The 72,089-nt window shown below is 43.3% G+C and overlaps 3 protein-coding genes and 1 pseudogene across 3 annotated transcripts; 1 reads left to right on the top strand and 3 right to left on the bottom strand.

The window, feature by feature from the left end:
* Positions 1–19: 19 nt before the first annotated feature.
* On the bottom strand, positions 20–2,993 carry LOC139041178 (palmitoyltransferase ZDHHC19-like). Its single transcript, XM_070491466.1, has 5 exons — positions 2,875–2,993; positions 2,418–2,539; positions 1,730–1,869; positions 736–906; positions 20–361 (listed from the first exon to the last, which is right to left on the bottom strand). Exons 1-5 carry the CDS (start codon positions 2,991–2,993, stop codon positions 20–22), a joined length of 894 nt encoding a protein of 297 aa, XP_070347567.1.
* A 35,959-nt stretch (positions 2,994–38,952) lies between these two features.
* LOC106831146 (olfactory receptor 7D4-like) lies at positions 38,953–39,891 on the bottom strand. Its single transcript, XM_070490054.1, has one exon. The coding sequence runs from the start codon at positions 39,889–39,891 to the stop codon at positions 38,953–38,955; it is 939 nt and encodes a 312-aa protein (XP_070346155.1).
* Positions 39,892–48,111: 8,220 nt separating this feature from the next.
* On the bottom strand, positions 48,112–49,226 carry LOC139041177 (olfactory receptor 2Z1-like; annotated as a pseudogene).
* A 17,943-nt stretch (positions 49,227–67,169) lies between these two features.
* LOC139039715 (actin-like protein 9) lies at positions 67,170–68,420 on the top strand. The gene has a single exon (XM_014841182.3). It carries the CDS (start codon positions 67,170–67,172, stop codon positions 68,418–68,420), a length of 1,251 nt encoding a protein of 416 aa, XP_014696668.3.
* Positions 68,421–72,089: the final 3,669 nt, after the last annotated feature.

Here is a 72,089-nt window from a genome sequence, read left to right as displayed (position 1 = left end):
GCGCAGGATGGAGCCTCACTCACCTCACCGCCCAGCGCCCAAAATCATGCACCTGCGGCTTGGCACACAGTAGACCTGCAACCTGAGCTGAATCTGGGTCTGAAGGGCAACGAAGCACCTTCGACAGAAGTGAAGCGTGACAACCAGTGTGCCGCAGAAACAGCGGAAAGTGCAGACAGAGGTCCGGGAGGGGCAAGGTGACCGCCCACAGCCCCGTGTCGTGGCGCCCCCCGGGCCCGCTTACCTTGCCCTCGTGGGAGCGCTGGGCCGCGCTCACCGACCTGACCTTGATTAGCAGCAGCACGAAGTGAAGCAGCAGGAAGCCGGCGGCGGGTATGGCCGCTAGGATGCCGCCCACGAGCTAAGAACAGCGCCGCCAACCGTCCTCCGGGGCCCCGCCCCTCACCCAGACTCCGCCCCAACGGCCGCGCCCACGAGCAGAGGGTCTACCCGCTCCCTGCGCTCCAGCCCCAGGTAAACCTCAGCACATCCTGCTGTCCAGGCCCCCGGGCTGCCTCCATCCAAGACCCTGCTAGATCCTAAACTCTCCCCCGAGCCTCCTAGCCCCTTCCATCCCCCCGACCCTACCACCATCAACTCCTCCCAGACTGGGTCTCCCGGAGGCTTCTCTCTTGAACCCCGCCCACCACTCGCCTCGCCCCCGTGACCCAGCCCATTGTTGTCCCCACCCTGCCCACCTCTCCCCAAGGGGGCTCCGCAGCCTGATTGATACACGATGATCTTGCCCGTGGTGAATGGCAGGTGAATCGTGCGCACCAGGAAGATCAGGCAGGTGACCAGCATGGCGTCCGAGTACAGGCATAGCGACTGGACCAGCAGCATGAAGACGCGGAAATTGCTGTGACCGATGCAATTATTGACCCACTTGCAGTGGTGGTCAAATTCCTGGGTGAGAGGGAGAGTGGGCGCCGTCGAGGACCCGACCTCTGGCTTAGCCTCCATCGCCCCTAAACCTGAGCCTTACCCTAGACCCCTAGGCCATCAGCCCCTGGTCTCCAGCACTGTCTCCCTTCCCCCAGAGAAACTAAGCTAAAAAGTCCCTATCGCTGGCATTTCTGTGGTTAGAGCACTTTAGGGCTCTGTAGCTCAAGGTCACCTGTCAAGAGGCCTCTAGAGACAAGACATGCCTGGCCTTCTGTGGCACCTCAGCAGGACTTCTGTTTTCTCTTCCACTGAATGAGAGTAATAATGACACCCCTAACCCCCCAGCCTCCAAGGGTTGTAAGAAGCAGATAAGACAGCACATTTGCAAACCTTGGCAGGCTCTGCACACAAGGGAAACAAACTCTCAGAACCCAGGAGATTGTCTGGCCTGAACCCAAGAGAGGACAGGCAAATCTCCCTAGGCCAGGCCTACAGTCAGCCAGAGGGCCCTTGAGCATCTAATGTCAGCGAGCCCTGGGGTGGGACAAGGGTTTCTTTCCCCTCCCTGGCCTGACTAGGCCAAGCATAGACATGGATGCACCTGTGCCTTTCAGCACCTGGGCAGGCAGGGGCCAGCCTCCCAGGACAGATGCAGGCACAGAGGCAGTGACCTGAATGAGTGACCAAGAGTGGCTGGGAGTTACTGCCACCCTTGGCCTTTAGCAGTGGTTTCAAGCCTGCCACTGCCCACCCCCCCACCCCCCCGTGGAAGTGGGCCTCCTGGTCCCAACCAGGTGCTGGGGGGGTGGGCGGGGACAGGTGGTCAGATGAGAGGGGCGCTCACCTCCACACAAATGTTGCACCAGGTGATGTGGTAGGTCCGGAGTGGGCGGAGGAAGCAGCACTTTGGGCACCACTGCAGGAGGAAGGCCCTGTGGTTCACCCACACCACAGGCGCCATCATGGGGCCCAGTTCGTTGGAGCCTGGCATGGGAAGAGGACTGGGCAGCAACAGCAGCCCTCCCATCACTCTGCTGCTGGTGGGGGTGGGGGGCAGCCCCGCCGCATCACAGGGCTCCAGGAAGAGTGGGGAGGAGGTGGGCAGGGGAATCCCTGGTCCCCACTCAGTGGACTGACCACACTCAGAGAGGCTGGCAGTCCACAGGAAGGTAGTTTCCAGCCAGAGGAGCTCTGTGAGGACACAGGCCTTTGAAACTGGGATTGATGCTTTAAGGAGTGCATGCAGTGGGAAGGTAGAAGAGAACTGAGTGGTTGCCAAGAGCTGGCTTCTCTCCCTGGTCTGCCCCGGGCTTCCCCCACCAAGGCAAATGGAAACCTCCAGAATGCTGTTTTTCCACATCCTGGTGGCTTGGGAAATGAAGCGCCAGAAGCAGGGCCCAAGCAAATGAGGTTGTGGGGGGAAAGGGTCATGAGGCCCAAGGATGGGAGATGGGGGAGCACGTTAGGAATCATCCTTGCAGCCAGGAGCCTGTAGGCTGCTACCTACTTCTCCCAGGGAGCTGAGAGCTCACCTTGATGCAAGATGCCAGGGTCTGACAAGTGGAGGGAAAGGAGACTGCAGAAGGTGAGGACGAAGAGGGGGCCTGTGAAAATGGGATAGACCCACTCCCCGTTCTGGGCCAGCCATCTGCAACTGAGACCAGAGCAGGACTCAGCCCTGATCTTGGGGTCCCAGAGCTCCCCCTAGGACTCAGTCCACCTGGTCAGGACTCACAGACCTTAAAGTCTGCTCTAAATATCCAGCCTAGTGACAGATCCTCAGAGGCTCCACCCAATACTACCCGCCACCACCAGCTGCCAAAGGCGCCAAGCACTCTGTGCCTCAGTGCCTTTGCACCTTCGAGTCCCTCTACCTAGAATATCCTCCATTCCCTGACCCCTCTTCTGCACTTCCCCTGCTCCATACCGTGATCTTTGTTCCCTTCCATCTGTCTGTCAGAAACCTGCCGGCTTGTGTGGGAGACTCACGGGAATGCAAAGCAGAGGCCACTGACAACGAGCAGCAGCACTACACGGAAGGCAGTGAACAGGCTTGGGAGCATCCAAGGAAGTGGGCCCTGAGGCCTGCCATCCTCTGAGAGTGGCATGGCTGGGCCCCCTCTGCCTACAGGCACCCTCCCCGATCCTGGCTCCAGGAGCCCTGTGTCCACAGCAACCGCTGAAGCCACAGGAAGTGCTGAAGCCACAGCCCAGGGTGGAAGGCAGAAGTCTCACTGTGATATCACAGAGGCTGAGGAGAATGTGGGCTCAGGGCTCTGAAGCCTGTGATCAGCCCTTCCACCAGCCACCCCTGCCAGCCCCTCTTGTGCTGGGGACTGAGAGGTCCTGTCCCGCCATGTTGGCTTCCAGACCTCATGAGAGTAGAGAAGCACGTGGGGAGAAGGATGTGATTCCAGTCGTCCTTTTAGGCAAAGTGCTAATCGAAGCACACAGTGCGCATTGCTCACTCTGTCTCCAGTTTTTCCTTTTTGCTATCACAGAATTCCACTTTGGGGGAGCGAGCAGCAAAATAATTTTCCAGCTTCCCTCGTTTCTGGGCTTTTCATGACACAATTCTGGTCAATGAGATGTAAGTGGATGTCTGTTGATTGTTTCTAGGAAAGCTTTTGTCTTCCTGATAAAAGGGGAAAAGGACACCATTGGCACAGCTCTGTTCCTTCTTCCTGTCTTGAACGTAGACGTGCTGGCCAGGGGTGTCCCCTGGACCCATTAGGCAACAAGTTAACATGCTACAGAGACAACGTTAGATGACATGTTGAGTCACTGCCCCAGTCTTGAACTGCCTCCCTCTGAGACGCTTATTATGTGAGAAAATAACTGGCTTCTCTGTTAGATGCAGCTGACAGTTGTCATTTGTTTTAGCCACTGAACGTCCGAGCCCCTCTGTGTTTAGAAGATTCCCCAGACTATGACTGACAGCGCTAACAGGCCTGTGACACAGGTGCCACCAATTAGTCTCAGAGCTACTACGAGAAACCAACCGGGGAGTCTTTGCTGAGAGGCAGCCACTGCATACATTTTCAGAGTGCCTGTGTGTTGAAGTGTAGTGGCCATTGTGAAGATCACTTTAATTTCAACAGTGATTGTATTATTCTTGAACGTGGGTAAAATATGTAATTCCAAGATTCCTACTTTACTTTAAAAACTTGGACTGATGTGGAATGGGAGTAACTGACCTGCAACGTTCTGAGGAAATTAATTTGATTAAAACTAGAGGGGGGCGGCCCTGTGGCCAAATGGTTAAGTTCATGCTCCACTTCAGTGGCCCAGGGTTCATCGGTTGGGATCCTTGGCGAAGACCTACGCATTACTCATCAAGCCATGCTGTGGCAGCATCCCACACAGAAGAACTAGAATGACCTGCAACTAGGATATACGGCTATGTATTGTGGCTTTGGGGATAAAAAAAAAAAACAGGAAGATTGGCAGCTTATGTTAGCTCAGGGCCAATCTTCCCCACCAAAAAGTATACTTAAGACAAAAGGGGGCCACCCCATGACCAATGATTAAGTTCACGTGCTCAGCTTCAGTGGCCCAGGGTTGGCAGGTTTGGATCCCTGGCGTGGACCTATGCAGAACTCATCAAGCCATGCTGTGGCAGCATTCCACCTGGAGTTTCTAAAATGACTTACAACTAGGATATAGAAATATGTCATGGGGCTTTGGGGAGAGAGAAGAAAAACAGGAAGATTGGCAACAGATGTTAGCTCAGGGCCAATCTTCCTTACCAAAAAGTATACCTTAAAAAAAAAAGGAAAAAAGAAACGGTACCCTTGGGCCAAAGGCAGCCTGCCTGACCCTGAAGTTAAAAAAAAAAAAAAAGAAACAGAGAGCAAAAGTCCTTTTTAACACAGAATTATTACTTTTATTTTCTTGTCTATAGAAACATATTTTTTCTTCATGACATTCAATTCTTAATTTAAACACATGTTGTAAGAATATTGTCTTATACTTGATGAGATTATATTTTAAATACTAAATTTGAAAGCTTTAGATATTTTCATTTGTTACAATGTCACATAATTGTTATATGTATGCACATTTAAAATATCTACATATTGAAATATTTAAAATCAATTTTTTAAAGTGTATGTATAGTAGAGAGGAAGAACTGACAGCTTAGAAGAGAAATGATCTTTGAATCACAGTCTGTTTTCAACCTGATGCACTAAAAAGTTATTACGTGCCCTTTGTCTATTCTACCCGATGGTAGAGAGTTATTATCTCACTTAACGTACATGAGTAATGTCAATTGTAAGCAAATTAATAGAATGACAAAACAGAATTAATAGAATGGTAGGAGATTCCTCACTTCTAGAAAATGCTGAGTGGTTGTTATGTTGCCTTCTGCTATGCTGTCTACAGGACTGTTAGTCTGATTAATAACATGGCCAACACTCTGACCCTTTCTTATCCTCAGACACCTATACTCACATAGAGCAACAGCTCTTTGATGTTGCTATTTTCTGATACTGGGCCCCAAATTCAGAAGAATAAAATTGGCCTTGTGTCTTTTTCTCAGTTAGGTAATACTAAAGGTTTGCCACCCATCCCCACCCCCAAAACCCTTGACATAGCACTCTCAAGCATCAAAGGATGTTAAAAACATAGAGATAGGGGCCAGCCCAGTGGCATAACACTTAAATATGTGCACTCTGTTTCAGCCTCCTGGGGTTCACAGGTTTGGATCCCAGATGCGGACCTACAGACTGCTGGTCGTGCCACACTGTGGCAGCATCCCACACACAAAATAGAGGAAGATTGGCACAGATGTTAGCTCAGGGACAATCTTCCTCAAGCAAGAAGAGGAAGATTGGCAACAGATGTTACCTAAGGTACAATTTCCTCAGCAAAAAAAGAAAAAAGAGAATGAACATGCTTCATATTTTCTACATGTGCTCAATGATATTGTAAGAGCTGCCCTATTTGTCGGGCCCATATTGTAAGGTAAACTGATAAATAAGATTTAATCTCATTTTTGCATGGGTAACAGTTATCAATATGAAACTAAGCATGAAGAAGTTAAAATATCTTTCCTAGAGCAAAAAACTTTGAGTGAAGCTTTGCTAACTGCAGGTGTGCACATTCAGCATAATCAATTGCTGCTTCAAACCAACCAGCTCTTTGTATCCCTCCTTAGTATGGGAGTGAGCTGTCTTTCCCAGAAAGTCAAGGTCCAGACATCAAGACTCAGCCTCACAAGGCCAAATGCAGTCTGAAGATGAAAACTAACCAGAAAAGTTCAGTCAAGGAAAAATAAATTCAGTCTTCAAGACCAAACACAGGCTAGTGGAAAGGTGCCACCCAGCACGGTCACATGCTACCCCTCCCCTGTTCAAACCCCAGCACACGCTCTCCCTCCCCTTTCTAAAACCGCCAGCTTTTTCCCCTCGAGGAGGTGGATCTGAGTTCTAACTCCCATCTCCTCCTCTGTCTGCCTTTCAATAGTAAACCTCTTTCCTTACCGCAAGCCTGGTGTTTCAGTTTTTTTTCTTTATTGGCCCTACTGAATGGCAGCTAAACAAACCTGTGTTTGGGTTTGGTAACAAATATGAATAAGTTTTCAGTAATTTGGATTCTCTAGCAGAGTGGGGAAAATCATCCTCGAATTCAAGTGAACTGCCAACACAAAGGCTGTCCATGCATGGCTTCTAAGAATATTTTATTCCTTGGTTTAAAACACATGCCAATTGGAAGCAATTGTGGCACACAGTTTACATACAGATTAATCTGTGTTTCCACTGTTCATTAATCCATTTTCCCCTCAGGTTAATTATCAGTGAAGTCTTCCTGGAATAATTATGTGGCCCCATGCACTTATGTACCTCACCCCAATAGAGATTCCACTCTCCTCCATTCTGACAATGTTAGCTACTCTAATAAGTTGACCTGCCTGGCCTCAACACATGGTTTCTCCGCTCCCTTCATTTTTGACTGAAGGTCACCACTAGAAGCTACAGACCAGAGATTGGGTCTTCCAGAAGAAACATCAGACAAGGAAAGCCTGAGAAAGGGATGTAGGGAACAGACCCATGTTTACAACCTTCCTCGAAGAAGCGGAGGTGACCCCCAGAGCAGACAGGGGGACCTGAAACTCGAGACTCCAGGACTACAGGGTCTGGAAACAGATGACTTTAGGAACATAGACTGTTGAGCCAGGGTTGACAGAATGAGAATTCACGACATATGACTGATTAACACCAATGAGAGAAATGTCATGATGGCTATTTGTTTCAGAATTTGTGGCTATTTGTTTCAGAATAGTGTTGATCAATTTTAATGGTTTTTTTCTGTTGAGCATACAGCAAGGTCCCTTTTTATACTTTCTGTTCCATCTCCAAAGTCTGACTTATGCAGGCTACAACCATGACTATGACAAAGGTCAAAATTATCTGATTATTGGTTTTTCATTTAAATCTTTCCTTGTTTGATATATTGATCAAAAATATATGGAAAGAGCAATCAAGTTTTAAAGAGCAAAACTACTTCTTCACCTGGGCTCACCCTATCAGAATCCAGGCATATATAAGAGGTCTTACATACTAGCACTCCGAGTGTTGAATTTGGAAAACTGTGAATATATTTTACAAGCTAATTAATTCTCAGGAAAGCTTTAAAATGATGCCCTAACAATTGGAACACAGAGGAGTGCTTTTACACAATGTTAAGCCTAGGAAAATTCCAGCTGTCCTATGAACATTCTATGAAACATTTAAACTACATTTTGTAGATAGCTCCACTTATTAATGTCTATGATAACTCGATGGGAACTATAGCATATGTTTAAAAATAGATACTCAGCCCCTGCATGAACACTTTCCCCACTGGTGGGTAAGCCCTCTGTGCCACGGTGGTCCCAAGGAGTTGAACAGGCTCAGACAACTCAAGAAAGCCCCTCCCACCAAGCACAGCAGTTGGCATGACCAAAAGGAGAAGTGGTGGCAGATCTATGCACCTGGGTAAAAGATTTCCTGGCCAGAACAAGCACCCATAGGATCCCTACAACTTCCAGCAAAAGGGGTGGGATCAGAAACACAGCTTCTGCTTCCTCCCAGCTGTAGCAGGTGGAATCTATGACCTGATATGACCAGAAATGCACTGGCAAAAGATTAGTTCATCAAACATCATGAGAAACTACAGCAACAATTCAGAGCAGGAGGAAAATGACAATTCTCCAGACACCAACCCTGAAGTCACAGAAAGTTACCACCTAAATGACAGAGAATTCTAAATAGCTATCAGAAAAAACTAAATGAGTTACAAGAAAACTCAGAAAGACAGTTCAACGAAATCAGGAATAAAATTAATGAACAGAGGGAATTCTTCACAAAAGAGATTGAAACTTTACAGAAAAACCAATCAGAAATGTGGGAGGTGAAAAACATGATGAGTAAGATAAAGAAAAATCTGGAGCCCTAAAATAACAGAGCTGATATTAGGGAGACAGAATTCACAATTTAAAGGATGGAAATATAGAAATGCTTCAGGTGGAGGAGGAGAGAGAACTAAGGCTACAAATAAATGAGGAAATTCTCAGAGAAATATCCTACTCAATTAGAAATGCAACATAAGGATTACAGGTATTCCAGAGGAAGACAAGGTGGAGAAATGAGCAGAGAGCTTGTTCAAAGAAATAACAGCTGACAACTTTCCAAATTTGGAGAAGGTGCTGGAATTACAAGTAAAAGAAGCTAAAGGAACTCCTATTTCCATCAATGTAAAAAGACCTTCCCTAAGGCATGTAGTAGTTAAATTGGCAGAGCTCAGTGACAAAAAATATTAAGGGCAGAAAGGCAGAAAAAATAACTTACAAAGGAACACCTATCAGGATTTCAGCAGAAACCTATGGGCTAGGAGAGAGTAGAATGATATATTCAAAATTCTTAAAGACAAGATCTTTCAACCAAGAATACTCTATCCAGTGAAAATATTCTTCAGATATGGTGGAGAAATAAAAACTTCCCCAGATAAACAAAAGGTGAGGGAGTTCATCATCACAAGACCACCCATATCCCCACAATTAATGATCAAGAAGGCCCTCATACGTGCCAGAAAAAAGGAGAGAACGTGTTTACAAAGCCTTGAGTGAGGAGATAAATAGGCAGACAAAATCAGGAAATTTCAGGTCTCTATCAGAACAGGTTAGCAAAGAGTTAATTACAACCTTAAAGATCACAGAAAGACAAACATCGAAAATACCTATGATCACTTCATTTTAACCACAAACTGACAACACAACTCATAATAAGTTGTGACAACCATAACTTAGGGAAGAGGAAAAGGATGGAACCTCCTCAGAGTAAGGAAATAAGGGACCATCAGAAAATAGACTATCTCATCTATAAGACTTTTTATACAAACATCAAGGTAAACACAAAATAAAAAATCAGAGCAGAGCCACGAATGATGAAGAGAAAAGAGAAAACCATCACAGAGAATCACCAAACTGCATTAGCAATCTGAAATACAACAAATGAGAAACAAGGGAAGTACAGGACAACTGGGACACAATTGATAAAATGGCTGCATTAAGCCCTCATATATCAATAGTCACTCTAAATGTGAATGGGTTGAATTCCCCAATCCAAAGACACAGAGTGGCAGGATGAATTAAAAAACAAAACCCGACAATATGCTGCCTCCAGGAAACACATCTCAGCTCTAAAGACAAACACTGGATCAGGGTGAAGGAATGGAAGACGATACTCCAAGCTAATGGCAAACAGAAGAATGCAGATGTTACCATCCTTATATGAGGCAAAATACGCTCAAGATAAAAAAGACAATGAGACATAAAGAGGGGCAGTGTATACAGATAAAAGGGACACTCCACCAAGAGGATAAACACTTATAAATATATATGCGCCCAAAACAGGAGCACCAAAGTACATAAAGCAACCATTAACAAACCTAAAAGGAGATATTAACAGCAACACAATAATAGTAGGGAACCTTGACACCCCGCTTACATCAATGGATGGATCATCCAGAGAGAAAGTCAACAAGGAATTAGTGGAATTAAATGAAAAACTAGACCAGGTGGACTTAATAGTCATAGAGAACAGTCCATCCAATGGACATACAATGGCACATGGAACATTCTCCAAGCTGTACCGTATGTTGGGAAACAAGGCAAACCTCAATAAACTTAAGAAGATTGAAATCATATCAAGCGTATTTTCTGACCATAATTCTGTGAAACTAGAAATCAAATACAAGAACAAAAGCTAGGAAAGTAATGAATATGAGGAGATTAAACAACACGCTACTGACCAACAATGGATCATTGAAGAAATTAAAGGGAAATCAAACAATATCTGAGACAATTGCAAATGAAAATACAATGTACCAACTTTTTTTTATTGAGTTATTGATAGGTTACAATCTTGTGAAATTTCAGTTGTACATTAATGTTTGTCAGTCATGCTGTAGGTGCACCACTTCACCCTTTGAGCCCACCCCCCACCCCACCTTTCCCCTGGTATCCACTAAACTGTTCTTAGTCAATAATTTTAAATTCCTCATATGAGTGGAGTCATACACAGATTGTCCTTCTATCGCTGGTTTATTTCACTTAACATAATTCTCTCAAGGTCCATCCATGTTATTGCAAATGGAATGATTTTGTTCTGTTTTGCAGCTGAGTAGTATTCCATTGTATATATGTACCACATCTTCTTTATCCATTCGTCTCTTGATGGGCACTTAGGTGCTTCCACGTCTTGGCTATTGTAAACAGTGCTGCAATAAACATTGGGGTGCACAGGACTTTTGGGATTGCTGACTTCAGGCTCTTTGGATAAATACCCAGTAGTGGGATGGCTGGATCGTATGGTAGTTCTATTTTTAATTTTTTGAGGAATCTCCATACTGTTTTCCATAGTGGCTGCACCAGTTGGCATTCCCACCAGCAGTGTATAAGGATTCCTTTTTCTCTGCAACCTCTCCAACATTTGTTGCTATTAGTTTTAGATATTTATGTCATTCTAACGGGTGTAAGGTGATATCTTAGTGTAGTTTTGATTTGCATTTCCCTGATTATCAGCGATGATGAGCATCTTTTCATGTGCCTGTTGGCCATCCATATATCTTCTTTGGAGAAATGTCTGTTCATGTCTCCAGCCCATTTTTTGATTGGGTTGTTTGATGTTTTGTGGTTGAGTTGTGAGAGTTCTTTATATATTATGGATATTAAGCCTTTGTCAGATATATGACTTGCAAATATTTTTTCCCAGTTAGTGGGTTGTTTTTTTGTTTCAATCCTGTTTTCATTTGCCTTGAAGAAGCTCTTTAATCTGATGAAGTCCCATTTGTTTATTCTTTCTATTGTTTCCCTTCTCTGAGAAGGCATGGTGGCCGAAAAGATCCTTTTAATACTGGTGTCAAAGAGTGTACTGCCTACGTTTTCTTCCAGAAGCCTTATGGTTTCAGGTCTCACCTTTAGGTCTTTGATCCATTTTGAGTTTATTTTGGTGAATGGTGAAAAAGAATGGTCAATTTTCACTCTTTTACATGTGGCTTTCCAGTTTTCCCAGCACCATTTGTTGAAAAGACTTTCTTTTCTCCATTGTATGCCCTCAGCTCCTTTGTCAAAGATAAGCTGTCCATAGATGTGTGGTTTTATTTCTGGGCTTTCAATTCTGTTCCATTGATCTGTGCACCTGTTTTTGTACCAGTACCATGCTGTTTTGATTACTGTAGCTTTGTAGTATGTTTTGAAGTCAGGGATTGTGATGCCTTCCGTTTTGTTCTTTTTTCTCAGGATTGCTTTAGAAATTCGGGGTCTTTTGTTGCCCCATATGAATTTTAGGATTCTTTGTTCTAATTCTGTAAAGAATGTCACTGGGATTCTGATTGGGATGGCGTTGAATCTGTAGATTGCTTTAGGTAGAACGGACATTTTAACTATGTTTATTCTTCCAATCCATGTACATGGAATGTCTTTCCATCTCCTTATGTCGTCATCCAATTCTCTCAGAAAGGCCTTGGAATTTTCATTATATAGGTCCTTCACTTCCTTAGTTAAATTTACCCCAAGGTATTTTATTCTTTTTGTTGCGATTGTGAATGGTATTGTATTCTTGAGTTCTTTGTCTGTTGGTTCATTACTGGAGTATAGAAATGCCACTGATTTATGCAAATTGATTTTATACCCTGCAACTTTGCTGTAGTTGTTGATTACTTCTAACAGTTTTCCAATGGATTCTTTGGGGTTTTCTATATATAAGATCATGTTGTCTGCAAACAGCGAGAGTTTCACTTCTTCCCTCCCTATTAGGATTCCTTTTATTCCTTTTTCTTGCCTGATTGCTCTGGCCAGGACCTCCAGTGCTATGTTAAATAAGAGTGGTGATAGAGGGCATCCTTATCTCGTTCCTGTTTCCAGGGGGATGGCGTTCAGTTTTTGCCCATTGAGTATGATGTTGGCTATGTGTTTGTCGTATATGGCCTTTATTATGTTGAGGTAGTTTCCTTCTATGCTCATTTTGTTCAGAGTTTTTATCATAAATGGCTGTTGGATCTTGTCAAATGCCTTCTCTGCATCTATTGAAATGATCATGTGGTTTTTATTCCTCAGTTTGTTGAGGTGGTGTATCACGTTGATTGATTTGCGGATGTTGAACCATCCCTGTGTCCCTGGTATGAATCCCACCTGATCCTGATGTATGATTCTTTTGATGAATTGCTGAATTCTGGTTGCCAAAATTTTGTTTAGAATTTTTGCATCTATGTTCATCAGTGATATTGGCCTGTAGTTCTCTTTTTTCGTGGTGTCCTTGTCAGGTTTTGGTATCAGCGTGATGTTGGCCTCATAGAATGTGTTAGGAAGTGTTCCATCTTCCCTAATTTTTTGGAATAGCTTGAAAAGGATAGGTATTAAATCCTCTCTGAAAGTTTGGTAGAATTCCCCAGGAAAGCCATCTGGTCCTGGGGTTTTATTCTTTGGGATGATTTTGATTGCTGTTTCAATCTCTTTGCTTGTGATTGGTCTGTTCAAATTGTCTGCCTCTTCTTGAGTGAGCTTTGGGAGATTGTAGGAGTCCAGGAATTTATCCATTTCCTCTAGGTTATCCATTCTGTTGGCATATAGTTTTTGGTAGTAGTCTCTTATAATCTGTTGCATTTCTGCAGAGTCTGTTGTTATTTCTCCTCGCTCATTTCTGATTTTGTTTATTTGAGCTTTCTCCCTTTTTTTTTTTTTGTAAGTCTGGCTAGTGGTTCGTCAATTTTATTTATCTTCTCAAAATACCAGCTCTTTGTCTCATTGATCCTTTCTACTGCCTTTTTTGTTTCAATAGTATTTATTTCTGCTCTGATTTTTATTATTTCTCTCCTTCTGCTGACTTTGGGCTTCATTTGTTCTTTTTTCTTTAGTTCAGTTAGGTGTGCTTTAAGGTGGCTTATTTGGGATTTTTCTTGTTTGTTAAGATGTGCCTGTATTGTGATGAATTTTCCTCTTAATACAGCTTTTGCTGTATCCCATATGAGTTGGTATGGCATGCTATCATTTTCATTTGTTTCCAGGTATTTTTTGATTTCTTCTTTAATTTCTTCAATGATCCATTGCTTGTTCAGTAGTGTGTTGTTTAGTCTCCACATCTTTGTGCCTTTCTCAGCTTTTTTCTTGTAATTAATTTCTAGCCTTATAGCACTATGATCTGAGAAGATGCTTGCTATTATTTCGATTTTTTTAAATTAGTAGAGGCTTACCTTGTTTCCCAACATATGGTCTATCCTAGAGAATGTTCCATGTGCACTTGAGAAGAATGTGTATTCAGCTCTTTCATGGTGGAGTGATCTACATATGTCTATTAAGTCCAATTGTTTTAGTTTTTCATTCAGCTCCACTATTTCCTTGTTGATTTTCTGCCTGGATGATCTGTCCATTGATGTGCGTGGGGTGTTGAGGTCCCCTACTATTATTGTGTTGTTTTTAACATCTTCCTTTAGGTCTGTTAATAGTTGCTTTATGAATCTTGGTGCTCCTGTGTTGGGTGCATAGATATTTATAAGCATTATTTCTTCTTGATGAAGTGTCCCTTTGATCGTTATATATTGTCCCTCTGTGTCTCATTTACCTGTCTTATTTTGAAATCCACTTGGTCTGATATGAGAATTGCAACGCCTGCCTTTTTTCCTTGCTATTTGCTTGAAGTATTATCCTCCACCCCTTCACCCTGAGTCTGTGTTTGTCCTTGGGACTGAGGTGTGTTTCCTGGAGGCAACAAATTGTTGGATTGTGTTCTTTAATCCATTTTGCCACTCTGTGTCTTTTTATTGGAGAGTTCAATCCGTTCACATTGAGAGTGATTATTGATGCATGTGGACTTAGTGCTGTTAATCTGTCGCTCATTATCTTGCTTTCCTGCGTTTCTTTTCCTGTTTGCTTTAGACTACCCATTTAATACTGCAATTTCTTATGCTGGGTTTCTTAGATTTTTCCTTATTTATGATTTGTGACTCTGTTCTGTACTTTATTTTAGTGTCTACCTTGAAGTTTGTATTTAGAATCTCGTGTATAATATAGTCTATTCTCTGGTGGTCTCTTACTTACTTGACCAATACTGATTTGGAACCTTTGCTCTTCCCCTCCTAAATTATTATTTTCATTTCTTATTCCAACTCGTCTTATTAATTGGTAGTTAGAGTGCTAAGATCATCCTTGTTTTGGTGTTTCCTTACCTTTACCCTAATGCTATAATTGAATATTTGCTGTCCTGTTCTGGTTCTATCCATCAGTCTCCCTAGTCTGTGGATTGTGTCCCCTTTCTCCCTTTTTTCTTTTTTCAGGTATGAAAGCCTTCTTGAGGATTTCTTGTAATGGAGGGATTTTAGTTACAAATTCCCTTAACTTTTGTTTGTCTGGAAAAGATTTAATTTCTCCCTCATAGCTGAAGGAAATTCTTGCTGGATAGAGTATTCTTGGCTGAAGATTTTTATCCTTTAAAGCTTTGAATATGCCACTCCATTCTCTCCTAGCTTGTAGGGTTCCTGTAGAGAAATCCGCTGACAGTCTGATAGGGGCTCCTTTATAGGTTATTCTCTGTTTTTTTCTTACTTCCCTGAGTATTCTTTCCTTAGCTTTCCTTTTTGCCAACTTTACTACTATGTGCCGTGGGGTAGCTCTTTTTACATTGACAAATCTAGGAGATCTAAAACCCTCCTCTACACACATTTCTCCGTCGATCCCTAGATTTGGGAAGTTCTCTTCAATAATTTCGTTAAGCACACTTTCTGCTCCATTTTCCTTTTCCGTATTCTCAGGAATTCCTATGATCCTTATGTTCTCACTCCTCATTGAATCCATTATCTCTCGGAGATTTTCCTCATTTTTTTAAATTCTTAGTTCTCTTTCTTCCTCTGTCTGGTGCCATTCAGCCTGTCTATCTTTGATTATGCTAATTTTCTCCTCTATGTTGTCTACACGGGCATTCAGGGAATCCGTATTCTGTTTTATCTGGTCCTACAATGTAGCAACTTTTGTGGGATGCAGCAAAAGTGGTCTTAAGAGGGAAATTATAGCAATACAGGCCCACCTTAACAAATAAGAAAAATCTCAAATAAGCAACCCTAAAACTGTACTTACAGAATTAGAAAAAGAAAAACAAACAAAGTCCAAGGTCAGCAGAAGGAGGGAAACAATAAAAATTAGAGCAGAAATAAATGATATTAAAAGCAAAAGAGCAGTAGAAAGACTCAATGAAGCTAAGATCTGGCTCTTTGGGAAGACGAACAAAATTGACAAACCCTTAGCCAAACTCACTAAGGAAAAAAGAGAGAAGGCTCAAATAAATAAAATCAGAAAGGAAAGAAGAGACATTACAATGGATACCACAGTAATACAAAAGATTATACGAAAATACTATATGCCCACAAATTGAATAACCTAGAAGAAGTGGATAAATTCTTAGACTCATACAATCTCCCAAAACTGAATCAAGAAGAAATAGAGAATCTCAGCAGACCAATCACAAGGAAAGAGATTGAAACAGTAATTAAAAGTCTCCCCAAAAATAAAATTCCAGGACCAGATGGCTTCTCTGGAGACTTCTACCAAACATTCAAAGAAGATTTAATGTCTATCCTTCTCAAACTGTTGCAAAAAGTTGAAGAAGATGGAACACTTCCTAGCACATTTCATGACGCCAACATCACCCTGATCCCAAAGCCCGACAAGGACAACACAAAGAAGGAAAATTACAGGCCAACAACACTGATGAACATACACCATGCAAAAATCCTCCACAAAATATTGGCAAACTAAATACAACAAAGCCTTAAAAGGATCAGTGCAGATGACGTCAAGATGGTGGTATAGGCAGACTCTGAATTCACCTCCTCTCACAGACAAAACTAATTTATATCTACTCTTGGAACAATTACCCCTGACAGAAAACTAAAAACTGCATTAAAAGAACCCACACAACAAGGGATGGTGCTTACTGAGTTGGAAGAGACAGAAATTCCTTTCTGGAGAGAAAAATGCCACCTTCAAGACTCAGCACTTCAATGCGAACTGGGAGCAATCTTAAAGTATGGAGCCTTCCCTGAAGGAGCGGGGGATGTGACTGGAGGAGCTATACCACAATAAGCAGGTTATGGATTCAGCACAATCTGGATAAGTGTCGTAAGATCCAGCTTTCCTGGCTATTAACTAGAATGGGGAATACCCCCAGAAAAGCTATGGGACATGAGGGGAAAAAAAGCCTGCTCTTAAAAGGCCCACACACAAATTCATCTGTTATGGAAAGCAACCTAAAATCTCCATAAAGTAAGGTGCACAGTCCTTTGGTGAAAACTGACTCACTTGATAGGCTCTGAGTGCATTGCGGTGAGAGGTGAGACCTCCCAAGGGACTGAGAAATTGGCAGCAGCCATCACTGTGACTTAGTACAAGCATGCTGACACAGACACAGGTAGATGCCTTTGGAGTTCTTCCCTGGCCTGTTAACCAAGGGTTTGCCCCACCCACTAGAGCACTGATTTAATCTACCTCAGTCAGGGCAGGCAGTCCACCCTAAAGACTGGCTGCCCCCAACAGCAAGCCTTCAGGAAACAGGGGGGCCCACATAGGGAGGGTGTCTGGAACCTCTGCAGCTGGAGAGTGGGTCCACTCTGCAGGGCAGAGCCTGAGCATGGAGCAGGCCTCACTTGGTGGAGTGTGTGGGGCCTCTGCAGTGGGGCAACTGGGTCTGCTTCAGTGGGTCAGGGCATGCCCATGGGGTAGGACTGTGTTGACAGTGTGTGGCCCTGTGGGTGTTGGGCTTGTCAGCTGCAGAAGACTTGTGCTTCTCAAACAGCCACATAGGGGATGGACCCCACCTTCTAAAACCTGAAACAATTGGGTGCTCCTGTGCCTGGGGCAGGTCCCACTCAGCTGCAACTCTGAGAGAGCTGACAACAGCCTTGCAGGCTGGAGGCCTACAGCAATTGTAAGCCCCTGAGCCTAGCAATCAGCCACGCTGGGGCCCTCTCACTTAACATAAAAACTGCAATAGGAATGTGCTATGAGGCCTTGCAGCCAACTATGCTGGGGTTCCCCACACCCAACAAAGTGACTGAAGTGTCCATAGCAGCCACACACAGCTGAATATTACAACCAGAAGGCCAGGGGGACAGCCCAGCCTCCATGTGCACCTGCCGTCATAGTAACCTTGCCACAACAGAAGGACGCATGTAGCCCTCACAGTGGACACTCCTGGAACATTTGGAACTGGTAACAACAGGGAAGCACACTGCTGGGCCTCATAAGGAATATCTTACATAGGGCCACCTCTCCATGATTAGGAGATGTGAGTGGCCAAATTAATACATAGATATAAGGACAGAGAAAGACGTCAAATGAGGAGGCAAAGGAATACATTCCAGGTCAGGGAATTGGACAAAATCCCAGAAAAAGAACTAGATGAAACGGAAATAAACAATCTATCTGACAAAGAGTTTGAGCAAAAAGTCATAAGGATGCTCACTGATCTTGGGAGCAGAATGAATGAACTCAATGAAAACTTCAACAAAGAACAGGAAAATATAAAAAAGAACCAATCAGAAATGATGAATACAGTACTGGAAATGAAAAATTCACTAGAGGGAATCAATAGCACAGTAGATGAGACAGAAGAATAGGTTAGTGAGCTGGATGAAAGACTAGAGGAGATCATACTCACTGAACAGATAAAAGAAAAAGAATTTAAAAGAATAAGGACAGTCTAAGGGACCTCTGGGACAACATCAAGCACACTAACATCCATATTACAGGTGTCCCAGAAGGAGAAGAGAAAGACAAAGGGACAGAGAATCTACTTGAAGAAGTAATAGCTGAAAACTTTCCTAACCTAAGGAAGGAAACAGACATCCAGGTACAGGAAGCACAGAGAGCACCAAACAAGATAAACCCAGAGAGGACCACACCAAGAAACACTATATATTAAAATGTCAAGAACTAAAGACAGAGAGAATCCGGAAAGCCACACGAGAAAGGCAACAAGTGACATACAAAAGAAACCCCATAAGGTTATCAGCTGACTTCTCAGCACAAACCCTACAGGCTAGAAGAGAGTGGCATGATCTACTCAAAGTGCTGAAAGGAAAAAACCTACAGCCAAGAATACTCTGCCTGGCAATGTTGTCATTCAGAATGGATGGAGAGATAAAGAGTTTCCCAGACAAGAAAAATTAGAGTTTATCACCAACAAACTAGTATTACAAGAAAAGCTAAAGGGACATATTTAAGTGGGAAAGAGAAGACGACAAATTGGAATAATAAAATTATCAAAAGGAAAAGCAATGCAATCACTGGTTAAGGCAAAAATACAGTAAACTTAGGAGATCAACCACCTATCAAGCTACTATGAAAGTCAAAAGAGAAAAGTACTAAAATTACCTATTTCCATGGTAAGAGGATAATGGATTAACACACACAAAAAAAGAGGTTAGCTAGGATATTAAAAACATAAAATATGGGAAGAGGGGAATAAAAGAGTAGAGCTTTTAGAAAGATATCAAACTAAAGAAACCATTAACTTAATATAGATTTCTATATACGTAGGTTATTATATATGAACCTCATGGTAATCAGAAACCAGAACCCTGTAATAAATACACCAAAAACTAAGAGAAAGTAATCCAAACATAATACTAAAGAAAGCCAACAAGAAGGGAAGAGAGCAAGAAAAGAAGAAAGGAACAGAAGGACTACTAAAACACTCAGATAAAAAGTAACAAATGGGTAATAAGTACATACTTATCAATAGCTACTTTCAATGTCATGGACTAAATGCTCCAATAAAAAGGCACACAGTGGCCAACTGGATAAAAAAAGAAGATCCATATATATGCTGCATACAAGAGATACACTTTAGATCTAAAGACACAAACTGAAAGTGAAGGGATGGAAAATGATACTCCATACAAATGCCAATGAAAAGAAGTCTGGGGTTGAAATACTTATATCAGAGAAAATAGACTTTAAAACAAAAACTGTAACAAGGGACAAAGAAGGTAACTACATAATGATAAAGGGTACAATCCAACAAGAGAATATAACACTTGTAAATATATATGCACCCAACATAGGAGCACCTAAATGTACAAAGCAATTATTAACAGACATAAAAGGAGAAATAGATAGTAACACAATAATAGTAGGGGACTTTGACATTCCACTTACACCAATGGATAGAACATCCAAACAGAGGATCAATAGGGAAACATCGGCCTCAAATGACACATTAGACCAGATGGACTTAGTATATACAGAACACTCCACCCAAAAACAACAGAATACACATTCTTTTCGAATGCACATGAAATATTCTCTAGCATTGATACATATTAGGCCACAAAACAAGCCTCAATAAATTTAAGAAGTTGAAATAATACTAAGCATCTTTTCTGATCACAAAGCTATGAAACCAGAAATCAACCACAGGAAGAAAATCGGAAAAGCCACAAATATGTGGAGATTAAACAAAATGCTACTGAACAATGAATGGGTCACTGAAGAAATTGAAGGGGAAATCAAAAAATACCTGGAGGCAAATGAAAGTGAAAATTCAACATGCCAAAATTTATGAGGTACAGCAAAAGCAGTTCTAAGAGGGAAGTTTATAGCAATGCAGGCCTACCTCCACAAAAAAGAAAAATCTGAAATAAACAATCTAACAGTGCACCGAAAGGAACTGGGAAAACTCAAACAAACAAAGCCCAAAATCAGCAAAAGCAAAGAAATAAGAAAAATCAGAGCAGAAATAAATGAAACAGAAACTTAAAAAACAATTGGAAAAAATCAATGAAACTAAAAGCTGGTTTTTTAAAAAGATAAACAGAGTTGACAAACCAAGAAAAACTTGTTTTCTTGGTTTCTCACCAAGAAAAAAGGGGAGAAAGCTCAAACAAATAGAATCAGAAATGAAAGAGGAGACATTACAGCAGACACCTCAGAAATAGAAAAGATTATTAGAGAATACTACGAAAAGCTACATGCCAGTAAATTCGATAACCTAGAAGAAATGGATAAACTCTTAGAATCATACAACCTTCCAAAACTGAATCAAGAAGAAATAGATAATTTGTATAGACCAATCCCCAATAAGGAGATTGAAGTAGCAATCAAAAAAGACCCAAAAAATAAAAGTCTGGGGCCAGAGGGCTTCCCTGGTGAATTCTACCAAATATTCAAAGAAGACTTACCACCTCTCCTTCTCAAACTCTTCCAAAAAATTGAAGAGGAGGAGAAGCTTCTTAACTCATTCTACGACACCATTATGTTGATACCAAAACCAGACAAGGACAACACAGGCTAATATCACTGATGAGCATTGATTCAAATATCCTCGACAAAATACTAGCAAATCAAATACAACAATACATTAAAAAGATCATACACCATGATTGAGTGGGATTTATTCCAGGGATGCAGAGATGGTTCAACAACCACAAATCAATCAATGTGATACACCCCCGTTAACAAAATGAAGAATAAAACTCACGTGATTATCTCGATAGATGCGGAGAAAGCATTTGACAAGATACAGCATCCGTTTATGATAAAAACTCTGAATAAAATGGGTATGGAAGTAAAGTACCTCCACATAATAAGGGCCATATATGCCAAACCCACAGCTAATATCATTCTCAATGGAGAAAATTGAAAGCTATCCCTCTAAGAACAGAAACCAGACAAAGATGCCCACTTTCACCACTCTTATTTAATATAGTATTGGAAATCTTAGCCAGTGCAATCAGGCAAGAAAAAGAAAAGGGATCCAAATTGGAAAGGAAAAAGACAAACTGTCACTATTTCCTGATGACATGATTTTATATATAGAAAACCCAAAGAACCTACCAAAAAACTTTTAGAAATAATAAATGAATATGGTAATGTCAACATACAAAAATCAGATGTGTTTCTATACACTAACAACGAAGTAGCAGAAAGAGAAATGAAGAATACAATCCCATTTACAGTTGAAACAAAAAAGAATAAAAAGCTAGGAATAAACTGAAAAGAAATTAACTCAAAATGGATTAAAGACTTGAACGTAAGACCAAAAACTGTAAAACTCTTAGAAGAAAATATAGGCAGTACACTTTGACATTGGTCTTCACAGCATCTTTTCAAATGTGTCTACTCAAGCAAGGAAAACAAAAGAAAAAATTAACAAATGGGGCTATGTCAGACTAAGAAGCTTGGGAAAGGCAAAGGAAACCATGAAGAAAACAAAAAGAAAAACCTACCAACTGGGAGTAAGTAATTGAAAAACATATATCTGATAAGGGGTTAATCTACAAAACATATAAAGAACTCATACAACTCAACAACAAAAAAAACAAACAATCCAATCAAAAAATGGGCAGAGGGTATGAACAGTTTTTAAAAGATGACGTACAGATGGCTAACAAACATGAAAAGATGTTCAACGTCACGAATTCTTAGGAAACTGCAATGATTTTGATAAACTACAATGAGATATCAACTTACCCCGGTCAGAACAGCTATAATTACCAACACAAAAAATAAGTTTTGTAGGGGATGTGGAGAAAAGGGAATACTCATACACTGCTGTGGGAGTGCCAACTGGCACAGCCACTATGGAAAATAGAATGGAGATTTCTCAAAAAATTAAAAATAGAAATACCATATGATGCAAGCTGTCCCACTACTGAGTATTTATCCAAATAACATGAAATCAACAATCCAAAGAGATTTATGCACCCCTGTGTTTATTACAGCATTATTCACAGTAGCCAAGACGGGGAAGCCAGTTTCCACTGTGCCCGTCTAAGGATGAATGGATAAAGACAAAGTGGTATATATACACAATGAAATACTACTCAGCCACATAAAAGAGAAAGTCATCTCACTGGCAACAACGTGGATGGAACTTGAGGGTATGTTGTTAAGCCAACTAAGCCACACAGAGAAAAACAAATATGGCATGATTTCACTGATACGTGTAAGATAACAAACACAAGGATAAAGAGAACAGATTAGTGGTGACCAGAGTGGAAGGGGGCCGGGAGTGGACGAAACGGGGAAAAGAGCACGTATGTATGGTGATGGAGAAAATTTAGACTACTGGTGGTGAACATGATGAAATCTATACAGAAATTGATAAATAATAGTGTACACTCCGAATTACACGATGTTGTAAACCATAATGAGCTCAATTAAATAACTGAAAGAAAAATAAGTAAATAAAAATAGATACTCAGGAGGCTGGTTAGATATACAGAGCGCCCTTATTGAGTCCCTTTACTTATCAAGGCAATGTGATTATTTTCAGTTTCCGTAAGAACAAGTCCTCTTTCCTAATTGCATAAATCGAATTTGTTATCATCACCATGACTGAAATGTCACCTTGAAAAATAAATTTAATTAGCTATGACCAGTCCACAACTATGGAACAAGAACTATCCTTCATAAGCAGAAAAATACTAAAATTTCATCCCAGAAAAACAGTAGGTGCCCCCTAGCTTAGCTGATAACACCACTCCCCCATGGGTGGGCCAGGACCTCGAGGGGGGTGTGTGAGAATCAAGGACACGTTCAGCATGAATGGGGAGGAGGCAGAAAGGGAAGGTGGGGGCAGCTCAGTTGAGGCCTCCAGCCTGGCAGGACACAATCTCTGAGGGGAGCCCAGCACCTAGGGGAGAGGCTGTGGGGGAGTCAGAGGAAGGGGTGGGCTAGGGCCTTCTTAGCCATCGAGGAGCAGAACAGCCTGATCCCAAGGGATTTTCCTAAAGAAATCCTAGAAATACCTCTTGGGAGGGACCAGAAAGAGCTAGAATCAACATCCCAGAGGAAGAGGGTTCGTGGCCACCTTTGAGAGTCTGAGGAAAGTTACGTCCTTGCCCAGTGGGGAAACTGAGACCCAGGCTGTTGGGGGACATGACTCACACCAGGCTGAGGACTTGGAAGGCCCAGCCTGAGACTGGGGGAGTCTCCCGTAGAGCTGGAGGGAGGGATGTGGTAGGTGCCATCCTGATGACCAGCCACCCAGCTCTGAACCAGGCAGGGCAGTGGAGGGACGGGCAGCAGGGCAGGGCAAGACTAGGTGTCCCAGACCCTGGGGGACCATGGGCTTCTCAGCCTCCTGCAGAGCTGGGGCTCCAGCAGGCACCACTCCTACACCCAGCCCATTTCATGAACATCCCCCTCTGGGCCTCGGCCCAGGTTCGTGGATCCTCTTCCCATGAGGCTGAGGCACAGACACCCCCAGGACACCATTTGGGAGTGGGCCTGTGGGCCTCTCCTCAGTGCTGGGCAGCCTGGGCTGAGCTGTGCCTCAGAACACACAGAGAGGAGACCCAAACAGATTCGTGCACCACACACACACCTATGGCCAGGGGTTCAAAAGGCCTCCTGCCATCCTCCCCTCGCCAGGTACCCATGGGCTGTGGGCTTTCCAGACAGACAAGGCTGCTTCAGCTTTACTCATAAATGCACGCCCGAAAAAGTTTAAATGTGGCCACGGGAGGCATTTAGAGCAAGGACCAAACTGGACCGCCTTTTAGGATGTCAATGAATTCCCTTCATGCCTCCCCAGAACCCAAGGCTAACCCTGAGGTAAGCAGGATGAGAGCTGAGAAAAAGCTTACACCCCAAGGGAGCTTGGGACTGAGGAGACCCTGGGACCAAGACAAAGGGGACCTGAAACATCTGGAGTCCCTGGGGTTGAGCAAGGCTCCCCAGAGCCAGAGCCTTGGGTGAGGCTGGGCCGGATACAGAGCACCCGAGGCCACCACGGTCAGAGTGGGAGGAGGAGGGAAGGGCAGTCTGCAGGGGGACACAGCGTGTAGAGAACTGGAGCCATGTCCTGCACGGAGGTCACCCACCTCCCCAGGCTGGGCTGACACTCCCCATGGATGAGCTCCTGCCCCAACACACAAGCACAGGTGTACACACACAGGCACACACACCTCGAGGGCCCTGGGGTGCTCATCTGGCCCTGTGGTGACACCCTTCCTTCTTACCCTCACCATATCCCTATGTGCCCTGGGTACAGGGTGCCAGGAAGCAGTGTGTTCGGTGCCCATCCTCCCCTCCTAAGAAGGCAGGTCTATCACTTCAGGCTGGCAGGATCACACCCGGCACTTGACAAAAATTCAGATTCAGATTCCGGCCCTCCCTCACCCTGAGATTCTGAGTCAGTGGTCTGTGGGCTCAGGAATTCTGAGATGGTGGCCGTTGGAGGAACGCTGGTGCTCTGCTCGCTGTGTGATGGAGAAAATCATCATAATATGCCAGCTGCGTTCATTTTGTCCCAACTGTGAACCTGGTGTTTGTATGAACCACCTCATTTCATCCTCTGATGACCCTTCAGGAAGGTGCCATTATTTCCCATTCCCAAGGTCACACATTGGCCACTAGAGGAGCCACAGTTTGATGGGGCTCCCTCCTCCTCCTTCCCCCCACCAAAAGGCTTGCAGACTCACAGGCCCTAGGGCGCACCCCAGGGACAGGACCCGAACCAGCATGGGACTCTCCAACAGGAGGGAGTGACCAGGGTGAGACCTGCTTGGAGGAAAGATGCATGGTGGACTGTGATAGGGAACGCCCGCACCCCTCCATCTTCCCAGGATGACACCGCGGGAGGGCCAACTCCTAGCCTGAGGGCCAGCCCCAACCCACCCAGGAGGCTCCTGTGCTGTGCAGCTGGACCAGGCCAGACTGGAAGAATTCCCAGGAGCGCTCGCCCCCTGCAGGCAGACAGGGGTACTGCCGGGCGGAGGCCAGGACTTGCAGGGTGGACATCCAGGTGCTGCTGGGTTTTTCCTTCCCTCAGCTCCAGTCCTCGCTGTGGTTGTTATGGTTGCCCCATTTTAAGGATGACAGAAATGTTAAGCGTCTTGCCCAAGGTCGCAGAACCAGCCAGTATCGGACCTTGGTGCCTCCCTCCCAGGGTCTTTGTATCAGCCCTCAGAGGCCCCCTCAACCCCACACTCCCTCGGCCTTGGGACAGGCGGAACAGCAGGACAGCAGGGCAGGTGTAGGAGGCAGGCAAAGGGTATTTAATGAACTTTAGAGGATTCTGGCACTCCCGCCGGGGCAGTGGGCAGGGACAAGGCATGGAGAGTCTCTACGCGGGCTCAAGAGGTGAGGTTCAGGTGCCGGGGCTCCTGGCATCTCTGGGGGCAGAGGGGCGAGAGGCTGAGGTAGCCTCGTCTGGGGCCTCCTGCAGCAGAGGCAGCACTGGGCTGTCCAGCGTGGAGTGGAGGATGGGGGCTCTGCCCTAGCGCCTGCCCCACAGCTCATGGCCCACAACTGCCTTTTCTATAATTAAATTTTACATCCCTTTCCACGATTCATGTGTATTTTCCATTAAAAACTTGCATCTGTCGGGGCTGGCCCTGTGGCCGAGTGGCTGAGTTCAAGCGCTGCACTGCAGGCGGCCGGTGTTTCGTTGGTTCGAGTTCTGAGCGTGGACATGGCACTTGCTCATGGAGCCACGTTGAGGTGGCGTCCCGCATGCCACGACTGGAAGGACCCACAATGGGGAATATGCAACCATGTACTGGGGAGCTTTGGGGAGAAAAAGGAAAAAAAATAAAATCTTTGAAAAGAAAAAAATTTGCATCTGTCAAATCTGTTTATTCAGGTAAAATCTGTCAGCAAACACCAGAAAATAAAGTGGAATCAGACACTTTATTATCTAGCTCTTATAGGGTGCTTATAAATAGCCCGAATCAAGTGAATTAATTGTGCTTCATTTGGATTCAGTAAGGTAGATCTGACTTCTTATCAGTGTCCTTTCATTAGAACGATTTTTTCTTTAAGGAAGAAAGACATTTCTTATTCCTCATGTTTCCTTCAAAGGAGGGGATGGATACCTTAGTGTGTCTATGGAGTTTTTTTTAATCTCTAAAGATTCTTGCCCCTCTAATTTCTTTAGTGCAGTGTTTCTAAAGTGGATGTATAATGGGTGGCTGTAGCCTTGTTTCCTTTATACCAATTCTCATTTATTTTCCAAAATGTGTCTCTGCCACATGGAAACACAGAATCTAACAAGTGTCTTGTAATTTCTCCTTTTGGGGCTTCAGATGATCCCCAACAGCAGCCTCTAACCTTCAGCCTGTTCCTGTCCATGTATCTGTCTGGTCACCAGGGTGGGCAATCAGCAAGTTATCCTAGCTATCAGCTCTGACTTCCCCTTCCATCCCCCTTGTGCTTCTTCCTCTTTAACTTGTCCTTGGCTGGCATTGGTCTCACCTCTACCCTTTCCAAAGATGACTGTGGACATTGAAGCTCACAGCAGAGACATCTCCCCTGCATGCTGCATGCTTCAGTTGTCTTTTTGACTTCTTGAATGTTTGGACAGTGTACTCCTAATAGTGATAACTTAATTGTAGGTCTTTAGTATTCCCTGCACCACTCAGTTATCATGAACCCCCACCCCTGGAGAGTACTGGATTGGGTGTCTAGTGTTACTGGCTTTTTGGACTCCCAGCTGCATGGTTTGATGATGTCGTAACTTACGTTCTGCACAAATGTGGAAATTGCAACTTTATATGCAAATTGTTTCCTCAATTTTGAGAGTCCCATCAACATATGGAAAGTACAAAGACGTCTCTATCTTTGGCTCCCATTGTCAGTTGTTTGCTTATTTTATGGAACAGCCCTTGGGATGTACCTCAGTTTGACTGTCTCACATCCTCCTTGAAAGGATGCAGTGGCCTCGGTGGTGTACACAGTGATCACCCCCAGGTTGAATCCCGTCATCCATAGCCTGAGGAACAGTGACACCCAAGAGGCCTTGTAGAGGATACTCAACAAAACAGCCTAATCTCAATACCTGGCCATTTTTTTGGTCTGTGGATTAGAAATGATTGAAAAATTGAACATTTGGAATTGGCAAACATGCCTCGTTGGCTACATAATTTTTTAGCTCATGTTTTTCATCTCTCTTAATTTATCATATTGAGTATTGCTTAATTTAACACATCTTTAATGGGGTTAAGGGACTGTTCTTGGGTCCTAGATGTGTCAAAACCATTGGACATGTGAATCTTATAATTCCTATGGAATCTTCTGTATTTGTCACCTATGACTCAGGCATCCTGTAGAAATGCACAAGTCTCCTCTTAATCTGCGTATAATTCTCAACCTTTTGCACAGCTCATGTCTGCTGTCCATAAAACTATGGTATTGGTCAAATCCATTGATACAAATTATGTGGGAGAATGCATGTCATTGACCTCAACCTTGGTTTCATAAAAGATGTAACTGATGAGCTTTAAAAATCCTCATACCTGAGACTCACTAGCATAGATTAAGGTTTAATTGGACTGTGGTGTTGCATTAAGCGTTTTAACAGCATCTGAGGAGAGTCTAATGTGCAGCCAAGGTTGAGATCTATTGATGCTTGTCAGATCTTTCATTCAACAACAAATAGTATGTTTGGGTCATTTAATATTCACGATCAGGTCCTGAAGATCTCAAAGTGATCAGAGTTCATAAAGGAGAAGATATGAAAGAACTTGCCATAGCAACAGGCAATGTGATTTTTCTCAAATTCCTGGTAATCGTATTTCATAAATGTTCAGCAAGTCAAAGGAAACCATAAGCAAAATGAAAAGACAACCCAAAAAATGGGAGAAAATACTGGAGAATGATGTATCTTAAAAGGGGTTAATTTCCAAAATATATAAAGAACTAATACAGCTCAGCAACAAAAAAACTCGATCAAAAAATGGGCAGAGGATATGACCAGATTTTTTTTTGAAAGAAGTATACAGATGGTGAACAGGCACATGAAAATATGTTCAACATCACTAATCGTTAGGGAAATGCAAATCTAAACTACGATAAGTTACCACCTTACGACTGGTAAAATGGTTATAATTAACAAGGCAAAAAATAAGAAATATTGGAGAGAATGTGGAGCAAAAGGAACCCTTACACACTGTTGATTTGAATGCAAATTGGTGCAGTCACTATGGAAGAGTACGGACATTTCTCAAAAAATTCAAAATAGAAATAGTACACGATCCAGCTATCGCACTACTGGGTATTTATCCAAACAACTTGAAATCAACAATTCAAAGAGATTTATGCACCCCTATGTTCATTGCAGCATGATCCACAATAGCCAAGATGTGGAAGCAACTCAAGTGCCCATCAATTGATGACTGGATAAGGAAGATGTGATATATACAGAATGGAATACTACTCAGCCATAAGAAGAGACAAAATTGTCCTATTTGCAACAACATGGATGGACCTTGAGGGTATTATGCTAAGTGAAATAAGCCAGACAAAGAAAGACAAACACTGCCTGATTTCACTCATATGTGGAAGATAAACAAACACATGGACAAAAAGAAATGATTAGTGGTTACCAGAGGGGAAGGGGGTTGGGGGGATGGTGAAAGGGGGAAAGGGGCACACATGCGTGGTGATGCATACAACATTAGACTATGGGTGGTGAGTACGATGCAGTCTATACAGAAACTGACAAATAATAATGTACACTTGAAATTTCACAATGTTATAAACCATTACAACCTCAGTAAAATAATTTTTAGAAATAAAAGGATTCCAAATGATTAGACAGTCTGGAAACACCATCCTAGGACATTGAATAACAAATCCTGGAACGTCTCAATGGCCCCTACACTGCACTTTAGTAGTCCTTAGGAGAAAATAAAAGAGACAAAGAGCCAGGATGTCAGATTAGCAGACCTGAAAGATTTTGATAGGGTCTAGATGTATCTAGATGTCCCCAATTAATTAGTCAAATCTTTTCAAAATGATATAGGCCAAGTACTGTGTAAGATCCCAGCATTAAATGGTAAGAAGGACACAGGATGGAATTCCACCATAAAATGAAGAGCAATGGGTAATGCCTTGATAGAGGGCAGATATGTTTCCCAAAGAACAATTCAGGTTGAAATGGCAACTTTCCTAGTAGATGTGAGACTTTTTTTTCTTTATTAAATCACATTAAAATTCTAAAAGTGAGGAAAAAGTATGCTTATAGTGGGCTTTAAAATGACAGAGGATGCAGTACTACGGGAGAAAAAAAGTACAGGAAAACATCACAGGGATCCAAGACATCCAGACATGTTCAAGTACTTCTTTTAAAGACCAGGACATGTGTGATGTTCAAATTACAAACCACCAAGGCAAGTGCAGATATCTCAGTGTCAGAGAAGCAACGGTATGACTTTACTGAAAGGACAATTATACCGCACTGTCACAGAGCCAAAGCCAGGCTATGTAATCCAGTTGCAGACTCTTGATCTATAAATTTTCAGTGAATAATGGAAACAAGCCAGTATAGGGACTTCTTGGGAGGTTTATGTACTTAAACAGCACATTAGAAATCATTAGGTAGCTATATTTCATTTCTATCTGGAACAAGAGTTAGTATCTTGGTCTTGATTCCAGTTGATACTGGAAATAAACCTCCAGCAACAGTTGAGAGTTAATCCTACCCTTACATGCCGATTCATAGACCTATTTTTGTGATGAGTTATAACAACCATCATAGTATTAAGCCAGCTTCCCATTCCTAGAATAAGTATTACTTATTCACGATGTATTATTCTCTTAAAATAGATATAAATGCATTTGGTTTAACTTTATTATTCAATTTTGTGTCTATGTTCAGGCATATGTGAGCTTGAAGATTTCTTTTTTGCTTCATAGTTGATGCATGGAATCTCCATTTTTATTATTTCTGTAACATGTGTATGTTGGGCACCTACTCTGTGCCAGGTACCATAAGTCCCTAGAAAGACAATGGTGAGCAAAAACACTCATGTCCTCTGACTCACGAATAAACATAAAATTGCCAGTGTGAGTGGTACATGAAGGAAAAGTATAGGATGCTGGACTTGTGGCCCTCACCCCTCTGTCCTCCTCACCCTGACCACATTGAAATATGGAGAATGCTAATAAATTAAAGAGATAAAAATCATTAATGATAAATTTAGTCTGGGGAAGTGGATGGAAAAGCTTTCTCTGAAATACAAATATTACAGCTCTGAGAGGAAGCATGGGAAATGGTTATCAGAGGAAATAAGGAAAGGGTAAGAATTTTGGGCTGAGAAGACATAATCCATGGTTGCCTTGAGGGTCCGTGAGCTTAGGAATGTAAGGGATTTGAGAGGCCAGTGAGATGGAGAATAGAGAGTGAGGGTCAGGAGGTGGAGACGCTCCAGAAAATAACTCTTACTGGAGAGAGGCTCTAGATTCTAGAAAGACAGAGAAGGAAAGAGAACAAGACCTGGAAAAGACTGGGTTCAACAGAAACTAAAGTACCTTCAGAATACAGAGACTTCACCATGGCAAACTAAATAAATATGGGACTGTCCCAGTCTCACTACTCTAGAGGTAAAACCCAGTACTCACTTTCTCTCCTTTTTCCTTCTTACTCAATCAGCCCTCACTGGGACACTTTGACCCTCTTTGATGGATCTCACTGAAGCTTTCTGTTCTCTGAGGTGTGTCACTGGGAAGCCCAATTGGTTTTGCATTTGGCTGGGATCAGAGAATTACAGGTAAGGGTCAAAAGAAATATGTTTAAAGTTTCCAGTCTCTGAGGGTTGAATTCTCAGAGCTTCTCATTAAATTGTTATTGACTGTCCTCACTCCAAATAATTCAGCTCCCTTGGAGCATAAAGATAAGAGCACAGAAAGATTTCAGCCAACGTTGCATCTGTGAAAGCAGCAAAGGGGGGAAATGAGTTTATTTCCTTCAAGGAGTGATTCTTCTTTCTTTGATTTGACTGAAATATCATAAGGTGTCTCCTAAAGAAATTTTAATTCCTACAAGGATCAAAGCCAGGAAGCAATTTTCTGTGATGTTCTTCCCTTGAAGAATCTTGGGGGAATTTATGGATTCCTTGGTGTCCGCAATGTCACGGAGAGAAGGAGGTCCTGTCTGAAGAAAAACAGAGTGGTTAACAGTTTTGGTTCTGTTGAAAGGGCTAACTCAATGAGGACTGGAAAATATCCCTTGACATTTGTTGGTGACATAGAGGCCTTTGTTGATATAGGGAGGGCTCCGTTTATTACATCTAAATAGACGGGCAGGGGAAGAAGCAATCCAGATAGAGAGGGCTGAAGAGTGAGTCCTCAGGAAATGTAGGTGGCAGGTAGAAATAATGTATAAAGTTTGTCAGGGAAAAGGAGAACAGAAGTAAAACATAGCCTACAGAGAGTATTGAGTATGGGAGAGTTAAAAAAAATTAATGGAAGATGGAGAAAGACATTTAATTTCAAGGAGAATGATCATATTCTGTGCAGGCAATTGAATACACAGGAATTACTCACTACTTAATTCACAGTATGCAGTATACACTCTAAATCAATGGCAATCAGGGGCTGGCCCTGTGGCCGAGTGGTTGAGTTTGCGCGCTTCGCTGCAGGCGGCCCAGTGTTACGTTGGTTCGAGCCCTGGGTGCGGTCATGGCGCTGCTCATTGAGCCACGCTGAGGCGGCGTCCCACGTGCCACAGCTAGAAGGCCCCACAACGAAGAATATACAACTATGTACCGGGGGGCTTTGGGGAGAAAAAGGAGCAAAATAAAATAAAATAAAATCTTTAAATCAATGGGAATCATAATGTGCTATATCTCCATTTAGAAAATACATGGGTCCAGAAATCAAGGGTTGGAAGTAGAAGCAACCTGACCCAGCCTCACTCCCAGTGAGCCCCTTGGGGAATTCGTGCTTCAGGTCTCCACACCTCTGGCCTCTGCAGGTTTAGAAATGTTGACTCCTGAAGGGGTAACACTTCCAGAGATATGACAAAATCCCACTGAAATTCAACATACTGATCAGTATGTTAAGGAACAATACTCCATGGGTCAATAGCTTTTATCCTGAGATTCTAAATATGCTTCAGGTTTAGGAAATATATTTATATTAGTTTACTTCATAAATATATCAATACCAAAGGTGGTAAGTCCAATAGGAATCAAAATGTCTTTGATAATTTTTAGTAGCCATTGCTGCAACTGGTGGTGTATACATGTGTGTGGGGGGATGCAGCCTCTTAAACTAGGAAAATAAAGGTGTATCTTTCAGGGGCTGGTCCAGTGGCGCAGTGGCTAAGTTCGCATCTTCTGCTTCTCGGCAGCCTGGGGTTCGCCGGTTCGGATCCCGGGTGCGGCTGGTGTGGACATGGCACTGCTTGGCAAAAGCCATGCTGTGGTAGGTGTCCCACGTATAAAGTAGAGGAAGACAGGCATGGATGCTAGCTCAGGGCCAGTCTTCCTTAGCAAAAAGTGGAGGATTGGCAGTAGTTAGCTCAGGGCTAATTTTCCGCAAAAAAAAAAAAACGGTGTATGTTTCAAATGACAAATAATATGGATTTTTCAATGAGAGCTAACATTCACTTGAACATGGAAGCATTAAGTGACAATTAATGAATATACAAGGATTGTTTCTGTGAACCATATGTATTTAATATTATTCAATATTAAAAATTCAATTGAATTATCAATTCAAACAAATGCATAAGAGGAAAAAAGAAAGGGAACATAAGCATTGTAAAGTCAAAGACAAATGTATCGTTGTTAGTAGATAAGATTTTGGAGTTGGAGAGCCCTGAGATTGCCAAAGATGCAGCTCTGTATGGGTCCTTCATCACGCATTTCAGTAAATCCCATAGAACAGTTGTTTTTGAATTTTAGCCATGCATAAGATCCACTTGGATGGCTTATTAAACATAAATGGCTGGGGCTGTCCCTGGAGTTTCTGATTTAGTAGATCTGAGATGAAGGGCAAGAATTTATGCATCTAACAAGCTCCCAGGGGATGCTGGAGCTATTGGTCTAGAGACACTATGAGAAACACTTTATCATGTCCTTAGTACTCTGATTTAATAAAAGTTTTCCCTCCACTGTTTACATTTCCCCTCCCTCACTCCACATCCAGCTTTTACTAGGGTACACTGGCTCTTTTGGATGGCATTATGGGGTATTGGAGGAGATAAGAAAAAAGACAGAGATCACCAGGGCTCTCTTCTATGTATGTTTCCTACCTGATTAGGGAGAGGTCATTACTGGAGGAGAATAGAAAAATAAGCTAAAATACTGTTTTATCAAATCTTCATGGAGGCTTTCTGACAATACATGGAATACCGTTCTACTTCCATGGCATTGAAAATGCCATATGTTAGACAAAATCTAAGGTTCCTCTGACCAGATGGTCTGTCTTTGTAGGACACAACTCTGGCCCTGTCAAAGACACACCCCTCACACGGGTCACACCTTTTCCTCTTGAGAGGAATTGCTTCTGTCTTTGCCCCAGCCTTTCACTGACAAACTTTCTCCACTAGGCTTTCAGTACACCAGCTCTCTTAGTTTCCTGCTACCAGGCTGGTCTCTTATACTCAGCCTCCTTTGCAGTTTACTCCTCCCAGAGCATCCCAGACTCTATCTTTGGTCCCTCTCCATATTTACACTTGTTCCTTTGATGATCTCAACCAGCTTGCTGGCCTCAAATACTACCTCTATGTCGATGACCCTCCAATTTTTACCTCCAGTACAGACCTCTCTCTCAAACTCAAGTCTCCACTGGGATGTCAAACAAAATCTCCATCTTTTTAACTTGTGCTAAAATATACACAACGTAAAATTTACCGTTTTAACTATTTTTAAGTGTACAGTTTTGTGGCCTTACTTACATTCACATTGTTGTCCAACCATCACCACCATCCATCTCCAGATCATTTCATCATCCCCAGATGAAACTCTGCCCCTTGAACACTAGCTCCCTGATCCCCTCTCCCCCCAGCCCCTGGTAATCTCTATTCTAGTTTCTGTCTCTATGAATTTGACTACTTTAGTCATCTCATATAAGATGACCCATACAATATTTATCCTTTGGGATATTTCATTTTTGACATTCTGAACTTCTGGTGTCCCTTTTCTTTCAAATTTGCTCCACCCATAGCCCTCCCTATGTCGACTGAAGCAATTCCACTCATTCAGTTTTTCAGGACCCAAACCTGGAGTCATTCTTGTTTCCTTTCTTTTCTCACACCCATATCCTGCCTGACAACAAATCCTCTTTGCCCAACTGATCACTTCTCAACCCTTACGCTACTACCACCACCCACCCCACGTCCTAGCCTCCTGTATCTCACCCCCAGCTTGCTGCAGTCAACTCCAACAAGGTTTGCCAAACCCTGCAACTCTTTCTCAACCCAGCAGCCAGAATGGTCTTTTAAAATCCCAAGTAAGATCATGTCATGTGTCTGCCCAAAACCTGGCAATGACTCCCCACATCACTCAAAGCCCTTCAATGGCAGAGAAAGCCTCACATGATCAGCTCCTGATACCCATCCTCCTCTTCTGCTATGTACCCCCTCGCTCTCTATGCTGCAACCATATTCCCCCCAGGCCACCTCCCACCTCAAGGTGTTTGTATTAGCCTTGCCCTCTGCCTGGGGCACTCTTTCCCAGGATGTGCGCTCATCTGAGTCATTCACTGTCTTCACAAATGCAATGAGGTTTATTAAGACCAGCCTTTATATAATGACAACCTTTCCTCTCCACACTCCTGATGCTCTTTGCCCTGTGGCATTGAACCTAAAATAATGACTGGCACATAGTAAATACTCAATAAAAATAGGTTTGATAAATTGAGTAAACAAATGTGGCTCTGAAGGGGGTTCCAGTATAGTGTCCCCTGACCACAGTTGATTGGTTCAAGGTGGAAAGAGCACACAATTGTGTCAAACACCATCCTTTTCTGAGATCTTTTTTTCACATGAGAAGCTAAAACAAATCCAGTTTCCTTCTAGTAGTGAAGCTACTAAACAAGTGCTTCACACTAACATGAGGTGTGAGTTGTGAGAGCTGCTGGTTTCTGCATCTCTTTCCATTTGCAAGTAGTCAGGCTGAGAACATAAAGCTGACAATCTGAAAGGAAATCCTTGCAGTATTTGAACCCCCGTGTCCAGCTGTGCCGGCGTCCACCTCAGCCTCGGTTCAGCTATGATCAGATGAATCGGGAAATTCTTTGCTATCACTTGCCAGCAAACCAAACCTGAATAGTGCAGCCCTATATCTACATGAGCCAGGGCCATGAGAAGATCACACCCCATGAAAATCAGCAAGCAGTGCCATGACAAAGGCTCCAGCTTCTCAGCTCAAGGCCTTACTGATCACTTGGCAAATTCTAACTCCTACGCATCTCCTATGGAAAGCTGAACAATAGCTTCCCAAAGACGTCCATGTACCAATCTCCAGAATTTGTGAATGTGTTACCTTAGATAATGAAAGATACTTTGAAGATGTAATTAAGTTAAACATCCTGAGATGGGAAATTTATCCTGAATTATCTGGGTGTGCTCAGTGTAATCAGAGGGGCCCTTATTATAGGAAGCCAGGAGTACTAGAGACAGATTTGAAGATGCTATATTGTTGACTTTGAAGATAGAGGAAGAAACCATGAGCGAAGGAATGGAGGGGGGCCTCTAGATTTTGGAAAAGGCTAATAAACAGATGTTCCTCTCGAGCCTCCAGAAGGAGAGTACCCTGCTGATACATTGTAGACTTCTGATTTCCAAAACTGTAAGATGATAAATTTTTGTTGTTTTAAGCCATTCAACATAGAGTAATTTGTTAGAGCAGAATAGGAAAACTAATACAACTCTCTTCCAAAATCTGCTTCTCTTGTCACCACTGGCTTAGATTTCTCCCCATTATCCCTCCCCTGGACAACTTCCACAGTCTCCTAACAGTTCCTTCTGCTTCCAGTTTCTCCCACTCAGAGTAATACTAAATTCCTCACATTATATGTATGATTACAGCACGGCCCTGGTGCTCAATTTCCTTTAAAATCCTTAATATGTCAAATTAGAATCTCAATAGTCTGTCCTCTATCTACAGATCTAGGCTTATTTCTAATAATTCAGTCCTAAGTTCAGTATATCTTCCTTAAATGCCTTACTCTTGAATTTCTCCATGCTTATGTGTATGTGCTTCCTTCTCCCTCTAGATCCCACTGTCTTATCCTCTCTCCTTCCAACCCAAACCCATTTTCCAGTTAAATTTCTATTGATTATTTGTTACTCAATGCTCCAGTAAATTCTTCCATTAGATGTTTTCCCTGAATCCCAAGTGTTGTCAAAGATGTGGAAAAGCTGGGAGCTTCCTCCAGTGCTGATGAAAATGTAAAATGACGAAGCCACTTTGAAAAACATTTTGGCATTTTTCTTAAACAATAAACATAAATTTACAATATTGCCCAGTAATTACACTCCACCTTATCTACCCAAGAGAAATAAAAACACTTGTCAACACGGAGACATGATGAAAATGTTCATAAGAACCCAAACTGGACATATCCAAATAGCTGTCAAGTGATAAATGGATAAACAAGCTGTGGTACATCCGTACACTTGAATACTATTCTGCAATTTTAAGGAACAAAACACTGACACGTGACTCACAGGGATTATTCTTAAAATAATTGCGCTAAATGAAAGAAGCCAGATACAAAAATCACATATTGTATGATTCTATTTATATAAAATATCTAGAAAAGCCAAATTTTTAGAGAGCGAAAGGAGAGACGTGGTTGCCTAGGATGGAGGTGGGAGTGGGAATTAACTGCAAATGGGCACAAGGGGACTTTTGGGGATGATACAAATGTTCTAAAGCTGAATTATGGTGTAGATTGCATAACCACAAATTTATTAAAATTATTCAATTTGCCTTTTCAATGGGTGAATTTCATGGTACATAAGTTATATATCAATAAATCTGTAAAATCAATTGTTTAAAGTTTTCTTTGGAATAACACAAGGCGATTGAACACTTTTACCTTTGTTTTCAACAGACTCTATTGCACCCCAGTGTTGTTATGTTCACCACTCTGTGTTGTGATCATGTTTACCTCTTTCATCCCCTCTTCAACTTGTATACAGCAGACAAAAAATACACCCTGGATTAAACGTAATGAAATCAAAGTAAATTGAAGCCACACCAAATATGTTTTTCCTCACTATCAAATTATGATTTCTCAGGAATATTAAGATCTTACTAGATACACAATTCTTGGTTTCTTTTTTATTTTTTTTTTTGGCCCCAAAAGTCAACAATTCTATTCAAGATATTGTTTTGATATCCTTCACTGTCTGTATCAACGGTGTTTTTCCCCCTCAGAAGCAGACACTGAGCCAAGGATTCACGTGCAAGCACTTCAGTGGAACGAGTAGAAAACATGCAACATGGGTTAGAGAGAGGGGAAGTGATGTAGGGAAGAAAATATATCCAGTAAAGCTTGCCTTAGGTCAGCTTCCAAAACAAGTGAGCAGAGTTTTCATCCCGTAGGGAAATTGGCACAAAATCCAAACTTCAAAATTATCCCAGCTAAAGGGTGAAGGAGTTGGCACATGCCACACCTCTCCATCAAAAACTGTTTCTGGTGGGGCATAATTCCCTGTCGCTTCTGCCTTTATGCATTGGGAAAAGTAGATTCCACCTGTTGTGGACAATTGACAGTCATGCAATCGTGCAATGAGATGGTGAAAGGATCCCAGGGAACATGGGAGAAATGCTGACAGCTTCTAATACCCCACCCTTCACTGCAGACTTGATTCTATCAATGCTCTTCTCAAAAAGTCAACTAAGCCCTGAATGCATCCCACAAGTGTGTAACTACCATTCCTGATGGCACCTCCAGAGAATATCCTCGTCCCAAAGCAAACCATATGACAGAGTAACTTTATTATACTCAGTATTATGAGTTTTTGGATCTTTAGATGTATTCTAAAACTGCAATAATAGGAAATAAAGGTCTTATAACACAGGAAATGATAGGAAGAAGGGAAAGAAGGAGGAAGGAAGGCAAAGAGTGAAGCAATTTCTCAGGGTTATCCTACACAATATATTACTATGAATCACCTAGAGAAATTAGCTTTCAAATCTAGATTCCTACTCTTGAAGTTGAAAATCACATCACTGTTTTCATGGAAAGTATGATAGCAAAGTTAGGAGTGTAGGTTCAGTGTCAGATTTCCAGATTAGAGAGTCCATCCCTATTTCAATCTCTTTCTCTGAAAAGTGAGGTAAATGAGAAAAAACATCTCAAAGAAATGTTGTCAGGATAACATAAGAGTACATATGTAAAGCAACAAGAAGTGTCTTGACATGGCAAGCACTTTAGTCATGACTATTGTATGATTTTCCTTCCATTTCTTCCAGGGCAAAACGAACACACAACCAAATTAAAGTGAAGATATCAATATTTGAGAAGATAATTTTTGTGGAAAATGATGCTATTACTTAATATAAGTGCTTCAGATCTAATGTTGGAAATCTCAGGAATGGTTGTAAGAAAGCTGACCAAAGATAGAGCTTCATGGGCCACAAATAGGGAAGAAAAGTCAAAAAAGATTGACTGAGGAGGTTGTTAGGGACAAACTAATACAAAAATGAATAAAAGCAAAGCCACAGATGCCTTGGGAATAGAAAAAATGAAGCATATTCTTTTGGGGAGAAAACGAACCAGGAGATTAAATTCATAATATTTGCTTTTGGAGCCCACAATGTCCACTTAGTTCTGAGGCCAGGGACCCATCACAGACAAGGGGCTGCTCGACTGAGGACCCTTCTCAGGGCCCCCTTCACATCCTTGTTCCTCAGGCTGTAGATGAAGGGGTTCAGCATGGGGGTGACCACAGTGTACATCACTGAGGTGATCGAGCTTCTGTGGGAAGAATGGGTCACGGCAGAACTGAAGTAGATGCCCAGGCCTGTCCCGTAGTACAAGGAGACTGCAGAGAGGTGAGAAGCACAGGTGGAAAATGCTCTATATTTTCCTTCTGCAGAGGAAATTCTCATTATAGAGGAGACAATCTGAGAGTAAGAGAAGAGGATTCCAATGAGGGGAAACACGCCCAGTAGGGCAGTAGCCACATACATGCTGATGTTATTAATGAGGGTGTCAGAGCAGGCTAATTTGAGAACCTGAGCCAGTTCACAGAAGAAGTGTGGAATTTTAGTACCTATACAGAAGGTCAGCCGCCTTAACAGTAGAATATGAAACAGGGAGACCCAGAAAATGATGAACCAGCACATCAGAACCAGGAGGCCACAGAGGCGTGGGTTCATGATGACCATGTAGTGCAAGGGGTGGCAGATGGCCACAAACCTGTCATACGCCATTACAGTCAGGAGGAATACATCCAGTAAAGCAAAAATCATAAAAAAATACACCTGTGTGAGGCATCCTATGTAGGAGATGTCTTTTCTCTGTGCCTGAATGTTCACCAGCATCTTCGGGACAGTGGTGGAAGTGAAGCAGATGTCAACAAAGGAGAGGTTGGAGAGGAAGAAATACATGGGAGTGTGGAGGTGGGAGTCGGAAATGATGGTCAAGATGATAAGAAGGTTCCCGAGCAAGGTGACCAGGTACATGGACAGCAACAACCCAAACAGAAGGGGTTGCAGTTCAGGATCCTCTGAGAGGCCCAGGAGGAGGAACTCTGATATTTCTGTGTCGTTTCCTTCTTCCATGTAGCTGGTGTCTGCTGGCGAAGGAAGAGAAAGCAATGTTCAGTGACAGCCGACTGGCAGCTCACTTAATCAGCACCTCGTGATTCAACCTTTAGGTGGACAAACTTCACCCTCTGTTAAGTCTTTCCAAGGACAGTGATTCACTCAAAGTGGTAGCCCATTTCCTTTTTAAATGTAATTATTTACCCTTTTTAAAATTTACCAGTAATTTCTTTTTATCTCCTACTCACTGGTTCTAATACCATTTGAGGCTATCAACATAAAACCGATTTCTTCTATGATATGACCCTTAAATAGTTCAAGACCTTTAATATATGATCTTTGATAACCTCCATGCTTTCTTCATTGAAATAGCTCTGATACTTATTAAGATGTGGATTCCCAACTCAGAAAACTTTAATTCTGACTTGATGCTTCCTATCCATGTCCTAGTTAACACTCAAGTGCCTTATTTATTTTATTTCTAAAAATGTGGTTACTGTTATTACCTTCTTTTGGAGGTTTAGAAATGCCTTTATGCACAGTATGATCTCAATAAATGATAACTATTATCATTATTAATACGTTCCTTTTACAATAACTCTATTTGATATGTAACTCTCCTAAAGTACAGGATAGAAATGCGATTTAGAAAATGGGATCTGAAATAAGACTTCCTAGAATCGAATTTTGCTGTACCAACCTACTGTTGATGTGACCTTGACAAAGTTATTTAACATTTCCTAGCTGAAGATACCTCACTTCTACAATGGGAGTAGCAAACATTCCCTACATTGTAAGACTGATGAGTGAATTAAATGAGATGACGTATGTAATTTTTCTTGTGATCTCTGTGACATACACTGGACACTTGATAAATGTGAGCTTCTGTTCTTAACATCACAATAACTCAGTCCTCTGTGGTATCATTATCAAAATTCCTCTTAAATTGTGGCATTCATTAAAGATAGAATTCTGATTGTTATACACACAACAGATCTGTTACCTCTTTTCACTGACATGCAGCACTTCTAATTAATGAAGATCCCTATGGATTTCTGTTTCATAAACTGCCTGCCAGTTAGATTCTTCCAAGAGGAGAGAGAAGTGTGTGGACTACAAAGATAAGAAGAGGGAACAAAATCACAAAACCATCATAATAAAATACAAAGTGTCTGTGCTCATATATACATCCTCAGAAGTGGAGATATGTTGTGTTAAAAACCAGTAGAGTTAATTGCAAAAATAGAAGACTGACAGATTTGATTAAAAATATTCAAAGCTTGGGGGCTGGCCCCCTGACCGATTGGTTAAGTTCGCGTGCTCCGCTATGGCGGCCCAGGGTTTCGCTGGTTCGGATCCTGGGCCCAGACAGGGCACCACTCATCAGGCCATGTTGAGGTGGCATCCCACGTGCCACAACTGGAAGGACTCACAACTATAATATTCAACTACATGGGGAGCGGATTTGGGGAGAAAAAGCAGAAAAAAAATTCAAAGCTTGTATAAATCAAATCATCCTAAAATTTCAAAGAAAAATTTAAGATGTGATTATAAATGTCTACATTCTCCATGATAGAAAAAGGTCCATGTTATTAATGCCTAGAGAATCCTAATTAAATCAAGAGAGAAAAATCATCCAGGACTCATTTAGTTTGGGGAGGTAAATGGAAAAGCATTTTCTGAAATATGAATATTTGAACTGTGAAAGGAAGGATGGGTAATTGTTAACCAGGGGAAAGAAGGAAAGCACAAGTATTTTGGGGTGAGAGAACAGAATTCATGGTTGCCCTGTGGGTCAGAGAGCTTGAGAATGAAGGAGCTTGAGAGTCCAGTGAGAAGGAGAACAGAGAGTGAGGGTCAGGAGGACAGAGTGGATGAGGCTCACATGTTCAGCATCCTGTGCAATTCCTCGGTGTGCCTCTCATGTTGGTAATTTTATGTTTGTGATCAGAGAAGGTGATTTCCTTTCCTTACCATTGTCTTTCCAGGTATTTACATGGTGCCTGGCACATAGTAGGTGCTCAAAACATGCAAATGTTAAATGGGTAATAAAGAATTCTCACTCAAAAAAGACCTCTTTGGGCTCACATAAGCCTGAATATAGACATAAAATTCAATGAAAAGTTAAATACAATTTACTCATACCTATTTTTAGAGAAGAATATGTCATGAATAAGTAACAACTCCTAGAGGTGGGAATGTGGTTTAATACTAGAGGGTTTGCTAACATAATTCATCAAAGAAATAGGTCAATGAAGAGAAACCATAACCATAATGACAGGAGAAAATGCATTTGAGAAAATGTAACGGTCATTACTCTCATTAGCAGCCAGGACAGAGCTTTTGCTAAATAAGGAAACCAAGGACAATTTCTAAACCCAAGAAAGAATGATAGTTTTAAAGTTACAGCAAACATGGTATTTTACATTAAACACTAACATCTTTGTATTAAATTTGTGAACAGATCAAGGCAGTCTACTCCAATTTCAGTCACTAGATATTCTCCAGAACATTTAAAGGAGATCTGTAAGATGAGAAAAGGAAATCGGGCTGAGTACAAAACATCAGAAATAATTATTGTAGATGATATTGTGAACACTAAAATTAAACAACAACAATCAACACAGGACTCTTAAGTGCTATCAGTAAGGCAAACATGATGCAAAAATTGTTAGGAAATAGAAAAACCTAGTCACATTAAGAATAAAATAGACAACCTTGTGCATAATAGATCTCCAGTGAGTAGTTAGTGAATAGATTTTTGGGCACAGGAAATCCAACAGGAGCCTACAATTATGGGAAAGAATAGACAAGAGGTGGAGACTCTCCAGAAAATACCTTTTATCACAGAAAGCCCCTAGATTCCAAAAAGAGAGAGAAGGAAACAGAAAATGCACTGGAAAAGACTGCATTCGATAGAAACTAAAGTGCCTTCAAAGTACAGAGACTTCGCCATTACAGACTAAATAAATATGAGACTGTCGCAGTCTCGTTATTCTCGATGTAAACCCCAGTGCTCACTTTCTCTCCTCTTTTTTTCTTACTCCTCCAGCTCTCACTGGATACACTGACCCTCTATGATGGGTACTACTGAAGCTTTTGGTTCTCTGAGGTCTGCCCCTGGGAAGCCCAGTTGGGTTGCATTTGGCTGGGATCAGAGAATTATTGGCAAGGGGCAACAGAAACATGTTTAAAGTTTCCGGTGTCTCCAGGGTTGAATTCTCAGAGCTCCTCATTACAGAAATTCTTCTATTGACTTACGTCATTCCTAATAATTCAGCTCTCTAGGGGTACAAAGATAAGAGAGTGGGCAATTTTCAGCCAACATGGTGTCTGCAAGTGGTAAAAGTGGGAAATTAATTTTTTTAATTCAAGGAGAAACTCTTCTTGCTTTGATTTCACTTAAATCTACAAAGAGTCCCCTAAGGAAAGTACAATTTCTACAAGAATCAAACCCTGGAACCAACTTTCTGTGAAGTTCCCTTGAAGAATCTTTGGAGATTTTGTGAATCACTTGGTGTCCACAATGCCATGGAGGCCACAAGATCTTTCTAAAGAAAAGTAGTGTGGCAAATAGTTTTGGTTTTGTTGGAAGGACTAACCAAATAAGGATGGAAAATATCCCCTGACATTTGCTGGTGACATGGAGGTCTTCATCGATATTAGAGAGGGCTCCATTTATTATCTCTAATTAGAAGGGCAGGGGCAGAAATAATCCAGGTAAAGTGGGTTGAAGAGTGAGTATTGAGACAACTTAGGTGAAAATAAAAATCACATATGAAGTTTATTACAGAAGGGTACTACATGGTTAAAACGTAGTCTAAAGAGAGTAACTCTCTCTCTGGAGAGAGTCCAGAAATTTTTATAATGGAAAATATGGGAAGACATTTAATTTCAAAGAGAATGATCATATTTTGTGCAGGCATTTGAATATACAGGAAATGCTGTGTACTTAATCCACAGTATGCAGCGTATACTCTGTCAAAGACAATAATAATGTGCTGTATCTCCAATTTAGAGAATCCATTAAGCCATAAACCAAGGGTTGGAAGTAGAAGTAGCCCCGTCTGCCATCACTCCATGAGCCCCTTGGGGAGTTTTTGCTTCAGGCCTCCACAAATCTGGCCTCTGCATGTTTAGAAATTTGACTTCTAAAGGGTAACACTTTCGGAAACATGGCAAAAGTCCCATTAAACTTCAAGCTGTGCTGCTGCCTGGCACTTCAGGTCCTTCTTAACAAGAAGAGGAGTCACCATCCTGGTAGTGTAATTGACCGTGGTCGTCAATGTGATTGTGTGACTATGGCAATGGGCATACGCTGGTTCCATGCTGTGCTCAGTCAGTGGCTGGAAGGAGCCCAGGAGCAACCTCAGTGCAAACACAGTGGAGGATGCAGATGACTGTTGGTTCGTTTATGCTCCCACAGCAAGAGATCTGAGTGGTGTTGAGCTTTAGTGAAGCAGCTTCCTTTAGCTGAGGGCAATTCTCAAAGTGGGCTGAGGGCTGAGGGCTGAGGACTGTCAGAAGGCTGTATCCCTCACACCTGGAAGAATAAACCCGTAATCCTGAGGTAGGACCTGGGCGATACAGCACAGCATTCACTAGAGTCCATCCCTAGGGACATTTGCGTCAACTTTTTTAAATTGAAACATAATTGATATATAACATTATGTTATTTTCTGTTGTACGACATAATGGTGCAATATTTGTACATGTTGGGAAATTACACCACAATCAGTCTATTTAACATCCATCACCACATGAGGTTACAAGTTTTTTTCTTGTGATGAGAACTTTTTTATTTTTATTTTTTAAAGATTGGCACCTGAGCTAACATCCGTTGCCAGTCTTCCTTTTTTCTTCTGCTTTTTCTCTCCAAATCCCCCCAATGCATAGCTGTATATTCTAGTTGTGGGTGCTTCCAGTTGTGGCACATGGGACGCTGCCTCAACATGGCCTGACGAGCGGTGCCGTGTCCGCGCCCAGGATCCGAACCAGCGAAATCCTGGGCTGCCGCAGCAGAGCCCATGAACTCAACCACTCGGCCACAGGGCTGGCCCCAGTGATGCGAACTTTTAAAATCTACTCTCTTCGCAAATTTCAAATAAACAATACAGTATTGTTAACTCTAGTCACTATTCTGTACATTTCGTGACTTATTTTATAATAGGAATTTGTATCTTTTGCCCACCTTCACCCATTCTCTTCCCCCTTTGTGACCACCAATCTGTTCTCTGTACCTGTAAGTTTATTTTTTGCTAGTTTGTTTGCTTGTTTTTAAGGCTGTCTTGATCAGTATGTTAAATAACAATACACCATGGGTCAATACTGCTCATCTCAGGAATTTACATATGCTTCCACATTAGGAAATCTATTTACATTCATGTATTACATAAATATATCAGTACAAAAGCTGGATTTTTAAAAGAAGTCAAAATGTATTTGATAATTTTAACAGCCATTGCTGCAAATGGTGGGGTACGTGTGTGTGTGGAGGCAGGTTCTCAAAAATGGAAAATAAGGATGTATCTTTCAAATGATAAGTAATGTATACTTTTCAATGGGAAATAATGTTCTTTGGAACGTGGACGCATTCAGAAATGACAATTAATGAACATGAAAAGATTGCTGCTACAAACCATAAGTATTTAATATTATTCTAATAATTTAAATGAATGCATAAGATGAAAAAAGACAGGGACATAAGCATTGTAAAGTAAAAGACAAATCTATCATTATACGTAGATAAGATTTTGGAGGTGCAGAGCCCTCAGATCTCTGAACACGCGGGCACACGTGGGTCCTTCATCATCCCTTCAACAAATCTTCTAGGGCAGTTGTTTTCAGATTTTAGCCATACATGAGATCCAATGGATGAATTACGAAACACAAATGGCTGGGCCTGTCCCTGGAGTTTGGTAGATCTGGGATAAAGAACAAGAATGTGCATGCCTGTCAAGCTGCTAAGTGATGTTAATGCTTCCAATCTGGAGACATTTTGAGGCACACTTGTTTGTGTCCCTTGTACTCTGATCTAATAAGAGATTTCCTCCACTGTTTACATCTTCCCTCCTGCACACCACCCCCAGGCTTTACTAGGTTACACTAGCTCTTTCAGATGTCACCATGGAAACACTGGTTGCCCTGGTTCTTTCTGCTACACTGACTTTTGCCCATAAAGTACAGGGAGATGTTCCAGGCAGGGAATTTACAACCCATATCTCTAGGAGACCCAAGATGGTTTGCCTCGGGGACAGTGGAAACTTGTTTAAAGTTTCCAGAGCCTTGGGAGATGAATTCTCAGACTTCATTAAATAAATTGTTCTATTTTCATTCACTCTTTAAACAATTTAGCTCCCTTGGTGTGGAAAGAGAGTGATAGGAAGAAAACTTTATGCCACTTCCCTTTCCCTGAAGATAGCTGTGGAGAGAGATGAATTCCTTTATTCCAATTATTCCTTGTTATCTGGTACATTCAAAACTTTGCAGTCAACAAGACCATTCTTCTGGAGATTAAAAAAGATCCTTCATCTTCCTTCAAAGAAGTCTCCCAGTGTTCCTTAAGACACTACTCCAATTCTGGCCTCCTTTTCACGGGATTTAATTTCAAAGTTAGGAGTTTCTCCCTGAGGGATGTGTTAATGTTACAAGGAGCCCAATAGACATGACCCACAGAATCCCATTATCACGAAAATGAAATACATGAGAAAGGTCCCTATTTCCAGAAGAAGAACACAACTGTTAATGATGTTGCTACTGAAAAATCAAGCATTTTGAAGAATGTAAATATTCCTGAGAATTTTTAAGAAATATCACATGAGGTTACTGCAGACCTCAGGTAGTGCAAATGTGATGGATGTAGAAAGACTCCAGATGAATTGGTTGAAGGAAGAGTGAGCAGAGTGGAAATGGAAGTAACAAGTAGACCAAATTCTCCAAAAGTTTGGAGCAATAACCAAAGGGGAGTATGGCTCTATATGTGAGTTTCATTTTAATTGAAAGACATGAGAGTGTGGGACATTCCCATGACATTGGAAAGTATAACATTGCACACAGACATTGGAAAATACAGGATAAAGAAAGGATAAGGGATAGCATAATTTCCCCCAGAAATTAGGAATTGATGGGATTCAAAGCTCAGATGGAGCTTTGTAAGAAGCAGTCATTGATCAAATAATTATTTATATAATTACTTGATTACAATGGTGGCTAATGTTGGGATGGATGCATTGTGTCCAGTGAGAGCATATACCCAGTGGGTCCCTATAACTGAGAACTGAAGGATCCTGGGTAGGATTCAGCCAAGCGTTAGCTCGTGTTTCTAGCTCCTGACTCTCTCAACAGGAACTTCTCCCTCTTTCTGTATAATTACTAGATTTATGCTGCCACCTGTGGAGACTGATGATCACCAGACCAACACATTTGACCTCTGAGGTAATAGGACCAATGGGATGTTCTGTTCGCCCCTCCCCTCAACCTTTCCAAGATTCCACTGATGTTTTATTCTTCCTAACATATTGCCCTTCCTGTTATTCCCATACTGTGAACACTACCACCATCAACTCTGGCACCCACGGAGTTGTTCTACTCCAGTGGTTCTCAGTCAGGCTGATTTTGTCCCCTACAGGACAGCTGACAATGTCTGGAGACTTTTCTGGTTATCACAACTCAGTGCTGCCATCTAGTGGGTAGATCACAGGGATCTGTTAAAAATCTTGCTATTCACAAGACAGCCAGCCCCTCACAACAAATAATTATATAGACCAAAATGTCAATATTGTCGTGGGTTAGAAATCTTCGTGAAGACTGTTGAGGACTAATGTTAAAGTTTTTATCTAACCAATCCTAGCCACACCTAATTATTTTATAGTGATAGTGAAAATATCATATGAAAGATTTCACAATCTTTTTCCTTTTTTTTTTTGTGCTACTTCATCTTTTTTATTGTGGTTAAATTTATATAACATAAACTGTACCATTTCAACCATTTTTAAGTATACAGTTCTGTACACTTGGCATTAAGCACATTCACATTGATGGGCAATCATTGCCACCATCTGTGTCAACCAATTTTTCATTTTCCAAAGCTGAAAGTCTATCCCCATTAAATACTAACTTCCCATTCTCCTACCCCAACTCCTGACACCCATTATTCTACTCTCTCTATGAATTTGACTACTCTTGGCACTTCATATGAGTGGAATCATATGACATGGATAAATATCCATTTAAAACACTTCAACTTTGACATTTCACAACATGAACTTCTGATGTCCCCTGTCCTTTGCAAATTTGCTCCACCCACAGTCCACCTGGTACCATGTACATGAACATGGCTGCTCCAAAAAAGAGGCCCACTACGGTGATGCATGAGAAGAAGGTGAAGTCCTCTTTGGGGGCCTTCTCTGAGTGTACACGTAGAACAGCCCCCAACATGTCACCATAGGAGGTGGCAATGAGGGGAAGGGGAAGCACAAGGATCAGCACCCCCGAGGTGGACAGCACCAACTCACAGGCAGAGGTGTCTGTGCAGGAGCGCTTCAGCAGTGCTGGCACCTCACAGAAGAAGTGGTCCACGATGCAGGAGGCATCAGTAGGGGAAGTGCAGAGTAATGGAGGTCTGGATGGAGGCATTGAGCATACCCGCCAGCCAGGAGGAGCCCACCATGAGCAAACACACCTGGCGCCTCATGAGCAAAGGATACTGCACGGTGTAGAACAGAGCAACATAATGGTTATAGGACATTAGGGCCAACAAGATGCCCTCAGCCACACTCATCAACGTCAGGAAGAATATTTGAGCTGCACAATCCCTGAGGGAGGTGGAACCTTCTCCCTGCAGGAAGTCTGACGCCATCTTGGCGATGGTGACCAGAGGGAAGCCAACATCTAACAGAGAGGGCTGACTGAGCAGAAAGTACATGGGTGTGTGGAGCCAGGAGTCCATGTGGATCAGGAATAGCAGAAAGGTGTTGGCTAGAAGGCCCATAATAAACATGGCAGCCACCAGGGAGAACCGAAGCTGAGGTGACCCTGAATGACTACAGAGGCCCACCAGAATGAAGTCAGAGGCCACTGATTGATTTCCATCCCCTCTGTTTTACATGATGTACCTTTGCTGCAGGAAGAACAGGAGACCTACATCAAGAATCCTGAGTGGGGCTGGCAAATCCCACCAGGCAATGGCCGTCGATAGGTACTGGCTGCCTAGAGTGCTGTCTTGAGAAGAGTTATGAGGTCACCGCTAGAATCAATAGGAGAAAAGCCACAGTAGATTAGTGATGCCTGTCATGGGCATGGGATGGGAGAGCAGAAACTTGCATCTCTTAATAAGATACTGGGCCACACCTCATGCAAGAGCTACACACTGACTCTTGCAGTCTAAATTTCAAAGTCCAAGTCAAAGAAAGTAGTATAGACCCAGTAGAATGTTTCAATACCCCTCTTCCTGATGGTCCTGGGGCTAAAGCAGAGGTGAGATTCCAAAAAGATTGGGAGGTGAAATAGGTAATGATGGAGCTGAAACAAGAAAACTAAGCAAGAGAACAGAGAGGAGTGGCTGAGTCCAAATGCAAAGATGAGTATCTGGAGCAAAAAGAAATCTATGCTGAGCCAGCACTGGGGCCAATCTGAATTCTAACTGTGAATCTAAGGAGTGTGAGCCATAGAAGCACTTGGGTGACAGCAAGTTGGGGGTCAAATGGACTGGGATTAGGTGGGGGGACAGTTGTCAATGAGCTCAGCTATTATTGGTGACTTTGTGACATTGGATGGGAGAGTAGTGACCTGTGGGTAGTCTGACTTAATTTCAAGGACTAGGGTAAGACGCTAGCTCTAGAGTCTCTGATAAATATTGCCTGAGTGAATGAGGTGGACAAGAAAGATGACCACAGACCAGAAGGAGCTGCACACTTAAATCCGGAATGCTCAATTCCCTTGGCAACCTCCAAGCCCCCTGGCAAACACAGATTGCCCTGGAATACCACGTACCACCCACAACTCCAACAATGAACAATGCAGGACAGAAAGGATGTCCATTCCCAACTGTGGGTAGTTAGGGAAGCAGCAATACTGGCCATATAAGGGCACGTGGATTCTTTTGAGGGTCTCACTGGAACTCTTTGTCCTAAGGCTGCCATCTTCATTCAGATGGTCTTTAAAGCTGTCTTTAACTATTCGCCATCCTGACTTTCCTATCACATCCAAGCGCCCAACCAACCATTCACCCATCCATTCAACAAAATTAGTCACATGCTGGGCTGGGCATAAGACATTCCAGGGTGAATCACCCAGGCAAGGTCCTTGCTTCCCTGGACCCCACAGTCTCCATCACGATACCAATGACAAACAAGGACATAAACAGACAAGATCTATGTGACATAGGGAAGTACCATGAAGGAAGTGAGTAGGACATCATGTAGGAAATTGCTGGGGACACCACAGGACAGGGTCAGGAATGCTTGGGACACTTGACAGGTGCCCTCAGTACTGAGAGGGATGTGGAAGAACCAACTTCTTCCTCCTACTTGGAGGTGGATGTTAGTGAGGCTGGCTGTGTGGTTCACCCTGACAAAAACTTTCTAACAGTGCAATCCAACCCATTGGTGGCATTTTCCAAAGTCAGTCAATGACATAAGGGAGTAAGATAACTGAGGTCTGTGATTACAGAATTTAGAGTTGGAAAAGGAAAACCAACATTGTTCACATCATTTCAGGATATTCTGATCAGAAACATAAGAGAGACACATGCATGATGTTTTGGGTACCCAGGGGATGAAACTCTGCCTGAGTTGGAGTCAGGGAAGGCTTCACAGAGGAGGAGGCATTGGAGTGGAATTTTGAAGATCAGGTAGGCAGCTAGAGGAGGGAAAATTGTTCTAGGAAGAAGTAAGCATATGAGCTATATGGGTTGGTGGTTATGAGAGTGTACACAGGAGCTTGCATCCCAGCTTAACTACTTTGTGGCAGCATGACCTTGGGTAGCTACTCAATATCAGTGTCTTCATCCAGAAAATGGATGGCAGTAATCTGGGTCACAGGCATTGTTGTGAAGATGAAATCAAAGGATAAATGTTAAGAGCTTAGTGCCTGCCACTTGGCAAGTGCTCAATAAATTGTAGATATTACTAATTCTCTAGAGGAAAAACCATTGAAGATTGCTGTTTAGATGATCTGTGCTTAGCACATTGCCAGGCACATAGGACATTCTCACCAATGTTGACATTTTTTGGGGTGGGCGGAGCAAAATGGCGGGGTGAGCTGACCCGGGATTCTCTCCCCTCCAAAATACAACAAAAGATTGGAAGAACTGAATTTCAGAGAATAAACATAATGCCAGCTCGTTAGAGACCTACAATACCAAGAAGGCGGAGATCATAACCTTGCTTACACCCTCGGAGGCGCTGGAACGGTAGGAGAGAACATCGCTCCCTCCCCTAGAGTCTGCGATGGCTGCGGCGCGGGTCGGGAAGGAGCGGGGGAGGGGCCGCGTGACCTGGGGATCATCCAGGACTCCTGCCGATGATTGAGTGGAGACACACTGATGGGGGGAGAGCTTCCGTCCGCGGGGACCCTATAAATCAAGGGCCTTGGGAGACCAGAGAACAGAACTGATCTGAACCCAGACCGGTGTGTGTGAGTAACAGCCCCTCCCCCCTAACAAAGCCAGTGGGCGCAGCCATCTTGCCCCAAGGCGGAGAGCTAACAGGCCGCTCTCGACCCCCATCTAGTGGCGACAGGCTGTAACTGCAACTGAATTCTACCACCATGAGAAAAAAAATGCTCCTCCACCATCCAGCAATTTATAAAAGCCCCAGACCAGAAGGAAAACAATAAAAACACAGAATTAAGTCCTGAGGACTTGGAATTAGGTAAACTAAGTGATAATGAATTCAGAGCAGCTATAATCAAAAACCTCAACGAGGTAGAGAGAAAGATAAACAAGCCGAGTTCTGGAGTTACTTCACAAAAGAGATTGAAATCATAAAGAAGAATCAAACAGAATTACTTGAGATGAAAAACACAATGGACCAGATAAAACACAATACGGATTCCCAGAATGCCCGTGTAGACAACCTAGAGGAGCAAATCAGCATAAACGAGGACAGACAGGGTGAATGGCACCAGACAGAGGAAGAAAGAGAACTAAGAATTTAAAAAAATGAGGAAAATCTCTGAGAGATTATGGATTCAATGAGGAGTAAGAACATAAGGATCATAGGAATTCCTGAGAATATGGAAAAGGAAAATGGAGCAGAAAGTGTGCTTAATGAAATTATTGAAGAGAACTTCCCAAATCTAGGGATGAATGGAGAAATGTGTGTAGAGGAGGGTTTTACATCTCCTAGATTTGTCAATGTAAAAAGACCCACTGCAAGGCACATAATAGTAAAGTTGGCAAATAGGAATGATGAGGAAAGAATACTTAGGGAAGTAAGGAAAAAAAAAGAGAATAACCTATAAAGGAGCCCCTATCAGACTGTCAGCGGATTTCTCTACAGAAACCCTACAAGATAGGAGAGAATGGAGTGATATATTCAAAGCTTTAAAGGATAAAAACCTTCAGCCAAGAATACTCTATCCAGCAAGAATTTCCTTCAGATATGAGGGAGAAATTAAATCTTTTCCAGACAAACAAAAGTTAAGAGAATTTGTAACTAAAAGCCCTCCATTACAAGAAATCCTCAAGAAGGCTCTCATACTTGAAAAAAGAAAAAAGGGAGAAAGGGGACACAATCCACAGACTAGGGAGACCGATGGATAGAACCAGAAGAGGATAGCAAATATTCAACTATAGCATTAGGGTAAAAATAAGGAAACTACCAAAACAAGGACGATCTTAGCACTCTAACTACAAATTAATAAGACGAGTTGGAATAAAAAATGAAAATAATTATTTAGGAGAGGAAGAGCAAAGGGTCTAAATCAGTATTGGTCGAGTAAGTAAGAGACCATCAGAGAATAGACTATATTATACACGAGATTCTAAATACAAACTTCAAGGTAGACACTAAAATAAAGTACAGAAGAGAGTCACAAATCATAGATAAGGAAAAGTTTAAGAAACTCAGCATAAGAAATTGCAGTATTAAATGGGTAGTCTAAAGCACACAGGAAAAGAAACACAGGAAAACAAGATAATGAGCGACAGATTGACAGCATTAAGTCCACATGCATCAATAATCACTCTCAATGTGAACGGATTGAACTCTCCAATAAAAAGACACAGAGTGGCAAAATTGATTAAAGAACAAGATCCAACAATTTGTTGCCTCCAGGAAACACACCTCAGCCCCAAGGACAAACACAGACTCAGGGTGAAGGGGTGGAGGACAATACTTCAAGCAAATAGCAAGGAAAAAAGGGCAGGTGTTGCAATTCTCATATCAGACCAAGTGGATTTCAAAATAAGACAGGTAAAGAGAGACACAGAGGGACAATATATAATGATCAAAGGGACACTCCATCAAGAAGAAATAACGCTTATACATATCTATGCACCCAACACAGCAGCACCAAGATTCATAAAGCAACTATTAACAGACCTAAAGGAAGACGTTAAAAACAACACAATAATACTAGGGGACCTCAACACCCCACTCCCATCAATGGACAGATCATCCAGACAGAAAATCAACAAGGAAATAGTGGAGCTGAATGAAAAACTAAAACAATTGGGCTTAATAGACATATGTAGATCACTCCACCCAGAAGGAGCTGAATACACATTCTTCTCAAGCGCACATGAAACATTCTCTAGGATAGACCATATGTTGGGAAACAAGGCAAGCCTCTACAAATTTAAAAAAATTGAAATAATAGCAAGCATCTTCTCAGATCATAGTGCTATAAGGCTAGAAATTAATTACAAGAAAAAAGCTGAGAAAGGCACAAAGATGTGGAGACTAAACAACACACTACTGAACAAGCAATGGATCATTGAAGAAATTAAAGAAGAAATCAAAAAATACCTGGAAACAAATGAAAATGATAGCATGCCATACCAACTCATATGGGATACAGCAAAAGCTGTATTAAGAGGAAAATTCATCGCAATACAGGCACATCTTAACAAACAAGAAAAATCCCAAATAAGCCACCTTAAAGCACACCTAACTGAACTAGAGAAAAAAGAACAAATGAAGCCCAAAGTCAGCAGAAGGAGAGAAATAATAAAAATCAGAGCAGAAATAAATACTATTGAAACAAAAAAGGCAGTAGAAAGGATCAATGAGACAAAGAGCTGGTTTTTTGAGAAGATAAATAAAATTGACGAACCACTAGCCAGACTTACAAAGAAAAAAAGGGAGAAAGCTCAAATAAACAAAATCAGAAATGAGCGAGGAGAAATAACAACAGACTCTGCAGAAATGCAACAGATTATAAGAGAATACTACCAAAAACTATATGCCAACAGAATGGATAACCTAGAGGAAATGGATAAATTCCTGGACTCCTACAATCTCCCAAAGCTCACTCAAGAAGAGGCAGACAATTTGAACAGACCAATCACAAGCAAAGAGATTGAAACAGCAATCAAAATCATCCCAAAGAATAAAACCCCAGGACCAGATGGCTTTCCTGGGGAATTCTACCAAACTTTCAGAGAGGATTTAATACCTATCCTTTTCAAGCTATTCCAAAAAATTAGGGAAGATGGAACACTTCCTAACACATTCTATGAGGCCAACATCACGCTGACACCAAAACCTGACAAGGACACCACGAAAAAAGAGAACTACAGGCCAATATCACTGATGAACATAGATGCAAAAATTCTAAACAAAATTTTGGCAACCAGAATTCAGCAATTCATCAAAAGAATCATACATCAGGATCAGGTGGGATTCATACCAGGGACACAGGGATGGTTCAACATCCGCAAATCAATCAACGTGATACACCACCTCAACAAACTGAGGAAGAAAAACCACATGATCATTTCAATAGATGCAGAGAAGGCATTTGACAAGATCCAACAACCATTTATGATAAAAACTCTGAACAAAATGGGCATAGAAGGAAACTACCTCAACATAATAAAGGCCATATACGACAAACACATAGCCAACATCATACTCAATGGGCAAAAACTGAACCCCATCCCCCTGAAAACAGGAACAAGACAAGGATGCCCTCTATCACCACTCTTATTTAACATACTACTGGAGGTCGTGGCCAGAGCAATCAGGCAAGAAAAAGGAATAAAAGGAATCCAAATAGGGAGGGAAGAAGTGAAACTCTCGCTGTTTGCAGACGACATGATCTTATATATAGAAAACCCCAAAGAATCCATTGGAAAACTGTTAGAAGTAATCAACAACTACAGCAAAGTTGCAGGGTATAAAATCAATTTGCATAAATCAGTAGCATTTCTATACTCCAGTAATGAACCAACAGACAAAGAACTCAAGAATACAATACCATTCACAATCACAACAAAAAGAATAAAATACCTTGGGGTAAATTTAACTAAGGAAGTGAAGGACCTATATAATGAAAATTCCAAGGCCTTTCTGAGAGAATTGGATGACGACATAAGGAGATGGAAAGACATTCCATGTACATGGATTGGAAGAATAGACATAGTTAAAATGTCCGTTCTACCTAAAGCAATCTACAGATTCAATGCCATCCCAAGCAGAATCCCAATGACATTCTTTACAGAATTAGAACAAAGAATCCTAAAATTCATATGGGGCAACAAAAGACCCCGAATTGCTAAAGCAATCCTGAGAAAAAAGAAGAAAACGGGAGGGATCGCAATCCCTGACTTCAAAACATACTACAAAGCTATAGTAATCAAAACAGCATGGTACTGCTACAAAAACAGGTGCACAGATCAATGGAACAAAATTGAAAGCCCAGAAATAAAACCACACATGTATGGACAGCTTATCTTTGACAAAGGAGCTGAGGGCATACAATGGAGAAAAGAAAGTCTTTTCAACAAATGGTGCTGGGAAAACTGGAAAGCCACATGTAAAAGAATGAGAATTGACCATTCTTTTTCACCATTCACCAAAATAAACTCAAAATGGATTAAAGACCTAAAGGTGAGACCTGAAACCATAAGGCTTCTGGAAGAAAACGTAGGCAGTACATCCTTTGACATCAGTATTAAAAGGATCTTTTCGGCCACCATGCCTTCTCAGAGAAGGGAAACAATAGAAAGAATAAACAAATGGGACTTCATCAGATTAAAGAGCTTCTTCAAGGCAAATGAAAACAGGATTGAAACAAATAAACAACCCACTAACTGGGAAAAAATATTTGCAAGTCATATATCTGACAAAGGCTTAATATCCTTAATATATAAAGAATTCTCACAACTCAACCACAAAACATCAAACAACCCAATCAAAAAATGGGCTGGAGACATGAACAGACATTTCTCCAAAGAAGGTATACTGATGGCCAATAGGCACATGAAAAGATGCTCATCATCGCTGATCATCAGGGAAATGCAAATCAAAACTACACTAAGATATCACCTTACACCCGTTAGAATGACAAAAATATCTAAAACTAATAGCAACAAATGTTGGAGAGGTGGCGGAGAAAAAGGAACCCTCATACACTGCTGGTGGGAATGCAAACTGGTGCAGCCACTATGGAAAACAGTATGGAGATTCCTCAAAAAATTAAAAATAGAACTACCATACGATCCAGCCATCCCACTACTGGGTATTTATCCAAAGAGCCTGAAGACAGCAATCCCAAAAGTCCTGTGCACCCCAATGTTTATTGCAGCACTGTTTACAATAGCCAAGACGTGGAAGCAACCTAAGTGCCCATCAACAGACGAATGGATAAAGAAGATGTGGTACATATATACAATGGAATACTACTCAGCTGCAAAACAGAATAAAATCATTCCATTTGCAGTAACATGGATGGACCTTGAGAGAATTATGTTAAGTGAAATAAGCCAGCAAGAGAAAGATAATCTGTGTATGGCTCCACTCATATGAGGAATTTAAAACTATGGACCAAAAACAGTTTAGTGGATACCAGGGGAAAGGTGGGGTGGGGGGGTGGGCACAAAGGATGAAGTGGTGCACCTACAACATGACTGACATACATTAATGTACAATTGAAATTTCACAAGATTATAACCTATCAATAACTCAAAAAAAAATTCACAAAAAACAAACAAAAAAGAGCTTAGTGCCTGCCACTTGGCAAGTGCTCAAAAAATTGTAGATATTACTAATTCTCTAGAGGGAAAAACCATTGAAGATTGCTGTTTAGTTGATCTGTGCTTAGCACATTGCCAGGCACATAGGACATTCTCACCAATGTTGACTCCTGTTGTTCTAATTATTCAACATTATGACCCCTTCCATGGTCAAGCGTGACCCTGTCCAGCTCATCCTCGTTAGTGCCGCTCTGCGATGCCCTTGTCCTTCTTGGGTAAAAACCTACCTGCACCTTCGCTGGCTTCTGAGATCCCTTAGCAGAGTCTTTAAAAATCCATTCATCCCCAAATCCATTGACTTACAACAGGGTTCTCCCACCTTGGCATTATTTGGGGACAGATAATTCTTCGTTGTGGGCAGCTTTCCTGTGCATTGAATGAAGTTTAACAGCATCCCTGGCCTCCACCTACTAGACGCCAGCAACACTTCCCCCACCCCTACTCAAAAAAAACGAAAATAGCTCCACGCATGGCCAAACGTCCCCAGGAGGCAGAATCACTCCTGATCGAGAACCTCTGGCTTAGAGACGGGAGAACTGTAACCTGCATAGACTTTGGTCCGCAATTCTGCTTCCAGACATTTACTCCAAAATTGCTTTAAGCTCAGACCCAGCATAAATCCTATGAATAGCTCACTATTTCCGTGTCTCCATATAGAAAAAACCCCCCACAAAAACCAATCCTTGCAATGTTTTGCCAACTAGTAGCTAATCAATCCCCCCAATCACCAAGTATCCCAGCTGGTAAAATAGCTTTTATTGCAGACTCTTGTCCAGGTGTATTTAAGTGTCCAGATGAACTTGGTCTTGCTCTGCCCACTCACATATCCTCACCCTGAAAGGAGCTGACATCAATTAAGTGCTGACTGTGTAGTAGTCATCTGGCAAAGTGTTTTACATGCATGATGCTTTAATCCTTAAGTCCTTGAGATGGATGGTGACAATGGTTGCACAACAATGTGAATATACTTAATGCCATGAATAGTAGAAATGGTTAAAATGGTAAATTTTGTGTATATTTAATCCCATTAAAAAAAACAGTGCCTGTAGGCATTATTATTTACATGCATTTTTTGGATGAGAAAATAGAGGGTCACAGAAGCATGGCGACTTGTCCACCGTCACCCAGCAAGGAAGGAATAGAGCTAAGATTTGAACAAAACAAGGATCTGATTCCAAAGTCCCCGTTTTTCTCTTCCTATCCTACACACTCCCCCAAAACATTGCAATAGATATTCCAATATTTGTTGCATAGACACACACACTCAGTCTTGTGTGCCCTCAAATTCACTTTTCCTTCCAAGGTGTCCAGGTGGTCCCACTGATATTGATGCATCTTTTAAAAATGCAAACCCTGGTGTTTTTGGAATCTCTAACCAGCAGTTCCTCGGTGGCTTGTGTCTTGTGTCTTGAGGTTTTGACAAACTCTTCCCCCCGACAAGACCTCTTTTGAAAAAGATGTTTCTACCCATCCAACCTCCCCATCACCTGCCCTCCCAGTCAGACAGGCAGAACTGGGCAGAGTTAGCCATGACGTACTTGAGTCTAGGCTGATCATCTCACTGTGACTCCTAAATCAATATTTCTCATTTGGGTCGAAGAGGAGCCCCTTCAGCAAGTTTCCAAAGTGGTTTTACCTCTTCCTCTCCCCATTTTCATCAATCATACCAAAATTTGGCCCTGGGGATCCCTTCACTGACACTGAATGGCCAGGGGAAAGACATCAGCATTATTTACCTTCTTGTTTCCAATAAAACTCTCACATCTCTCCACAATGGCAAGGCATGAGCTGGACTCCTGTTCTCCTTAATAATCAAATGCCAGTTCGCAGGATACTGTCGTTTATATTGTTTATTTAATCCTCGCAACCAGTTAGCACAGCTCAAGGATCCACTGCAGAGCTCTTTCAATAAATAGCTGTTGAATGAATAAATTCTGTGAGGAAAACAATATTTTAGTTGGAGCTAATGTTATTGACAAATGGGCTGAGAGAAGGTGACTTACATAAAGTCAGACAGCTACTAAGAGGGCTAGGATTTGAACCCCCATCTGTCTGATTCAAAATCCTAAGCACTCTCAATTGTTTATGATGCTTCTTTCTTGGAGTTAATGCTCAGCTCTTCTTCCCAGGAGGTCAGAAAGGAGAACTCTTCTGGGGGATCACTATTGTGGATGGCCAGTCCTCGGAGGGTGAGCTGGAGGTGCCCCCAACCCATGCCACACAAGTTGTTCTCGTACCAGCCCCATGACCAAGGTCAGGTAACCATGCCTGGCTGCTTCAACTGCTTTTATGGAAGGTCAGCATGGACTGACCTTCACTATGGATTGAGTATCAACATAGATGACTTCCTGCTGTCTAGAGGCCTGGCCTTCTTGGGTTCATAGTGATGAAGACAGAGGGAAAGAATAAGCATTCAGTCTAACAAGACATCTGCCTTCAGGTTGGCAAATATCAAGGAGGTAGACAAGAATCCATCCTTCTATCTAAATACCTCTATGGACTCAACCCAATGTGCTCATGGAAAACAATGTCAGCAGTTCCTAGTGTTCTTCCTGACACTAACACCTAGTCTCTAAATCACGCCTGGACCCCCAAGATCCCCACAAGGATGGGTTCCAAGTTCTTGCCCCTACTTGCCAGGGTCTGTGTTTGGAATGAGGGACCTTTCTCAACACCTCACGAGCACGTCAAACCCCCTTATTCCAAGGCAGTCTCAGATAAAACCTCCCTGGATTCCAGCACCCTGGGCTTAACCAGTGTCGCCTCTCTCTATGCACAGATAGATGTCATCATGTGGGAATGGAGGCTCCAAGGAGAGCAGTTGCATCAGAAACCCTTCTGCATCTCCCCTTCTGCTGGAGAAAAAATTGGTTGCAATGGGAGCCTAGAGCCTTTGATATTTGCATTTTCCCTGGAGGATTGTGGTATAAAATTTACTCATCTTTCAACCACAGGAAGGATGGGAAGCACTGATATGGGTAATTAAACGTGCCGAAATCCATGTCTTTTTGTTTGGACCTGATGAGGAAGAGGAGATGAGGGAATCCTTTACTGAAAATGGACACCAAGCTCAAAAACAAAAACAATTCCACGGTCCAGGAGACTTCTTCTGAGTTAAATAATGAGGCAGTGATTGTGGTGGAACCCCTGGGAGGCAGCTTCCCTGGGTTGAGATATTTATTCCTCTAAATTCCATTCTTGAGTGGCCTCTGAGGCTCAGAGACAGATGATTCTAGGGTCCATGAGCTTATTGTGTGCCCAAGACCAGAGCCAGGGGAAAGGGCAGAGACCAGGAAGCCAGATTCCTCTCAACAGGGATGCCCACTTCAGGGCATCACAGGCAAGGCCAAGGCAGACTGAATTACCAGAAGAGCTCTGCTCAAACCAAAGCTGAGTCAGACAGGCAGCAACAAGGTGTAACCCAGATAGAAGAAGGAATAAGTGACATATTATAAGGACATGATATATAGTAGTAATCATCAGCAAGTTCTTTGTACTCTTTGTGCCACCACTCTCTACTCCCAAGCCCAAAGCAGACATTGGTAATTGATCTCACGGCTTTCTACCTCTGAGCCTGGACAGAGCTTCTCAAAAGCACACCGTGCAGCCAGACCTTACAAATTGGATTTGACACGCATCATGAAATCTTCCTTCCAATCAGATTCTAGACTAGTCCTCATAGTAGTTGGGACAGATTGCATAGAGATAAGGAGCTTGCACCAGAAAAGTTATATGTAGGGCACCTGACTCCCACTGCAATTAATTTTCTCTTCAGAACCTCCATCCCTTGACAATTAGCTCATCACTGCTTGGGTGAAGAAGGCGCTGGTGGGCTAACCAAGGAGGGACACAGTCCTGGGAGGTCTTATCTTTTCTTTCATGGATACCATCTTTGTAGTTATATCTCTGAGTTCTACTCAGTCGCATCTCTAATATTACTATGGGATTCTCTTTAATGTCTTCTTCCCTCAGAGTCTGCTTCCTCCAATGTGCTATTATCTTCAAAATGACAGTTTTGGTCTCTGCCCCTTGTATGAGACAGTTTTTGGTTAATTGAGTAAAAAGTTGATTGGAAGCTCTGTGCACATGTGTCAGCCTGTTTACTTTTTTTCTATCTAGGGTGCCCTAGATGGGCTCTTTCCTTGAGGATTCCTTAGTGGTACGTTTTTTTTCTTTTCGGACTGGTTGATTCCCAGAGAAGAATCTCTCATCCAGAAGCCAGTACCAAGGGTAACCCGCTGAAAGGCTGGAATGTTGGACAGATGCTCCAATCCTTACCCTCCTCAAGCAGAAGGCACGAGTTGTGGTTTTTTACTCATTTTCTCTGTGCTTAGATGGAGAAAGGTCTATGGACCACAGAGTGTGCACTAGTCCAAACCATCATCTTTGTTCTCAATCGCTCCCCACCTGGGCCACCTTCTCATCAGTGCTCAGACTCGGGCAAAACAGAAACAATTCAGTCAGGCAGCCCCTCAAAATGCTAGAATATTAGATGTGGGGTCCAGTGCTCTCCTTCCTTCCTCAGGGAGAAGCCAGAAGCTGGGTTCTTACTCTTGATGGTGTGGTGCTGTGGTGGGGGAGGGATTATGGCAAGAGGGTGCCATGTATTTTCCTACTGGGTGCAATACAGCCTGTCTTATGCACTGGAAGAGCATGACAAAACAATATGGTCAGTTCTTAATTGACTGCAGGAATGGAGGAGGGGGCATTTTCACGGATGACTGAAAAGAGCTAGGCCATTGAAAAGCACAGAGAGTTCAGAGTGAGGAGAATGAGACGAGTCTTTTTTAAAATGTAGGTTTGTTATTATTCAGGGATGGTGAGGCCAACAGGTCAGGAGATGATTGCCATGGAAAAGACAGTTTGTTTCTCACAGTTCCCAAGAGGAGGGGACACACCACACATCGCACTAAATAGACCATGAAGATGACATGTTTATGGTATCAGAGCTGAAACGAGAAGGCAGAGTATTGCCTTGTTTGACATCAGCTGGGAAGGAGCATGCAGGTAACTAAGATTTTCTTGTTGCTTTGTGCATGCCTGCGAATGACCTAGAAAGTCCCACCAGTATTGATGTTGAGATTGCAAATAAATTTTTTCAAGCGGGTGAATTCTCAAATATGGACTCTGTAAGTGAGGATTGATTGTACACACACACACACACACACACACACACACACAGAATCTCAAGTGCTTGTGTGTATCCACCATACAACATAAGCCACAAATACATGATGGACATGTGGGAAACCCTCTGTGGATCCCTTCCCAGAGAGGATCGTGATGCTGCATTTGGGGTGTTTTTACACAGGGACATCCCAGTTTTTCTTGGGCACGGCACCTCATTCTAGCTCTGCTGAAATGAGCAGCTCCATCCATTCTTTTTGTTTTTTTTTTTAAAGATTGGCACCTGCACTAACATCCACACATTTTTTGTGCTGTCTGTTATTTCCCTGTTTAACTTGGCCCCCAGGCAAAGTGCTGAAGTGCTTTCTAATGCTCTTAAGTTCAAGGAGGCCGTGATGTGACTTAGGGAGAAAATGTGTGTGTAAGATGTTTCCTTCAGGCATGAGTTGTAGCACTGGAGGCTCTGAGTTCACGGTTAATGGATCAGTAGTATATATTAAATGAGGTGTTCTTAAACAGAAACATACATAACACAAAGTTACTTATTGATCGGTTCAAAAAATGTTGTAACTAGAGGCTTGCAGGAACCTAAGCCAGTGTTTCCCCTAGAAGCAATAGTTCGGTGCTCATGGTGACTTTATAGAACACAACTACTGCAGTAAACTAAGAAAATTGAGGGGCCGGCCCGGTGGCATATTGGTTAAGTTCACGCAGTCAATTTAAGCGGTCCTGATTTCACAGGTTCAGATCCTGGGTACGGACCTAGCACCGCTCTTCAAACCTCACTGTTGTGGCTTCCCACATAAAAAAACACAGGAAGACTGGCATAGATGTCAGCTCAGGGCCAATCTTGCTCACAAAAAAAAGAAAAAAAGAGAAAATCGACCATGATTACTTGAGCATTCTTGCCTTAAACACTGGAGAACAAATAGAAATGCTGTATTAATCATGTCTTTTTATTTTGTATTTTTCCAGCTTTATTAAGATATAATTGACATAACATATTATGTAAATTTAAGGTGTACAACATGTTGATTCGATACACTTTTATGTTGCAAAATGATTAACAGCGTGGTGTCAGCTAACACCACCTTCACGTCACGCGTTTCTTTTTTGTGGTGAGAACATTTAAGATTTACTCTCTTAGCAACTTTCAATTACACAATACAGTATTAACTATAATCACCACACTGTGCCTGAGATCCTCAGAACTTACTGATCTTCTAACTGGAAGTTTGTTGACCCTTCGACCAACATCTTCCCATTTCTCCCCCCCCCCAGCCCCTAGAAACCACCATTCTACTCCCTGTGTCTACAAGTTTGCCTTTTTTAGATTCAACATATAAGTGATATCATACAGTACTTGTCCTTGTCTGACTTATTTCACCTGGCATAATGCCCTCAAGTTTCATCCATGTTCTTGCAAATGGCAGGATCTCCTTTTTCATGGCTGAGTAATATTCCACTCTGTGTGTGTGTGTGTGTGTGTGTGTGTGTGTGTGTGTGTGTGTCTGTGTGTCTGTGTGTCTGTGTATATCACATCTTCTTTATCCATTCATCCATTGACAGACACTTAGGTTGCTTTCATATCTTGGCTGTTGTAATTTATACTGAACTTTTGATGCTGCGTGTGTGTTTGTGTGTGTGTGATTTTTGCAAGCCTGAACTCTTTTGAAATTAAAAAATACTAATTTAGAAATAAAATGATTCAACCCTGTAGTTCCAGCTTTGTTGTGAGTTTTCCTTTCATCTCCCAGAGATCTGCAAGGCCAGAAAGCTTCTCAAAGTGGAGACGCATCAGTATCAGCCTCACCTAAAAGCTTGTTGGAAATGCAGATTCTCAGGCCCCACCTGGACCTGCTGAATCAGAAGATCTGGGTGGGACGAGGACTCTGTGTTTTAACAAGTTCTCCTGCAGATTCTCATACGCTTTAAGCACGAGAACCTGCTGGTCGGAGACAAGTGCCTCACAACCCCAGACTAACTCTGCATCTTTCTGATGATCAGAGGGGATTAAGAATTTAAGAATTTTGAAGACCCAGTTCAGTACATCTCCACTTGCTGCATGTTAAGTTCGCCTTCGAGCTTTTAAAAGTCATCGATGCTTAGTCTCCATCCGCAGGGAGGCTGATTCAATTGGTCTGGGGTGCAGCCAGGACATGGGGGATTTTTTTAAGTTCCCCTGGTGATTCTAATTTGCAACAAAGGTTGAGGACTCCTGACCAAGAGAACAAAGGATTTCGCTGAAGGAAAGGAAAAGAAGCTGGTGGTCCTGGGTGCCCCCTGCTGGCGGGAGCCTGTACATCTCATCTCCCAGCTACCTCAGATGCCGGTAGAAAGAGATGCTGGCCCACGTGGGCTTTGGATGAGTTCACTGCACATCTCTGAAGTCTGGTTGATGTGTGCATAAGAATTGCCCTTTCAATAGAAATGCCTATTTAAATCCCCAATTCCATTTCAAAGCTGTTGCTTGGATGTTTCCAGTTATCATTTGCACACACGCATACCCCCACAGACGGCACAACCTGTAATTTGTGCAACAAACCCCACACAGCACTTACTATGTGCCATATACAGACTTAAAAGCTTCACAAATAACTCATCCATCCTCATAGCTACCCTTTGAAGTCAGTACTATGACTACTTACAATTTGCTAACAGGGAAGCTGAGTCACAGAGGGACTGGTAGTTTGTCTTGGCTATTAAGTGGAGGACCTGGGGTTTAAGCCACAGCAGCTGGCTCCAGTTCTGTGGTCTTAACGACATGCTTGCATTTCTGCCTCTAATCATGATGGTCTCTGCACTGTTCTCTGTGGTATCGCAGAATCTAGCATCTCTCATGTGTGAGACACAATGTCCCCTTTATACCCACGAGGGAAGTGAGGCTCAGAGAGTCCCAGCCTCCACTTCCACTGTTTGGGATGGATCTTAGACCTCACAGTTTCCCAAACACAGTCAATAACTGAAGTACTCAGAGATCTGGGTTCAAATCCTGCTCCTGCCCCATTCCAGCTGTGTGACTTTGGATAAGGCACTTCATTTCTCTGAGCCTCTATTTCCCCATTGGAAAAAATGGACACAGTCCCATTTCTAAGTCATAAAAATGACCCATTCCAAGCTGTCATCTAGCACCCCTTTCACTTGGAATGAGGATTCTTTAAAGGGAAAAAGAGAACTTATTATTATCTTAATCTAAATTCATCAAATTATTCCTTCATAGGGTCAAGGGTCCACCCTGCAGATGTGTTCAATAAGGTGGAGTGATGGGAGAACCTCCCCATCCACACACAGCTGTATCACTATCGGCACCAGATGCCAGGCCCTGAACACAGTCTCTTCAGTCCTTGATGGAATAGCCCATCTGAGCTAAACGTGTCCTTTTAACATGCTGAGGCTCAAAGCTCTATCGCAACCTCACACTCATAGGGCAGCTGTAACTTTTTCAAAAACCAGAAAATAACTAGGGTTGATGAAGATGTGGAGTAAGTGAAACCCTCTACATGGCTAGTGGGAATGTAAAATGATGTTGCCACTATGGAAAGCACTATGATGGTCCCCCCAAAAGTAGAAATAGAACTACCATATGATCCAGCAATCCCACCTTTGGTTATGTAGCCGAGAGAACTGAGAGCAGGGTCCCAAAGAGAGATTTTTACACCCATGTTCACAGCAGCATTATTCACAATAGCCAGGAGGTGGAAACAACACTAGTTTCCATTGATGGATGAATGGATAGACAAAATGTGGTATAAACTTATAGCAGAATATTAATCAGCCTTAAAAAGGAAGGAAATTCTGATGCACACTACAACATGGATGAACCTGGAGGACGTCATGCTCAGTGAAATAAGCCAGTCACTAAAAGACAAATACTGTGTGATTCCACTTACGTGAGGCGCCCAGAGGAGTCAAATTCATAGAGACAGAAAGTAGGGTGCTGATTGCCAGGGCTGGGAGGAGTCGTTGTTTAATAGGTCTGGACTTTCAGTTTTGCGAGATGAAACTTTTCAGAGATTGGGTGCACAGCAATGTGAACGTACCAAGGCCACTGGACTGTACACTTAAAAATGGCCAAGATGGTAAATTTTATGTTATGTTTATTTGACCATGATTAAACTTCCCATTAATTTTTTTTAAAAAGTGTTATTTCAACAAACCCTCTAAAAGATAAAGAAGAAAATTCTGATGACATCATCACTATGCCTCTTTTTATAAACATGAGGCAGAAACCCTTCCAGCCAAAATGCTTATTCTTGTTCTTTAGGCAAAAGCATTTGAAAGCACAAAGGCTGTGCACCACAGCGTCAATCAGGTCTCCTCTGAGCGGGGTCATCAGAAGGTCAGAGGCAGAGTCCTTTCTTCTTTGCTTTATGTAAATTTTAAGAGGTGAGATTATGGGTGACTTCACTTCCTCATGTATATTTCAGCCTTTCTAGAATTAAAAAGTAGAATCGAAAACCAAGTTTGAAAATGATGGATAAGATGCTGTTATTTAGTACATTTCTAAAGCTGCACTAACTGATGACCTTCTGATGAATATTCTAAGGATTAATATTTTAACATTCTAAGGAGGCCTGTGGCCAGCTCTCCCATACCACACTGTAAATAACTTCAAGGCAAGGGTTCCTGGGTCTTACTGGGCTCTGGACCAGGCAGCTGGGTCAGAGGTCTCTGCTCAGGAACACTCCATCCTCCTCCTTCTCAAAATTAGGCGCTTTGGGGAAAATCAAGAATAGATGAGTATCCTGGGGGCTTTGTGGACAGGGAGGGGCCCCACCTCTATCCCTGCATTGTGATGTCTTCTAAAGGGGGCAGCGGGGAAAAGTGATGTCATAGGTCACTGGCCGGCCCCCTCTCCCTCTCTGCCTGTGCCGGCCACTGGCCCAGTCTCACCTTTTCTCCCCACAACGCTGCACCCCAGAGGAAAGTAGTCAGCCTTGCCAAGCCACCCACCCAGACACTTGCAGCCATGGATGCAAATCACTCCAACCCCTTGGAGCCCCAGTCTTCTCAAGAGGCCCCCAGGCCTGGCCTGAACCCTGGCTCAATCCCAGGGAGCAAGAACCTGCAGCAGGACCCCCCCAACATGGTGGGAGACAAGTTGCCACCAAAGACTGGAGCAGTGGTCATCGACATGGGCACAGGCACCTGTAAGATGGGTTTCGCAGGGCAGACTCGGCCCATCTACACCGTGGCCACCATCGTGGGCTGCCAGCCCCAGAAGCTGGCCACCACCGGGCAGCAAGTGCTGGAGACGTTCATCGGCGAGGCCGCCCGCATGCGCCCGGAGCTGACGCTGGTGCAGCCCGTTCGGAACGGCATCTTGGTGGACTGGAACGCGGCTGAGCTCATCTGGCGCCACGTACTTGAGCACGACCTCCACGTGGCCACCCAGGACCACCCGCTGCTGTTCTCCGGCCCGCCCTTCAGCCCCAGCACCAACCGTGAGAAGCTGGTCGAGGTGGTCTTCGAGTCTCTGCGCTCCCCCGCCATGTACGTGGCTTCCCAGTCGGTGCTGTCCGTCTATGCACACGGACAGGTCAGTGGGCTGGTGGTGGACACGGGCCACGGGGTCACCTACACAGTACCCGTCTTCCAGGGGTACAACCTGCCCCACGCCGCACAGCGCCTGGACCTGGCGGGAACCCACCTGACCGCCTTCCTGGCGGAGATGCTGCTGGGCTCCGGCTTGCCGCTCGGGCAGCAGGACCGGGACATGGTGGAGAACATTAAGCATCGCTACTGCTACGTGGCTGCCAACTTGCTCAAGGAGCAGGCCCGGCCAGAGCAGGAATACCAGCAGACCCTGAAGCTGCCCGATGGGCGGACGGTAACACTGGGCAAAGAGCTGTTCCAGTGCCCGGAGCTGCTGTTCAGCCCCCCCGCGATCCCAGGGCTGTCGCCTGTGGGGGTCCCTACCATGACCACACAGAGTCTTCTCAAGGTGCCCCTGGAGGTGCAGGCGGATGTGGCCCAGAACGTGCTGCTCTGCGGGGGCTCCTCACTCTTCCAGGGGTTCGAGGGCCGCTTCCGCGCTGAGCTGTTGCACAGTCTGCCCCGTGAGGCCCACGTGGTGGTGAAGGCCCAGCCCAGCAGGAACTTCTCGGTGTGGATCGGGGGCTCCATCCTGGCCTCATTGCGTGCCTTCCAGTCCTGCTGGGTCCTGCGGGAGGAGTACGAGGAGCAGGGGCCCCACATCGTGTACCGCAAATGCTACTGATGCTGAGTAGCGATTGGGGCAGTGTTGTGGGCAGTAAAGCTTGCGGTACCCAGCCGGTTCTGTCCTGCCTTCCCTCAGCGCTGGAGTAGTCCACTCCTGGACCCACCCAGACTCACCTTACTCTGACCCCACAGACCCACCCCAAGGAGATTTGCCTCCCAGGGCATCCCTGGTTCTGCCCTAACTCACCTCCTGTGATCCGTCCCCAGAGACACCCCAGTTCTGATTCTCTAAACCCACCTCCTCCATCATCAAGGCCCAACACACCACCACGTCCTCACCCTGTCAAACCATCTCCCATGATGTGTGTCCCCCAGGGCACTCTCAGAGTGGGGCTTCACCCATGCCCACCCCCAAGACATCCCCAGATTCTGACCTCTCAGCCTACTTCCCTGATCTATTGCTCTTGATACAGCCCCCCCATCCCCTGGGCTCTAAACCCCCCAATTCACCCCCTTGCTATATCCCTCAAGGACCCTCAACCAACCCCCATAACTCATCCCTCTCCAAAGAAACTGCACCGGGCACTCCAACCACCCCCTACCCCTGAGAATCTTTCCATGAGTGTTCCAACACCTAAGTTCACTCTTATAATCTGCCCCAAACATCTAATCCCCCCAAACACACCCCCAAGATCTACTTACCAAGACATCCCTGGTTCTGAGCCCCCAAAATCCACCCCTTCATTGATTTTCCCTCATCTGATTATCCAAAGTTCTCCTGAACCCTGATGTGCTGAGCACTCCAGAATCCTCCCCACAAGTGCCCAACTCCAACATCCACCACAAAGATCCAAGTTCTGACCCTCAAGTGTCCGCCCAATGGTGGCCTGCTAAAGGACCCCGTAGTGTCCAAAGCCCATGCCCCAAGTTCCTCCCCTCCCCCAAACTCTATTGTCCCCACATAATTTCTCCCCCAGACTCCTTCCTTCCATCCAGGTGCTCCCACAACCCATCCCGCATCTGTACCCCCAAAAAACAATAGGTTCTGAAGCCCCAAACCCCATGATGGCCCCCACTACTCTCAGCTCACCCCCTTGCTCTGCATCCCCCCAGAAATACTCCTGCATGGTCTCTCTCACAGTGTACCTCCTGACTCCATTCCTCAGGTCCTGGAGTCCTCCTAGGAAGGCTCTGGGCCCAAGGATGATCCTATGATGACCCCATTGATTCCCTAGGTCCCTCCTCTATGTTCTGATCCCCCAACTCCCTTCCCCAAAGACGCTCTCCGGGTGTCTCCCCATGATGAACCCCAGGACGCTCTACTTTAGTTTTCGGACTCCCAGGAACTCACCCCCAGGCCCCATCCCATTAGTTGAGACACCAATGAGCAATGACGTTCCCAAGGGCTGCCCAGCACATGGTGACCCTGGGGAAGACATCCTAGGTGGGGGCTTCACCTGAACACTGGGTCTCTCCTGCAACCCACCACAAAGGTCCCCAGAGGCCAACTTCTTGGGCTGTCCATCAAATATCCCTCTATTATGCTAGTAGCCCATTCCATCTCCCCAGACCTCTCTCAGCCTATTCCTGCAACGCTACCCCAGGGCTCGCCCTGGGACCTGCCCTGAGGATGCCCTATGAGGTGTCTCCTGCCCCACCCTGTCCCTGCAGGGGCCTGGAATGGGAGCCCAGCCTCTCACCACAGGGAAGTTTGTTCTCCTCCCCACAGGGCACCCTGGGTCCCCTCTCCTCCCGCTGTCATCATCCTCACCTACCCTGGGTCCTTGATGGAGGCAGGACCTCTGCATTCATGCTGTCATCCAGCCCAATGAACATCAAGACCCCCAGCCATCCTCCCAGGACATGTCCTCCCAGCTTATCAACAAACTAACCACAAGCTGCCAGAGCTTATCCGTGTGAACGCTGGGTCCTCTCCTCTTTCGGTCCAGGAATCATTCATTCCTTCAGTCAATGTTTATTAAGTATCTCTCACAGGCTTTCTCCATCTCTACCTCTCCCTGAGTCTTTCTGTGTGTCTCTGAGTCACCTGTCAGCATCATTCTTATGCAGGAATTTTCCAGAATGGAAACTCACTTATTTGCAGAACATTGAGCCCACTGCACCGATCCCTTCATCTGCCATCAGACAATGAGGGTGGGTGAAGGCCTTGGCTACCCCCACCCACCCTGTCCCACTGTGTCCTGGGGATTGGGCAGTGGCTCCCGCCTCATCCTGGACCAGCCAGTGGTCCTCAGCTGATGGGACAGCCCTTCAGACAGGCCAAGATCCCCAGATCACAAACATGCAGGTTGGATCCCCTTTGCTTCACCACCCTCACTTACCCAACTTGTAGAATCAGCAAGACCCCCTCAAGAGATTACCAAGTGGTGAAGGGGAACTCCTTATTTTTCCCACTAGGGGGCAGCAACTCCAAGACCGAGGTGCTGATGGTGGCCTGGAATTTAAAACCGTAGTGACTGTGTCCCAGACCTCAAGTGAGGCCCACCCTACACTGCAGTGTCAGGGCACTGCCAGTCACACACACACAGAGAAGGGATGTGGGATAGGGTGAGTCTCAGATGCCACAGGAAGTGAGGAGGATGCAGAAATCCCTACCAATCTTGGGTTGCTGGGAAACCCAAAGGGCTTTCACCTTAGACCAGACTAAACCTCCCCATCTCCAAACCTTCCCTGGGACAGAAATTTCCTCTACAACCCTCCAAAAATGCACCCCTCCAATTTGCACACTCTCAGGGGTGGGGAGTTCACTACCTCCAGTCTGTTATTAGAAATCTCACCTCCTCCCAGGAGTCATAGGTAAACTTCTGTCTACACTCTCTGCCAGCCACCCCCGACGTGGAGCACTGAGAGCAGCAGAGACCCTGATACCCCCAGTCATTTCCGAACACACCCCCGGAGTCTACTATCTCGTAACCCCACCGCGCCCAATTTCTTCCACTTCTGGTTTTAAGTCATTCATTCATTCATTCCACAAACATTCATTGACCAACCACTATGTGCCTGACACTGTGCTGAAGTCTAAGGAAATCGCAGTGAGTAGCAATTGGGTCTCTGCCTACCAGACCCTCCTTGAAAGCTCTGATGGAGAATGTGGGTTGGTCAGTCCCTTTTCTAGAAACCTTTCTTCCATTGACTTCCAAGTGGCCGGTATCTGTTTCACACACTGACCCACAAGTCCTTTCCTTCTAATGCCTCCAAAACCCATCCAGCTCGCTCCATCCTTCCTACCCCAGCCCAGGCCCCTTCATTGCTCACCTGGAAGATTGTGGAAGCTCTTCCTTGGTGTCTCAGTCACCCCATCTTACACTCCAGAAGACTCTTGCAGAGGATTTTTGCAAAACATAGTTTAGAACACTCTAGTGGCTTTCCATTGTGTGTAAAAGAAAACCCAAATTCTTACCACAGCCCTGAATCCTCTGCCAATCTCTCCAGACTTCTCCTTGGCTTTCCTGCCCACCCTCTTCACCCCAGCCATACCACTCACCTTTCTGGTCCTCACATGTGTTTTACAGGCTACATTGGCTCCCTCCAAAATTCATGTGTTGGAGTCCTAACCCCCAGGACCTCAGAATGTGACTGTATCTGGAAATCGAGTCTTGACAGATGTGATTAAGTTAAGATGAAGTCATTAGGGTGGGCCTTAATCCAGTATGACTGATTTCCTTATAAAAGGGGCACGTTATGACAGAGACAACACAGACAGAGG

Source organism: Equus asinus, chromosome 20, assembly GCF_041296235.1.
Source record: "Equus asinus isolate D_3611 breed Donkey chromosome 20, EquAss-T2T_v2, whole genome shotgun sequence".
NCBI classification, from domain to species: domain Eukaryota; kingdom Metazoa; phylum Chordata; class Mammalia; order Perissodactyla; family Equidae; genus Equus; species Equus asinus.
The sequence above is the reverse complement of the archived record's forward strand: the minus strand, read 5'-3'. Positions and strand labels throughout refer to the sequence as shown.

What these genes read in the sequence shown, in the direction of transcription:
- LOC139041178 (XM_070491466.1), bottom strand. Translation starts at nt 2,993, where the DNA reads ATGCCACTCTCAGAGGATGGCAGGCCTCAGGGCCCACTTCCTTGGATG. An exon ending in GGCCTCTGCTTTGCATTCCC is followed by an intron (nt 2,540 to 2,874) that starts GTGAGTCTCCCA and finishes CTCTGGTCTCAG; the next exon opens with TTGCAGATGGCTGGCCCAGA. An exon ending in CCCTGGCATCTTGCATCAAG is followed by an intron (nt 1,870 to 2,417) that starts GTGAGCTCTCAG and finishes TTCCCATGCCAG; the next exon opens with GCTCCAACGAACTGGGCCCC.
- LOC106831146 (XM_070490054.1), bottom strand. Translation starts at nt 39,891, where the DNA reads ATGGAAGAAGGAAACGACACAGAAATATCAGAGTTCCTCCTCCTGGGC.
- LOC139039715 (XM_014841182.3), top strand. Translation starts at nt 67,170, where the DNA reads ATGGATGCAAATCACTCCAACCCCTTGGAGCCCCAGTCTTCTCAAGAG.